We start from the raw sequence: 72,089 nt of genomic DNA on the forward strand, positions 1-72,089 counted from the left end.
CGATCCATTGTCTACAGCCAAGCTCTAAGATATAACCGCATTTGCTCCAATCCCTCGGATAGAGACAAGCACCTACAAGATCTCTATCAAGCATTCTTAAAACTACAATACCCACCTGCTGAAGTGAAAAAACAGATTGACAGAGCCAGACGAGTACCCAGAAGTCACCTCCTACAAGACAGGCCCAACAAAGAAAATAACAGAACACCACTAGCTGTCACCTTCAGCCCCCAACTAAAACCTCTCCAGCGCATCATCAGAGATCTACAACCTATCCTGAAAGATGATCCTTTACTCTCACAGATCTTGGGAGACAGACCTGTCCTCGCTTACAGACAACCCCCCAACCTAAAGCAAATACTCACCAGCAACCACACATCACTGAACAAAACCACTAACCCAGGAACCTATCCTTGTAACAAACCCCGATGCCAACTCTGTCCACATATCTATTCAAGTGACATCATCATAGGACCTAATCACATCAGCCATACAATCAGGGGCTCATTCACCTGCACATCTACCAATGTGATATATGCCATCATGTGCCAGCAATGCCCCTCTGCCATGTACATTGGCCAAACCGGACAGTCTCTACGCAAAAGAATTAATGGACACAAATCTGACATCAGGAATCAAAATACTCAAAAACCAGTGGGAGAACACTTTAACCTGTCTGGTCATTCAGTGACAGACCTGCGGGTGGCTATATTACAACAGAAAAACTTCAAAAACAGACTCCAAAGAGAGACTGCTGAGCTAGAATTGATATGCAAACTAGACACAATCAACTCCAGTTTGAATAAGGACTGGGAATGGCTGAGCCATTACAAACATTGACTCTATCTCTCCTTGTAAGTATTCTCACACTTATTATCAAACTGTCTGTACTGGGCTAGCTTGATTATCACTTCAAAAGTTTTTTTTTTCTCTTAATTAATTGGCCTCTCAGAGTTGGTAAGACAACTCCCACCTGTTTATGCTCTCTGTATGTGTGTATATATATCTCCTCAATATATGTTCCATTCTATATGCATCCGAAGAAGTGGGCTGTAGTCCACGAAAGCTTATGCTCTAATAAATTTGTTAGTCTCTAAGGTGCCACAAGTACTCCTGTTCTTCTAAATGGAAGCGCTGACCCTGACCCCCTGGCAAGCTCTTAGACTTCATTTGAGTCCATTTAAGTCAGAGTCAGGGCAGGAAATAGCCCTTATATCTGCAGCAAACAGAATTCAGCATGTACTTAGAGTTGTTGGGTCAGAAGGCTAAAATAACGGGCCCAACTCAACCCTTGTGTTTCTAGTCTATGAGTGATACTAAGAATAGGTCTGTGAACAACTGACTGGACTTAATTGCCTTGAGAAATACCAACAACTCCCCTTACACCATTACCATATCCAGATGGCTCTTGCAACTTCTCTGCATCAGCAGAAAAGTATCTACCACCTAAAGTGATTAAATGCTCCTCATAAATGTCAAATCCTTTCCTGTGCAAGCCTTCAAATTCCTGCATGAACTAGAGTTTAAAATCAGCCCAGCCCCCACCTGCTTTTGTATTCAGTATGTCCTACTTGGGCCTGGGGTAGAGCAATCTTGTGCCACCATGCCAGGGGCGGAGGAGAGGTTATTGAACTCCAGATATTTATTTTTACAGATTGTTAATACAAAGTACAGAGTCAGAACATGAAGCCCCTTCCTGATATACTAAGGTTTCATTTGCTGCTTATGTTATTTGCTAATTGATTCCTGGCACATCTAGTGGTTCTTCTACTCTATTAGAAGTGACGAGTCTGATTAAGATGTCCTTTGGTCTCTGCATGCATGGAAAATTCATCCTACTTTCAGAGTCTATTGAAAATTGCATGTGGAAATCCTTATCTGAGCTAATCTTAGGTTAGCATTTTCCAGCTTGGTAATAGCTGGTTAGGAAAATATTTCTACTCTCCATTGGACCATTCATGTATATGTACAAAAATATAATTCTTTTATAGGAACAACTGTATTCAGTAAAGTGAATCATTTTGGGGTGATAGCTATGGCCCCAATCTTGAAAACATTCATGTGACCAATCCCCTACACTCCAGTGTGCCTACTCATAGGACTAAAAATAGCACACGTGTAAGTACTTACAGGATCAGGGCCTGTCCATGCCAACTGTATTAAATCTTTTCAGACGGTTATTGAAGCAATGGTAAATTAAGAGACAAGAAGTCAAGCTATTCTCTAAACCTAATGGGCCAAATTCTGTCTAACACTCAATTTATTCAACTGTCCCTGAAGTCAACAAAGTTGAGCAGGTTGTAAACAGGGGAGAATTTTATTCGTTATTTATTTTGTGGTATACATTGTGCATAGCCGCAGGCGCTAGGCACATGCGCAAATACTTATCTCACAAAATAATTCACACTGGCTCCATGTCTACACCAGATCACTCCCTGAACTACAAAAACTGATCGTGCCACTCAGCCCATTCACACCCAATTCAACCCTCCCACTCAGAAAAAAACCTGGGTAAACAGGTAGGTTTGTAATGTGCCATGACGGTCAATAAACTTGGGCTGTGTCAGACCAATGGCAGAGAAAGTTCCAGTCAAAGGCCCTCCCTTGAGAACACCACCCACCCTCAATGTACAAATTTGGGATGGTCAGCTCAAACATCTTAGCAGATTCCAGCTACCGGGGTAGAACATATGGAGAGAGGCAGGTCTTTACATTCAAAAAGGATTAGATCAAACCCCACAGTTTGAAAGGCACCCAGAAGTGAATTGGAAGCCAGTGCAGTCTGGGGAATGTGGACATAATATGCTCCATGCGAGGAAGGGATGGGCTGCCACATTCTGCAGCAAGTGGAGTTTGAGCAACTATAGCCCTGGCAAGTAGGGCATATTGTAATAATTCCCTCTGCAGGTAACAAGAGTAGGGGCTCTGTAAGAAGAGAAAGGTCACAATGACCTCACCAATCACAGGTGAAAGTGAGCACTCAACCACTGCTGTTGTGTGAAGATCCAGAAGAAGCCAGGAAGCCAACACGATGCCTGAGTTGTGAACTCGATAACAAAAAGGCAGGCACAACCCCTCAGATGGAGGAACATCACTTCTGCCATTTCCTGCAGGGGTTTCCCCCAGCAAGCCAAAGCAGTTCATTCCATTCTAAAAGTACACAAATTTCAGCGATATCCCCAGTACTTAAAATAGGGAACACCACTCGAACCAAGAAAAAAGAACCGGAGTACTTGTGGCACCTTAGAGACTAACAAATTTATTAGAGCATAAGCTTTCGTGGGCTAAAACCCACTTCTTCTGATGCAGTAGCCCACGAAAGCTTATGCTCTAATAAATTTGTTAGTCTCTAAGGTGCCACAAGTACTCCTGTTCTTTTTGCGGATACAGACTAACACGGCTGCTACTCTGAAACCACTCGAACCAGTCATCTCCCCAGAACCAGAACTCATTTTAAGGGCATCTGCAACATATGTGTGTGTGTGGAGACATGCCACTGTCAAATGGAGAGTTGTGGCCCTACCTTATGTATGGAGCAGCTAAAGGCATGCCCCAGTATTGAAATGCATCTTTTGTCATCTGCAACTTTGTGTGTAATTCTCTCTCTCTCTCTCAGTTTCTATCTGCCTATCTACATAAATAATCAGAAATTTGAAGTGTGTGTCTGACAGAACCTTCAGGCTATAATTTTACATCCAGCTGTTATTCTCTTAGGAGTCTCAGTAAATCCAAGATTAGAGACGGTGAAGGGTGGAATAGACCCAGTGAAGAATGTGCCCAGATGGTATACAACTAAGTAATACATAAATGTATTGATTAGACAAGTTGTCTACAGGATATCTTTATTCTGGATAGAAATATAAAGGCAGACAAGGAAATAAAAGAAGAAATGATGTAAAATCAACATGCAGATAACAAAGGCCCTGAATTGGACTTTCATTTCCATCTAAGTATATTATTGTCCAAAGCATCACATTGATCACTTGAGAAAATTGGTTAATTCAGTTTAAAACTGTAGCTTGAATGCACTTCCTAAATAAACATTGAACAAGATAATCATATGTTATCGCTATGACAATCAAAATAGAACATTTACAAACCCAAACAACACTATTCTTCCTACTAGAATATTAACACTAGCAAAAACCTGTTCTTATTTCTGGCGTTTTCAATGTAAATTGGAGAAGAAGTGATATGACCAAATGTTATAACCCATTAGGAAGCAAACCGGCACAAGAGTTTGCAATTTTTCTTTAACTGCCTTAAACAAATGTAGAGTGGGATTTGGTATAATGGTCTGCACCTGGACAAGAGACAGAAACGTCAACATTCTAATACTGTCTCTGCCACTCCCTCATTTGCCCAGCGATCCTGGGCAAATCGCTTAATTTCACTGCACCTCAGTTTCCGCATCTATTAGGATAATACTTATCGTAATTAATTCATTAAAGTTCGTAAAGTGCTCTGCAGAAGAAAGTACTCTGAAGTTCAATATATTTTTGTTAGCAATGTAGTATGCTGACCCAATATTCAGCAGTCTAAGTACAATATCTAGCTAGGCATTTATACTGCGTTCATCACTGTGGATCTCAGCCCTAAAGGGATTCGCTGTGAAGCCATCAACTGACTCCGAGTTCTCGAAGTGAAGTCCTTTAACCGATATACTAAATGGAAGCATATTACAATTAACCTGCAAGCGTTACTTTAGCTTTCTGTAAGGTGTGACATTACTTTTAAAGTTCTTTTACTGACTTTTAAGACCTTCAGCGGGCTTTCCCTGTCATCCTCGCCTAATCTAATTCCATTTTATACCCTCACCTGTTCATTACACTTGGAGTTGGCTGACCAGTTCATTTGTCCTGATTATAAGTTTACAACAACAGAGGCTAGAGCTTTCTCTAAAGATGACAACTGCAGAATACACTTTCTGTATTACCAATATGTGATAGTTTCAATATCACAGGAGGCGCTGATAGCAACCTCTGTATTAAGGATTCTTGCTACCTTTTCCTTAAGAAGCTCTCACACCTCCACTGTTTGCATCAGACTTTTGATATTCAGCAGAGAGAACACCCTCAAGCTAGGAAAGTGCCTGTTCTTTGTCCCTAGAAATTCTATTCAGCTTCTGATGGGATAAACTGTTAAACATCACCATTTTCCTTCCCTTGTTTGTGTTCCTCAGGAAAACTTTGGCAGCATGCCCTAATAATAACTGGACACACAAACATTCCAAAGTGCCAGGCACACACCACCATCCCAGCAGCTGCAACCTGTGACAACTCTGTACTGGAAACAACTGGGCGTTGCCAGGACAGCTGTGGTGAGGGGAGAGGGAGAGCCAGTTTCTAGTAAAATAAAATAAAATAAGTGCAAAAAGCTGCACTACTATCCTATTTCTCCTTCCCAGAAATAGTAGAGCAGTGATCCAAATATAAAATATTTCAGGGAATCCCTCTCCTTCCCATGGTTCCCTCCCCTTTGGTCTGTCTGGGTAAGGTATCAAGGATGCTTAGGGTGACCGTATGTCCCGTTTTGGCCAGGACAGTCCCTTTTTTAAGCCCTGGCCATCCCAACCTTTTTGGCAAAACTGGACATTGGTCCCTTTTGCTGTTGTCAACTGATCATCAGTTGGCAAGAGTAAACGGGACAAATGCTATTTTGCCAAAAAAGTGAGGTGTAACCCCTAGTAGTGCACAGAGGAACATGTGGGGGGGACAAAGGGCAAGCGGAAATACCAGCCTTGCGCGGGAGGGAGGGCTCGGGAGAGTGGCTCGGGCCAGCCCCACCCAGGCAGGCAGCAGGGAGTCTTGGGCCGGCCCCAAATGCAGGGGGAGGCCTCAGGCTGGTCTCAAGCAGGCAGGGGGTAGAGGGGGATCTCAGGCCAGCCCGAAGCAGGCGAGTGGCGGGGGAACCCGGACCAGCCCCATGCACAGGGGGGGAGAGGGGGGCCTCAGACCAGCCCTGTGCAGGTGGGAGGCAGGAAGGGCTTGGGTGGCTCTGGGGGGGGCCTTGGGCAGTGTCCCGTATTCCCTTTGGGAAAATATGATCACTCTAGCCAAATGCTAAATATACAAGTTCATTTGTTTATGAGCAGACTAGGCATTTCTTGCTAGAAGCAGAGACATCCTCTCTGCAGGATTATAGCCACACGTCTGAATTCATTAGCATCACAGACAAAATTCTGGAGTAAATTGTCAGCCTGGTGCCCAGAGATTTATTTGTGCAACTCCCATTGATGCAAATAGGGTAAACCTCCCTGCATTCTCAATGGGCCTAGATTATTCATTCATGGAGTTCTGGGCTTTCAGCTGAATGCTTTAGCGTTGCTAGCGTAGACTAGCCCTCAGGCTCTTAGTGATTTTCAGTTCTTTCCAGGCTGGGTAGAGACACTGCCCCATCTCAAGTGATTTCTGCTCTCAGTGATAGAGCATTTAAAATAACAGAGACTCCTAATGAAGCCTATTTAGCTCTTTCTTTCAACAGTAGGGGGGAACAGGTTCAACCAATCTAGGGAGGGTTTACAACCTCTAGGCTAGGATACCTATCCCCACCCCTCTTACACTTCACAAGGCTCTGGCATTCGAGCGCCTGGCTTAATGAGGTCCTTTCAGCTGAGGGTAACCCACTCATTTGGGACAGGTTAAGCACAGTTCTGCTCCCCTTTATTCACAATAATACTAACATTGGTAACAGCATTTCACTACCCCTGCATGCAGTACTAAGGCGATTTGTAACCCAACACCAGCCAAAGATGATCACTTTGAGCAGCACACCACTCTATCTGCTGAATATCTAAGCAGAGTAGGTCTGTTCATGTAAAACAGTTTGCTCTTGAAGTCTCTCCCCCACCCAGCTAGCTGTCAGGGAAGAATTCAGCAGGCCCTGCTTACATCAATATTGAACCTGGCCCTGGTTGCTGCTGGCTCTACCTGGCAGAAGGGTGACATGTAAAATGCCAAAATACTCATAATGCAAACCTTTTTTTCTTTTGTATTGCATTATGGGTTTCAAAGTGTTTGCACAGAAAGTTTTATTAATATGTGAATATCCTTTTAGCCAACATAGGTCCATTTTCCAGTGAAACGGGCTTGTTTTCAAATGAGATCATGTCCGTTTCCAGATGGAAACTGGCCCATTTTTCAAGTGAAAAATGATGTTTGCACCAAAAATATATGAACAATCCCACATTTTTGATGTGCAAACAGCTATTTCATCAACAATGAGAAGAAATGAAATTTTAGGAGGTGCTGAATTGTGGCAAATAAAATGACAAAGTTGAGTGTGTGAGAAATTTGAAGAAACAAAAACTATACATTTCACTCAGCTCTTGTAAATACTTTTTTTTGAAAAAACCTATCTAAGTTCTTCTGGAAATTTCAGTCAGATAGAGCACCCTTTGTTATGCTTTTTCTTTAAATCACAGTTTTAATTAATAGAAAATAAAATGTTAAAAAAAATCAATGTATAGACACCATTAACAATAGACCATTCCTTGCACAGCTATAATAAATCTTGAAGGTATTTCAATACAAGATTGTGTCAGGGAAAGGGCCAGCAAGCTACCACACCTTCCCACACCATGGAGCACAAAGCAGCTGCCCCTCCTGAAGGACCGGAACAGCAGTGGGCAAGCCAGCTAGGCCCTGAACCTATTGGAGCAAGCAGGAAGCCACTGGACCTGTCTCCACAGGATAACAGTATCAGGAACGTGTGTTAAGGGAGGGCATCTCAGGTGCACTGGGGAGAATGAGTTTGTGTTGGGTGGGAGGAGGGCCTTGGGCAGTGCCAGGCCCGATCATTCATGGTGAATAATGTTCGCTCTTTTTTCCTCTTTGTGACATGTTTACTGGCTGCATCCTGGTTTCTGGAAATGGATGTGACATTTGTAACTAATCAATGGGCAGTTGGGAGAAGCACTTATTAGTCCCTGGGTTGTTCACAAACTTCATTTATTTTTTATTAATGGAGAAATCCTATCTCCTAGAACTGGAAGGGACCTTGAAAGGTCATCAAGTCCAGCCCCCTGCCTTCACTAGCAGGGCCAAGTACTGATTTTGCCCCAGATCCCTAAGTGGCCCTCTCAAGGATTGAACTCTCAACCCTGGGTTTAGCAGGCCAATGCTCAAACAACTGAGCTATCCCTCCCCCATAACTACTCACAGCAACCCACCAGGCTTTCCAGCAGAGATCTCCAGAACAGGGTGTCTCTGGTACTGGGGAGCTCCTGTGGGAGTATTAGGCAAGTGATCACTGCATACATCACTCATATCCTTACTGTTACCTAAGCCTCAGGAGCTGTGGAGAGAGTGTGGGTTAAGACTGAATTATACCTGTAATATGCACAACTGCCTTCTGCTGAATGGAATCAAATGGCTCAATTGTGTGTCCTAGGCCTTACACTGCTAACAATTAATGCAGATTCTCCTTTAGTACAGGCAGTGTGATCATACAAGTAGGACATAGATTGTGTGAGGAGACCTAGAGTCTATTCCCAACTCTGCTACTAACATGCTTTGTGACCTTGGGCCAGTCATTTAACCTCTCTGTGACTCTTTCTCCTCCCATCCTTTGTCTTGTCTATTTAGATTGTAAGCTTTTCAGAGCACTTACTGTCTCTCACTGTGTGTTTATACAGTGCCTAGCACAACAGGGTGCCAGTCCCTGCTGGGGCCTCTAAACGCTATTGTAGTAATAATATTTCATGTAGTAGGAGCCCGGACTTTCAGAGAAGGGGATATGACTTCATTCCCTGTAGCTGTTGTAAAATTCCTTATGTGGCCACATATTGCTTACATGTTATAGCTGGTGAGAAATGGTTTGCTGGTAATTGGGCAGTTCAAAGTAGGTTGGCACAACTGATGCCTTTGTGGTGTTGTACCTACTGGTGCTGGGGGATGCTGCTGCAGCCCTGGCTTGAAGCAGTAATAACCACCCCCAAATACATGGTTTCCATCATCAGCACCCCCACCATAAAAATTGTTCCAACACCCCTGCCCGCCCTGACATTTCCCATGTGTTTGCAGGTACCAGCATTTCTCCTAGGTGATTCAGTTCATTTTTGGTATATATATATGTATATATATATTCTCTTTTACACACACTTGTAGTCAAGAGCAGAGGTGGGTCAAAAAACACACAGCATGTATTGGTGCCCCTCTCTGAACTCCAAAGTGCTGCTGTTCTGGGCATTAACATTCAGATAGTTTGCATATCCAGTCTATGTTTGAACAGCTTGAAACTTCAGTCTGAACACCAAGGTCCTTAGAACCCTTACTCCGGGAGGAGCATCCTAGTCATTGTCCATCACTAATCAGCAGATGGCAGGCTTCACCCCACAAGGGCTCATTACTATCGTGACATGAAAGCATGGCAGTCATTAAGACACTTGCGTGGAGACTGGATATTTGGAAGACACCTGTGAGCACCTATCGGAATCAGATATTTCCATTCCCAAATCATCGCTTCTCGAGAAAGGTCATTACACATTATACTTCAAGCTCAGGTATTTGCTAAATGCAGAAAATACCCAGGAAGTTAAACGCTTTGATCTTGAAATACTTGTACGTGAGGTGTTATGAAAGGATGAAGAAAATGTTTAAAATGGATCTCGGGAAACAGCTGTTTGGCTTCTTCCCTCAGCTATCACTAAATCAGTCACTAGCCTCACCTAGCAATTAGTACAGGTGATGTTCCAGAAGGCTAATCCTGTTTGCGCACAGGGCATTATTTTTCCTATATAAATCTATTTGCTTGGACAGCTTTTAGACATTGGTACAAACTTCATATTCTTTACTACTGCATCATGGCCCTCTTTGTGCAGATATTAGGGGTTCTGCATATCTGTTAACAAGGAATCAGACAGGCGACTGCCGTCCTGGAGAGTTTGTGTCATTAGCTGATTAGAAATTTGAATTCTGGGGACATTTATTTTTGCCCTTTTACAAAAAATTAAAAACCTTTTCTTCATTCATCAGTACTTGATGCAACATTAGCCAGGTTTAAAATATAAAGATTTCTTTTCCAGGACTTTTTTCAATTATTCAATTTTTATTTTTATTTTAGTTGCCTTCATACCATTTTCTGATTGTAATACCTGGACTATCGTCAGCCAAATCCATCCAACATACACTGCTGAATGTTGCAAAATGTTACACACCCAAGCTACTAACCCAGTAGCCTGGGGCCAGCTTCCATAACACCTCCACCTTACATAACAGGGGAGTAGCCATACCGAAATGGCTCATTATGGCTAACTGATGACAGTTAAAGCAGGATTAGCCCAGCTCTGGTTTGAGGAATAATTCAGAATTGGGGCTTGAACAATAATCCAAAACGCAGCATTTGGAATAATAAAACGACCAAATTTAGGATCTGAAGTCACTGAGACATTCCTTTGTCTTTACGTTCTGAGCCCCAACATTCATATGTTCCAGCAAACCCCTACTGCAAGATACCTAATTAGTCAGCCCTCTCTCTCTCCTAGCTATTACTTCCTAGCAAGCAGCAGGAGCAGATACTTTAAGGGCCTGTCCATAGGCACAAATGATTGCTCGGAGCCCTGTGCACAAAATAAACTGAAGCTATCCTGATTTCTATCTTATATTGTCATCATCGCGATCATAACTGATCAGCTCACAATCACGAGTGGATTTTACTTTCACAACACCTGTGAGATATGAACGAACCTGCTGCAATATAATCATACCAGTCTCAAAATTTGGTTTTACAGAACAGTCTTGCAAATGAAAGTCAGATGTGACTCAGTGCCATGTTCTTCTGATCATAAAAATGCTTTTGTCATGAGGGCTGACAATAGAAAGTCTACACACATGAAAAGTAACTTAGCTGTTTAACAAAACTGTGACTCCAAGAGAAAGCAAAACATTTATGCTGCCATGGGTCTAATTTGAGGATATTTAGCTTTTGCTAAACATTTCACAGACAATTTGACATTTCACCCGGCACCTGGACCTTTGTGTTGCACAGTCTACTGATGAATCAGAAGTTTTGCTAAAAGGTAATCGCCTTCTACCTTCACAGCTTGGCTTATATATGTACAGAATATTGTGGAAATAGTGGTCTGTAATACTTTTGTCAATCTTTTATACCTTGCTATAAAGCTACAGGATAACTTGAGTCATGTAAGTTACTTTTCCTATAAAATATTGTGCATAGCATATGAATTAGTTTGTCACTACTTACACACTATAGCGTATAAACCAGTTGGGTTAAACCCTCCAAACTGGCCCCCTGATCCCTCTAATTTAGGGGTCAGATTTGGGAATCTGGAGCAAATCCTGTTGTGTTTGGATTGCTGCTAATTTTCATTACAGGTTTGTGGGAGGGAAATACTGTGCTCATTACATGTCCTGCCTACCCAGCACAAGGGTAGCAGACTGTACCACATTATCTTTTTTATTTGTACCACGCACAAAATCCACTATTTCAGTCATCGCACATTAGGCAACAGATCTGATTATCTTGTCCAGAGTATTTGGTGACATTATATTTGATAGAAGTAAAATTAATTTGAGCCACCATGTAAGTACAGTAAATCCTTAATAAAGTACACACATCCTCACATATTCGCGTTAACTCCAGTTATCCATCTGTACTTTGTCACAATGTCTCAGTACTTTGGTTTCCAGTTTGTATGTTCCACACAGACAACTTCATGGAACTGGGAAAAGTATTGGATATTTATATGAATAACAAGCACATCCAGCGTTACAATAGGGAGGATGGGGAAAAAACCTAGAATTTTGCATGGGATACAAACCCTCTAGCCGGGGGGGATAAGGAAGATGCTTTCCTTGCAAACATGTTATTTCTTAACTGCCTACTGTAGGCCCTCTGGGGCGTGCTCCCTACACCTTTCTGGGCTACTTTTGAGATTCTTTCTCCATTCTAAGCTAGAGTTGCCACTTTTGAAAAGCAAAAAAAAAAAAAAAAAAAGGCACATCCCCCCCACCACAAGGCAAGCCTGCAGCAACCCCAATCCCCAACCGCAAGGCAACTCTGCGACCCCCTCCCCTCCCCGTCAACAGCCACTTAAAGGATCTAGAGAGATAACACATATAGATAAGATTGATAACATCACAGGTCTCCTCACTCTCATGTGACTCAAACCCGCTCTCACACATACGGGTGATGCACTTGTGTGTTGGTGGGCAGACAGCTGCTGTATTTTCAACAGTTTTGACCTGTTATTGCTTCAACTGTGGAATTGGGAACACTGGCAACTGGCAAACCCATTTTAAAGAAAAACGGCCAGGGCAGTCAAATACCGGTCAGGTGGTAACCCTAGTGTTAGCCCCAGGTTGGTTCCCCTACAGTAGTCTTTCCCCAGTAGACCCTTGCTCAGGCCTCCACAGGAAAGAGGGAAGGAGCAAGCCAGCTCCCTGTGGCTCCAAATCTCAACTTATCTCACTCTCAGGCCTTTCATAAGGCCCCGGTGTCCATTAAGCTATCTCCTGACCCTCCTTAGTCCTGCCCCCTCAGGTTTGGAAAGCATCTAATTAGCTGCGGCACAAGTGTGGCTGGCCCCCTTTTCCCTTAAAGGCGCCAGTCACCCTGTGACAATGCTCCTCAGACAAGAGCAAAGCGATATGTAAAAGGCCTCCGGGCTTTAACGAGCCTTCAGGAGCAGATGGCGTAAACTACCATCATTCCCCAAACTCAAAGGCGTTATATCCTGTAATGAGAGACATTTCAGACCTCAGCTTAATATCTAGGCTCTGAATCCCCACCCAAATTTCCCAGGGGTGTAGTCACTGAGTAGCGGGAGCTGGATCATTGCCTGGTCTATGGAAACCCCCACACCCACTTACTTGTTTCTCTCCCCTGAAAGCAGGACTTGGGTGAGTAAACAGTCCAACAGGGATACAAATACAAAATTCAGTCCAAAAGCTGAAGTCTGCTCCTCCTTAGTATGTGGGCACAGGCACTGGTCACATGACAGGGCTGCCAACCCTCCAGGATTGCTCTGGAGTCTCCAGGAATTAAAGATTAATCTTTAATTAAATATTATGTAATGTGAGGAAAGCTCCAGGAATATGTCCAACCAAAATTGGCAACCCTAATTGCACTTGCCACTTCCCACTGTCTCCATTAGTAGTCAGGAGCCTGATTTGAGGCACCTTCAAGACCCAACGCTTTACACAGGCTTTCCCCCATTAACAAGTCCATAGGAACCATCTAGGTAGCCTCAACTCAGGAAACAGCCCAGAATAAGGAATGCAGGAATTGCCATAACAAAATCAGACCAGTGCATCATCCAGTCTCTACAATGGCCAGTAACAGTTGCTTTAGAGGGAGGTACAAGCACCTCCAGATGAGTAATTATGGACTAGCCCGCCCATAGGGGAACATTCTCCCTAATCCCATAAATAAGAGGTTGGTTTATGCTCTGAAGCAATAGGATTTTACCCCTGCCAAATGATTTGTTTAATAATCCTGTCCAACGTAATTGTGGATGTTCCATATAAACGTCTAATCCTTAACTTAATCCTACTAAGCCGTTAGCCTCAGTGATGTCTTGTAGCAACGAGTTTCACAGGCTCATGATGATGCAGTGTGTACAAATTTCCTTTAATCTGTTTTAATTATGCTTCCTTTCAATTTCACCAAATACCCCCTTGCCCATTGTTTATGAGAAATGGAGAAGGAGCAGCGCTGCAAGTAAGGAGAACCAAGCCTAGCAGCTGAAGCACCCTCAAAGCAGACAGACAGTAGGCTAGAAGAGGCATTAAAGGCAGGGCCAGATTAACACATAGGCTAATAAGGCTATAGCCTTAAGCCTTCCTATTTTTAGGCCCTACTGTAGGCCTTCCATTCCATATTGAAGTAACAGCTGAACAACGGTAGCGGGGCCATCGGAATTTTTTTGCCTCCTTAGATATTGCTTTATACGAATTAATCCATCAAGACTCTGAATTCAATTTATGGTGGTTGTGATTTTGTCTTTGTGGGCTAAGTAAGTGTTTGTGGGCCCAAGCAATATTGAACCTTGTACACAGTAGGCCTACGTTGGACAATAGAAACCATGTTGAAGAAAGGAAGATGGCAGAAATTGAAGGAGGCCAAAGAAAGATGGCAAAGACAAGATGTAGGGCTGAAAGGTACTCCTTCTCTCCTAATGTTTTTTCCTCCTACTAAGTCTGGTGGTGAGGAAGTCCAGGCGAATACCAGCCCAAGTGAACCTGCTGCCCCTGCACCTTATGAGAAGGAGCAGCGTCCTGTGACTTCTCTAACTGCAGTCTCGCCCCACTCCTCTGAAGACTGTCCCAGTGACAGTAATCCAAATTATCCTTCTCCAACGATCCAGGCGAGTGGGATATGACTTCTCAAGATCTCATTGCATATTGGACTGAGAAGGGCCCACAGAAACGCCAGAATCTAGATGCTGCCTTTTCATTGACAAAGCGAGAGTACACCAATCAGAATCGTTATCTGACCAAATCAATATTTGAATATGTGAAGCCTAACAAACAGATTGGCAAGCGAGAATGGTTCATCTATTCACCTTCTAAGAAAGTGTACTGTTTTTATTGCTGCCTGTTTTCTGATACCAAAAAGTGGGGAATGTTCTGCGAAGGCTTAAATAATTGGAAGAACACTGCATACATTACCAATCATGCAATGCGTGAGCAGAATACATTATCAGTTAGCAGCTACCATGCCCGAAAGAAAGTTAGTGGCAGAACTGATACACAAATGGAAAACCAGTTTTTGGAAGCGCATGATTATTGGAAGAACGTTTTCAGATGTGTAGTTGAAACCATAGTTTTTCTTGCTGAGCGTGGTCTGGCATTCCTTGGCTCAGATGAGACTGTTGGATCGAAACACAAAGGCAATTACCTTGGCATTCTAGAGCTAATCGCCAAGTTCAACCCTTTCTTAGCTCAGCACATCAATGAACATGCAAATCATGGAAAAGGCCATACATCATATCTATCAAAGACTGTTTGTGATTCATTCATTGCACTGCTGGCAAAGCAGACACTATCAGCCATTGTAGATGAGATCAAAGATGTGGAATATTTTTCCATGTCCGTCGACTCAGCAGCAGATGTGTCACATATAGATCAGCTGACTGTCATCTTGCGTTATGTGCTACCCAGCAGACCAGTTGAGCGTTTCATGATCTTCATAAACATCACCAGCCACACAGGGGAGAAACTTGCCTCGTACCTACTCAATTTCCTCACCAAAAATGGGATTGACATCAGCCTTTGTCATGGCCAAAGCTATGACTATGCAAGTAATATGAATGGCAAATATTCAAGGATGCAAGCAAAGATAAAAGAGCGCAATGCTTTGTTTGATTACATACCATGTGCTGCACACTCATTCAACCTTGTTGGCCAGTCTGCCGTGGATTGTTGTGTTGAAACAGTTTCTTTTTTTGGATTTGTCCAAGAATTGAACAGTTTTTTTCTCTGCATCAACCAGTCATTGGATGATTCTTAGAGATTTAATACCAAAGGGATGCCCAGTGCCCAAATCACTCTCAGGGACCTGGGGGAGTGCCAACGCTGAAGCTGTGAATGCAGTTGTTCTGGGATATCCCAACATCCTTGAAGTGCTAGAGAGCATCAAGGATGATGAATCTCAAAAATCAGCAACAAGATGCGAAGATCCTGAGTGATGCAATGCGCACTTTGGAAACTGGTATTTTGTGTGAGGTCTGGAATGAAATACGTCAGCCATTCAGCAGGTGCAGTCTAAGCTTGCAAAGCACTCAAATTGACCTTTCCTCTGCTCTATACTTAATGAGGAGTCTTGGAACTGTTCTTCAACAAATATGGGATAGTTCTGATGAATATGAAATTCAGGGGGCTGCAAGGACTGCTAACCATGAATATAAGTCAGCCAGATGCCGCAAAAGACGGAAGACATGGAACAATGCAACTGCTGACTCGTTAAGTGACAAGGAGGCCTTTAGCGTTAATACCTTCATCACAATCATCAGCAAACTGAAGAGTTCATTAGAACATCGGATCGAGGCTTATGAAAATATTCACAAAACCTTTAGTGTACTGACAAATTTTTCACCTAACATTTCAAGTTCCGAAGTCAGTGAAGGTTTCAAATGTCTGTATTACAAGTACCCAGATGATCTCCCAGGAGATTTTACTAACGAATTTCTTCAATTTGTTGAACTCGCATCACTCTCAGATACAGAGAGAAAAGATGACGAAAGCAAATCTATTTGGATGTACCGAGTTATCACTGAATCCAATGTGATAGAATATTTCCCGAATATTGAAACTGCATTACAGCTGTATTTGTCACTAATGATCACTAATTGTCATGGAGAATGTTCCTTCTTTCTTCTAGTAAGGTCCAAAATGTCCTCCGATCCACTATGACTCAAAAGCATCTCAATGCTTTGTCCCTCTTGAGCACTGAGAATGAAATCGTCAGGGCTTTGAATTACGATGACATCATTCATGACTTTGCCACAGCTAACGCGAGTGGGGGGGATTGTTTGTTTGAAGAATTGAGTTTAGTGAAAGTAGAATACATGTGTTAATTTTACATAAATAAATAATATGTAAATATGTGTGTAGATAAATATTTGATGACTTCATAATTTTTTTGCAATATGTAATTCATACTTAGGTCCTTCCCTCCCATTAGCCCTAGGCCCCTCATAACCTTAATCCAGCCTGATTAAAGAGAATAGCATAATAAATCACCCTGCAGAATGCTGGGGTTCCGGCTGGGTGAGCTAAAGAATTGTTTTGACCCTACTATCTGTGGACTAAATCCTGAATGGGCAGAACAAATGTAACTCCTGCTGGAAGGTTCTCAGCACCTCTCAAGAGCTGGATTGATAAATCCTGTCCCTCCCCGCGACGAGAACGGCAAAATTCCCATTGACTTTGGTAGAGGCAGGATTTCACTTCTGACCAACACGTATGAAAATTCAGAGACTGAGATTCCCGAAAACAACTGTGCCTTGAAAAACAAGCGTTCAATCTGGGTCTTCTTTTTGGTCAGTTTAACCAAGAAAAAATTTATTTTAAGTGATCAGCAGTAAAACCAACTGAATGTTCATTACTCACAGTTCTGCAAGAGTTACGCTCTTTAGGCTGTGAACACTGTGTTTCCTCATTCAAATCTATCTGCCTTCCAAGCACTGACATATTTACTTATGGACCAAGATCGAAAGTAACATTAGACAAGGAGTAAAGGGGTACATGGAAGACGAATTCCATCTGGTTTTGATTTGATCTCACTCCATTATGTGTTTTGTTATGGCCCACTGAATAGCTCTCTAATTGCTGAGAACAAAATAGAGAGGGTGGGGCAACTACTTTCTTTCCTGCCACTAACTGAAGCAACACATTTAGTTGAGCTTGGTCCCAGCCATGATATTTAGATCTGGATCTAAACTTTCCCAAAGTCTGAATGTGTTTGGATCTTGGGTTTTCAGGTGCAGCCCTTTGCTACTTTTAGAGTTGGCTGAGGGCAACGAAGGGTTAATCCATCATGGATTTTTTTATAACCAAAATGGCTGAAGCTGTTTAAAAAAAAACCCTATGGGAAATGATATTGTGTCATTACAAAAAAAATTGTTTTTCCATCCCTTTCTGTTCAACACATACAATTGTTCAAAATAATAATGAGCTATAAGCTTGCATGACACAGTATGAGCTTCCTCTTTATTAACAGACAAAATGTTCTTTTTCCAGCAGGAAGAACACAATTGTGCCCCGAATGAGATATCACTGCCCCCCACAGAAGGATGTACTCTCCTCTGGTGCCACGGAAGGACCTGACAGTGATTTAAATACACACAGGGTTTTTTTGCAGGGTTTTTTTGTTTGGGTGGTTGGGTTGGGTTTTGTCTTTTTTAAAGGAAAAGCAATCGTGACATGAAAGGCAAGTGAGGGCGTGAAATAGAAAATCAAGGGCTGCTGTTGATCTTGAAAGCAAAGAGTGATGGTCACTTGTAGCCCACTGGTCAGTGTATGTTATACATCCCACTCTGTGCCCGATCCTCAAAGGATGTGATTCTGTAATGGCACCCAACTACAGAGGCTGGCTCTTTACCTCAGGCTATAGCGACTCATGTTTAGGCCGTGGAAGGCCTTGATTTGATGCCTAGTGCTGGCCAAGATGGTGGAGGTCATACACTCAAGGTACGTCCATACAGCCAGTGGGAGGTGAGATTGCCAGCTAAGGTAGATATGCATGAGCTCGCACACTCAAAATAGCAGTGTGGTGGTAGCGCGCAGGCTAGCTGCCGGAATATGTGTCCAGGGGGTTGGGCAGGATTGTACTCACAGATGGCCAGCCTCTGCTGCCATACGGCTATTTTTAGTGTGCCAGCTCATGTCGATCTAACGGCATGAGGAATCACATCTCCCAGCTGACATACCCTCAGAGGCCATGCAAGGACACCCAGGGCCAGACTTTGCCCTCACTTACACAGGTGTCTCTCCATTGATTTTAATGGAGTTACCTCTGCATAAATGAAAGCAGACTTGAAAGACATAGAAAGCATGTTGTGGGACCCACAGGTGGGTTCGCAGTAAGATCTGCAAAGAACAACAGCTACTGGAAGCATTTTGTTCAAGTAGAGGTTTCACCTGGTGTGTTGCTAACGCATGGACCTGAAAGATGCCATCTGGAGTCTCAGCTGCAGTAATGTGCCCCAGAAACTCACAGCATGCACACCCCCACGCACGTCCAGATGCCTAACAGGGGAAGTCCATTATTAATCATTGTTTGTATTCTTTACATATATGATGCCATAGGTGTGCATGACAGACAGATACAAAACATGGCCCCTGCCCTAAGTCACCTAGGACCAGATTTTCAAAGGTATTTGGGCACCTTAAGATGCAGATAGATGCTACTGGGTGAGTTAGGTGCCAAACTCCCATTAACTTTGAACGGGAGTTAGGCACCTAACCTAGGTACTTCTCCAAAGCCCATTTAAGTCTATGAGAGTCTTATCATGGACTTCAATGAGCTTTAGAGCCAAACTCTGCCCTGGTAAAGCTATTGCGATTCCTCTTTTAACTTCAGTGGGCATCACTCCTATAGACACCAGGACTGAATTTGGCTCACAGTTAATTTACAATATAGGGAGAATTGTCCCCACAATTTGAGAGCAGATTTTCCCCTTTCCTCTGTGGAATCTAGACTCTAGATAATACTTAGTCCTGCCGTGAGAGAAGAGGACTGGACTAGATGATCTCTCGAGGTTCCTTCCAATTCTATGATTCTGTAAGTCTTGTTATGCTCTGCCTACCAGACCCATGAAAACTCCCTTTGTGTAAATGATGTATATTAACAATCTTAACAATAGTAACTTAATTACATTAATGTGTGTGGGGGTGTTGTCTTTCAGTGGAAGGAACCCAAAGCACTTTACAGACCCATCACTGAAATGCAGCAATTTGTGAAACACAGCAGCTAACCATGCAAAGCAACAATAGTCTAGGATACAAAGTGCAAGTTACCAAAGCCAATTGGCAGGGGAGATTTTAAGTGAGCTAAATTGTGAAAGGTGCTGTGCGTTCATTAATGACCAAAGGTGCCAAGGACTTTTATTTTTAATTTCATCTGAAAAAGTAACTCAACCTGTTCAGTGTCCCTTAACACCATGCTGGAGGTCATGGCTACAGGGCTGAAAAGCATCAATACCACTTGCTACAGCCTTCTGGGTTTTCCTGATAGGTCTCCTGTCCAAGTGTGACCAAGCCTAGCCACCACACTTCCCTTAACTTAAGAGATCTGACTGTGCCACATAACCCAAGGTGTATCTGTATCTCTTACAGTGCATGTTATAGAGAACGGTGGATATTTACATATACATTGTCTTGGTTTTTGCCTTTTGCTTCAGTATTCCTGGCTCAGATTTTCAAAGCAGCCTTGAGGATTTAGACACATTCATGCTCAAATCGGAAGATGTGTCTAAATCCTTCCATACCAGTTGTACAGTGGTTAATTTGTAATGGCAAGAAGCCCACAATGGCAAGTTCCTATGTCCTGTCCAACAGGCGATGGCAATCTCTGATTGCAAACATGAACCTATGAACCTCAAATAACATTGGAGTCTCAGACTAAACTGCATAAGTTTGCTTTCATAATGATAATATCTTCCTCTGTGTTTTTTCCATTGCTCAATTAACTATTGTTTAGCCCAGCATGACCTTATTCATAAGTAAGTTCATTAATAGATCCAAGCTTTGGACTCATTTGAGACCATATGATACAATGGCATTAATCTTTCTGACTAACATCATTAATATCATTTACCCTTTAAACGCACCCATTATGTCCCCCCAGACTAGTATAAAACTTTGTTGCATGCTACTGAATGGATTCATCCAGCTAAAGCAACTACAATGCATGTCTGCATAATTTTGCTGTTATTTGCATCTTGTTTATTTACATCACTTGTCGGCCATTATCAGAATTTTTTCTGTGAGCACATGTGTCCTCTTTTACAGTAAAATGAACAGCACAGGGTAAATCCTGCAGTCCTTTCCCAGGCTAACCTCCCTCTGAAGTCAAAGGGAGCTTGGCCCGAATAAGGACCGCAGAAATGGGCCACACAATAGTAAGATATTAAATTGTACGCTATTTAGTTTAAGGATGCTGCCTTCATTAACACTTTTTTCTTTTTCTTTTTTTTAACCAAACAAGAGTTGGATCCAAAGCTCATTGAAGTCAATGTGGACACAAGAACAAATGGATATAAACTGGACTGTAGGAAGTTTAGACTTGAAATTAGACAAAGGTTTCTAACCATCAGAGGAGTGAAGTTCTGGGAACAGCCTTCCAAAGGGAGTAGTGGGAGCAAAAGATATATCTGGTTTCAAGACTAAGCTTGATAAATTTATGGAGGGGATGGTATAATGGGATTACCTAATTTTGGCAATTAATTCGTCTTTGACTACTAGCAGTAAATATGCCCAATGGCTTGTGATGGGATGTTAGATGGGGTGGGATCTGAGTTACTACAGAGAATTCTTTCCTGGGTGTCTGGCTGGTGAGTCTTGCCCACATGCTCAGGGTTTAGCTGATCGCCATATTTGGGGTCAGGAAGGAATTTTCCTCCAGGGCAGATTGGCAGAAGCCCTGGAGGTTTTTCGCCTTCCTCTGCAGCGTGGGGCACGGATCACTTGCTGGAAGATTCTCTGCACCATGAAGTCTTTAAACCATGATTTGAGGACTTCAATGGCTTAGACACAGGTTTGATACAGGAGTGGGTGGGTGAGATTCTGTGGCCTGCGTTGTGCAGGAGGTCAGACTAGATGATCATAATGGTCCCTTCTGACCTTAAAGTCTATGATTCTATGATACTCCCAGTGAATTCAGTGGGCTTTGGATCAGGCCCCAGTTGAACCCAATTGGAGTATCTTTCGGTTGCCTACCACTGATCCTGCCAACCTTACTAAGACAAAATTTCCATCTTCCTCCCATTGAAGATTCTGAACTTTTCAGGGTTGGGGAAACGGTGCTGCTGAGCCTTTAACATTATGAACTCAAAAGAATGGAAGACAGGGCTTTCCAGCCTGGCATGCTCTCCTTTCCACATTGACTAAGTACACCTGTGGCATCAGGGGTAGGGATAGCTCAGTGGTTTGAGCATTGGCCTGCTAAACCCAGGGTTGTGAGATCAATCCTTGAGGGGGGGATCTGGGGCAAAAATCAGTACTTGGTCCTGCTAGTAAAGGCAGGGTGCTGGACTCAATGACCTTTCAAGGTCCCTTCCAGTTCTAGGAGATGGGATATCTCCATTAATTATATATATTGTTATATTCTATAATTATAATTATATTCTTCCAGTGGGGATTATAGACTATTTTGTATTCCCTTAGTGTGGCCTAGTGGAATAGGCATTGGGCTGGGACCCAGAAAACCTGGATTCTGTTCCTTGATTATGCTGGGTGATGAGGGGCAAGTCATTCCCTCTCTCTTTGTGCCCCAGTTTCTCCACCTGTAACATGGTAACACAATGACACTTACCTCTGTTGTAAAGCACATTGAAATCTATAGTGAAAAAGTGTTATGTAGAAGTAAGGTATTTTAAACAAATATCCCACCCACAGTGAAAAATTAGTATGTGCATGGAGCAGAGTAGTAGGGCATTTGGGTTTGATTTCTAACTTGCTCCTGTTTTGTTGATGGAGGTGAGTAGGCACCAGAGTTATGAAGAAGTTCAGATAACACTGGATTTGGATGAAATTTGGCAAAATATTACTATTATTTCATTCTAGTGCACTAGCACCCACACTGTGCTAGGGCTTTACAAACCACAGAGACGACCTTGGTCCTTGTCCAGAAGCCCATAGACTGTAGAAGTGTGTCCATTCACAACATAGGGTCAGGTTTTAAAAAGAATGCAGGCAGATTTTCTAACGGTTGGGACCCACAGTTGATGCCAGATTTTCAGAAGTGTTCAGCTCCAAATTCAGGCATGGAAATTAGAGCCATATTTCTGAAATTGCTTTGTACCCAGACACTCCCTTTGTGACACTTCTGGCCAGATTTCCCAAGGACCCCAACCTGGGCATAATTCTCATATAGTTTGGATATAATCCAAATTGTAGACATCTGAAACCCAAGCAGGAGAATTGTTTTTTTCTTACATACTAAATACCACCTTTTGCTGCATTCTCACTCCTGGCTATGTAAGTGTTTTGGGGCCATATTACTTTAGTTTTGCTTTAAATGGTTGGTGCTTTTTTTGACCTAGAGACCTTTGGGAATGTGAGTTCCCCCATTACTAAAGAAAGAGAGAGAGAGAGATCATTCCATTGATAGGAAACTTTACTGACTCTCTTGCAGGGGAAATAATGGGTCAGATTCACCCCTGCAGCCTAAGGAGGGTGCTAATCACACCCATTCTGCACCTCCTGGAGCAGCTGTGTCTGATGGAGGGTTCACCCCAGTGGGGCTGTTCTGCCATGAAAGTGCAGCTTGAACATTCAGCTCGGGTTCCAGAGGAGCCTTCATTGCAAATGCAACTGAGGAGAGGCGCTGAATCAGGGCGTCCCCCTTTCTGCTCCTGATTCAGGCCAACCTATGAACCAGCTGGCTCCTGGCCCCATGGCAGCGCAGGAGTTGCAGGCAGCTCATACTGCTGTATCTTATTCCTAGATGGCTTCTCTCCTGGGACAATCTCACCAGAGAACAGGCCCCGATGCATACAGTGTTCCCAGTGGACTCTACCGGGTGAGAACCAGATGACCCAGTATAAATGGATAACTGCACTGCATGGGGTATAATTATGTGGGTAAAGGGGCACAGCCTCTTAACCATCTCATCATTAGGGATAACCCCAGTACCCAAACCCTGTGCTCAGGGCAAGGGAGCGTCTTCTGGTTAAGGCACAAGAATGAGCATAAGCAAACCTGGTTTCTATTCCCAGCTCTCTCACAAACTCCCTCTGGGACCTTGGGGAAGTCACTTAGGCCCAGCTTCTCAAAGGTATTCATGCTCCTAACTTCTACTGACTTAATCTCTCTGTGCCTCAGTTCCCATCTATAGAATGGGGATAACAGTACTTTCTTTCTCCCACCCCCGACTGTCCTGTGTATTTAATTCTCAGGGGCAGGATTAGCTTTGCCTATGTACACCTCTACCTTGATAGAACACTGTCCTCGGGAGCCAAAAAATCTTACCGCGTTATAGGTGAAACCACGTTCTATCGAACTTGCTTTGATCCACCGGAGTGCGCAGCCCCGCCCCCCGGAACACTGTTTTACTGCGTTATATCCGGATTCGTGTTATATCGGGTCGCGTTATATCGGGATAGAGGTGTATTTGTACAGAACCACGCTCAACAAAAACTCAGATTTTGATTGGGGCCTGTAGGCACAAATGCAATGCACATAAATAACAACAACAATACTGAACTGTGCAGGACGTGAATTCTGCATAGTTCACGTGTTCTGGCTCAGACCAGGCACATCAGGACTCCTACCTAGTGATATTTACGTAGCATTCGGTGTTGTGGATGATACTGGCACATCAAAGTGAGAGGAGGACTTGGCAGGTTTTAAGCATGCCGACGAGTACCAGTTAGGAATATTACAAAATTCTTTCCCATTAAAGTTCAGCAACACCTCAGTCCTAAGCCACACAGAGTCTCCCTGTGTCTCTGACTCCTCTGCCCATCTGTCTCTCTCTCTCTCCCCATCTTTCTTCCCACAGTCGTGGGAACAGACCTCATCACTTGAGAAAAATGCCCTTTTCATACCCCCTGCTGTTGCTTGAAGCAGACAAAAAAAAAACCCCGAAGCCTTTTGAGCAGAGAATCCTTGTCAGGACAAGAAATAATACTGACCTCAGTGAAGTCTGCATATACAGCCAGAGAGGTGCTGCAGGCTCTGTGTGCTTTTGCCAGATACCTGCATGGTTACAATACAGTACATGGAATATCATTTCCCCTCCATTTACATTCACTACAATGGCTTTGGACCACACATTACAAAAAATGAAGTTCTGGCACTTGGCTTTCATTACATGGCTCATTACTGCTCTAACGCTATCTACTCAAGACAGAAGAAAGAGCAATTTGTCTCCCTTCTAAATAGCTCCCCAGCCTTCTCCTGCCCCATTACAAATTAACTCTTTTTTAAAAAACCATAACAACACCACTGTATAACATTCAGAACACTCCACTCATGGGTGGTCTGTGATAACGAAGGTGGAATATCTGGGAACAACATTTGAACATGCTTTGCTCCTAATTGAGTTTTTCCAGCATTTGGGATAATTGTTGCTACCAATTAGCCCGCTTTATTGTTAGCTGGAGGGAAATGATGCTTCTTCAGTCCTCTGACTGTATGCATAACTATCTGCAGTGAAATTTGGTGAGAGAAAAACTACCCTTGCCCCCCGGCCTCAAAAATGATGGGCTGGAACCCCATTGTGAGACAAATATTTCCCAAGGAAATGCACTGCAAAACCTCATCGGGATCTACATTTCAAATACAAAGGAAGTGGACAGATTTAAAAAAATAAAAAATATCAGAAAAGGACAGAGGACAGTGCAGAGACGTGGAGGGGTTAGCAAGATTCAAAGAGGGGTTGGTCATTTGTCTGGATAACAAGAATAGCCATTTATCACAATTCTAGCAGATTCTGGAAGGGATATTGAACTTCACGTTTCAGGCCGTAAGCCAATCTCTAGCTGTTAGAGATCAGGATAAGACCTAAATGTGGGAGGCAGAATAGCCCACATCAGCCTATTGTAGGAATCTTACACTGGCCTCTGAAGCACCGGACACCCACTGGAACGGTGAGTGGGGGAGGAACTCAGCTACTGATCCTCAAAGATTTTCTTTCCCCATTCCACCTCCAGCATGTTTTGCCCCAGGGAAGGGGCCATCTAGCCAGGCCATCTGTCTAGTTTTAAACTGGACAGTCCTGCTTTTCTAAGGTTTGCCCCCACCCTCCACCCCATCCAAAACCAGATGTGGTTTTTGTCTGGTATTGGATGGGGGATGCCACTTTGATGAGTGCACTGCCCTGCCCCCAATGGCATGACCTCACTTGCTCTTCCAAATGGAGTCCCTGTATGGCGCGACGTCATGCACATGTGCCGGTGGGCACAATCCCACACCATTCCCAGAAGTACCGGAATGCCAGTATTCTGGGATTGCATGCACGACCACCATAGGGCCATCCAGCTCATGCCATGACAGGCCCCTTTCAAAGGATAAATCCGTCAGAAACCAGGCTAGATTAAGGCAATCTGGGGCCGTAGACACATCATGAAACAGCTCCGCCACCACAGTTCTGTCCTTGACTCTGCTCCTTACTAGAATGGCAGTGGTATTGAGACCCCTTCTCCCCGCCAGGAGCAGCAGCAAGAGCCCGCATTCCTGCTGGAGAGGCAAAGTGGCAGCAGAGGGGAGCAGCATGTACTCTAGCCGCTGGGGCATATCGCTGGGGTGGGTGGCCTGGACCTGCTGTACTCTTCTCATGTCACACACAGAGCACCCTGATGGGATGGTATCTGGGAGCCTCCCAGACCAGTGGTTCTCGGCGTTAACACTGTGTTGAGAGGTGTGGGTCACTTATATCTCCTCAGAGCTGTTGTTTCAGACTCTCTGCAAACTCAGACATCTTTGCATCAGTTACACTCAGATCATGTTTTCAATCTATTCTCTGCAGCCATGAGGGCTGAAAACTTACTATTTTTTAAATGAATCTGATTTAATCACATAACACCAGGTGCTGAGGCACTGGCCTATATTGCCTTTGTCTTAATTCAGTCCTGTTACAAAGTTTCTTTCAGTGGTGTGCAAAAAGTTATTACTGCATTAGAGCAAGGGCTAACATGAGTGTAGCTCGGAGAGTCTTGCAGCAAAAACATATAACTATTATTTCAGAGACCAAGACTAACAAGGGAGCCGTCCTGTGTAGGGAATTGGGAGCAATCACTCAGGACATTAGGGACTTACAGAACTAAATAAGTCCCAAGGGAACAAACACACTATCTAAGCAAAATTAAATGATATACATTAAGCAAGAAATTCTCCGGTCCAGCCTAAATCTGAGACAGAGATGAATTAGGCCCTTGCAAATAATCCACAATACAAGTGACCTGGTGACACTGGATACATATACAAATTCCTACATGCTTTTGGAGAAGGGCAGCTCCCTCCCACCATGAATAATGCCTCTATCATCTTGCTAAAGAAAGCAGGGTGTAGAACCTCTCATATGCGATAAAGTTACAGACCAATATCATCAGTAACCCTATGACAAAAAACTGTGACTGTAAGATGCTGGAGGGCAGAGTTAGTTATCAATGGGATCCAAGTTAAGTTATCTAGAACATCCACATTAAGGAGACTGTGAAAGGGAAACACCAGAAAAATGCTATAGGCCACGTCCTCATCTGGTGAGAGATGCACTGACGCATATGAAGCTACGTCAGTTTTACACCAGCTGAGGATGTGGTCTTAATATTACACGGCAAATAAAGCTGTGTTCAGTTGCTATGGCAAATTCTATGACTGATGTGGGAAAAGCACTGTATAAAATGGAGTGGGGCCCCCTGGTATAGGGAAGACTTTTCTAAAACAGGCAAAAGTGTTAATACTCCTACAGCTGGAACAGAGATAATGATGGTGAGCAGGACACTTCAAAGCGACACAGAACAAAGATGTCCCTCTACCACAGTAACTCACAGACCACCCAGGCACAAAGGGGACTCATTTGGGGGAGATGGAGACCAAAGGAAGTTCAGATGCTGATGATCAACTGTTAACAACATTAAAAATTCCAAAACAACCCATTTGGCATACAATAGAATGTGGGCATCTCAGAATTGATGCCCTTACACTATAGATATGGTAAAACAAAACTGGAAGGGTTACGATTTATTTGGAGAAATTCACACTTTTAGATAGCTGATGGTCAGGTTACACCCCCCGTTAATAAAATATATAGCCCTAGTGCAGGCACCTTACGGATCCAGCTCAGAAGGATTGGAAGAGATGTGTCTTTCCTCCCACTGTCAATATGGGGACGAGCAGTGGATTCCCAGCTATGGAGCATTGATGGTCTGCAGACCAGTTACTGGTGATACACATTGCGTTGGCTCATAGGCGCCGATTCCATGGGTGCTCTGGGGCTGGAGCACCAGGGAAAAATTAATGGGTGCTCTGCACCCACTGGCAGCCAAGCTCCCCATCCCACCCCACCTCACCTCCTCCTCCATCTCCTCCCCTGAGCGCACCGCGTCCCCACTCCTCTGCCTGCCTCCCAGCACTTACCACCACCAAACAGCTGTAGCAAGAGGAGCAGGAACGTGGCGCACTATAGGAGGACGTGGGGAAGAGGCAAGGCCGGGGCAGGGATTTGGGGAAGAAGTTGGAATAGGGGCAGGAGGGGGTGGAGTTGGGGCGGGGACTTTGGGGAAGGGGTTAGAAAGGGGGTGGGGGGGACAGGGGTGGAGTCGGGGAGGGGCCGGGGGCAGAGGGAGGTCAAGCATCCTCCGACGCCAGTAGAAATCGGCACCTATGCGTTGGCTAGTCACATGGTGCTGGCTCGTGCTCTTTGTTTCCAGATAAAACATAACTGAAGGGAGGGGGAGATCAAGTGAAGACCAAAAGAAGACAGTGTGATTCACTTGTATTCAATCACACTAAACGGAGCTAAAAATTGGTGATATAACAACCTCCCATTAGCAGCCGCAAGATGGTAGGTGCTGCATATAAATACACTCCCTATCTCCAAAAGCTTACAAGATAAGTACTAATATCCTCATTTTATAGCTTGGGAGCAGAGACAGAGAGAGTTAAAGTGACTTTCGCAGGACCACACAGGCAATCTGTGGCAGCACGGGGAACGGAATTCAGGTCATCCAAGTTCCAGTCCAGTGTCTTAACCACAAGACCGTCTTTCCTTTCAGATATGTAAACACTTTAAAAGATATTTTCCTACTAATGCTTTTCCACATAAGCAATGGCCATAGGATGTTTTGGGAGGCGAGGTGGATGCATAACTGCAGAGGGACAGTACAGTGATTTGCATGATTGCAAATCAGAGAGGAAGTATCCACAGGACAGTCTCTCCACTGAGATGTGGTCCACACTGTGGAAACGATTGATGACTTCAAGGCAATAAGGAGCATGTTTCCTATAGTGTAGCCAAAATACTGCAACAAACTCCTGACACATTTCATCTGAAAGTGTAAGAGATCTAGGTTTAGAATTTAAAAGGTATAGCTGGATACAGACAGGGTGTCCTAAGATGGAACCTTCTTAGTTGGCCCCTTCACACTCCTTACCAACTACAATGGGTCTTCAAAAAGGATAACCAAGTTCCATTATGGTTCCAGGTAGATGGAAAGGAAAAGGTAATATGATCAGTCGGACACATTGGATCAGACCAATGGTCCATCTAGTCCATTATTCTGTCTTCAAGAGCAGCCAGCACCAGGTGCGTCTGAGGAAGGTGAAAGTAACCTCACAGCAGGCAGGCATAGGATAATATGCCCACCATAAAGCTCTCTTTCTAACCACTAATCGTTAGAAACTGTCTTAGCCTAAGGCACAGGAGGTTTTATATCCCTTCCAAAACTCTCATTTTGTTAGCATTAATACAATACCTCTGCACATACTGGTTATCTGTATAAAACGTCCAGTCCCAATCTGAATCTGACTAATGTCTTAGCCTCCGTCTAACTAAACTTCATGTGTAAAATATAAGGAGAAATAAAAAATATTTCCAATACCTCCAAAGCAGAACCAGATCCAGGAAAAAAGGATCCTCTGTGGATATAACTGGGGAGATGAAGAGGTGATACTTCCAAGAAATAAGAGGTAAAAAGGCCTAAATAGCCTATGTAGAGGTAGTAATCACCTGCAGAACATTAAATTCTCTGGGATGAGGAACTGGGGGACAATTCTGAACAGAATATTGGTCTCATATATGCAAAAGCAGCCTTTTCATTCTCAAATAGATTAAACTGAAGATCATTAATATAATTTTTCTCTGATTCCAGGGATGTTGGCCAAATTTGCAGAAGAGAGCTCCAGAAAATGTTGGAGCTGTAGAAGAGGCCCCGAATCATTAGTGTACATACTATGGAAACATTTTAAAAACCGGGGAGGAGAATTGGACCAGATTGTCAGCTGATGTAAATTGGTGTCACTTTATTGTAGCCAATGGAATTAGGCCGGTTTACCCCAGTTGAAGATCTGACCTACTCATTACAGATTTCTGAACTGTTGGAGCTGGAGATAGATACGGGCTCAGAGTTAGGATTACTGGTTGTAAAAATTTAGGAGATGGTGGTAAAATGGAGGAAAAGGGATAAGAAACCTTTAGACCCGATACTAACAGCTGTACAGTATATCTTATAGAGGAATTGTCAGTCAAATTCAGTTTCTTCACAACAGAAATAGCTCACATTTCTGCTGGACATGCTGGAAAAAGGATCTTGGTTTTACACTTCTCCTTATGAAGTAGTATAGGGCACTCATGATGAAGTATGGGAAAACGTATACGAGTAAAAAAGTGAACTCAATCCCAGATGTCAAGTTAAAGTAGAAGCTGGTTCATGATGCTTAAAGCTAAATACCAGGTCATTGGATACTGTTGGATTTGAAATGTATGTAATGAGTCACAAAAAAGTTGCTGGATATAATGCAAACAATGTGTAAGTGGTCTTGCTCCTCTCAATAGAAACATATATTAAATACCACACCATGCTGGAGAATTAAAGCTGCATTTTAAAATCCCATGAAATATTGGGGTTTTTTTAATTGTACTTTCTTATTTACACTTTTAATGCTAGAGAGCCAGTATTGCAGTACCATACATTTGGAATTCAGGTCTATATGCTTGGCTCTTTTTCCAATGAACTCAAATGCAAAACTCTCATTAGCTTCAATGGGAGCAAGGTTGGACCCTCTTGTTTTTAATTTACAACCATCTTGCTGTAATAATAGAGACAAATCCTGTTTGCCTTACTTATCCCAGGAGTTCCAAAGAACAATGATCTTAGTAAGATTCTAGGTATGAGTAACACAGCCGGGGCTTATCCAATAGTCCTCATTATTTACCTTCTTTAAAAAGAGGCAAAATGCTTTGTGATTTGCTGGCAACATAGATGGGCCCAAAACAAAACTCCAGATCCAAACTTCCTTATGTTTTGGAGAAGTTCAAATACAAAGTTCAGGCTGAACCAAAACCTCAGCTCTGAGCAGCCTTAAACTTTGTGGAAGTTTGGATCCGCCCACTTTACACGGTATGCTCTTCCTAACCAAGTGCTAATATCACCAGCAAACCAAGATGAGCGGCAAATGGCCACATCAAAGATGCCTCCTGCACTACCCGAGCAAATGCTAAATGTTCAGTCACTCTGAATCACCCCTTCACTCATCTGCCTTTAAGATGGAACAGGACATTTATCTTAAAATGAAAAAAGGCCTAACATGGGAAAATTAAACATTAAAATTAAATTTAACCTTAAAAAATCATTTGCCCACAGTTTGCTGATCGATGTAATTTGTTGTCAGAGTGAACATTATAGAAGCCCACTGAGCCATAACTTCTTCCAGTGTAAACATATCTGCTGGCCGGACACGTCCCACTCTGGGTTCTGTAGCAGGTGACAGGCAGTTCATTACAACATGAGCATGAGCTCTTAGGAAGTCAGCTTCCTGGGTGTAATTGCTGGAAATGGATTAGCCGAGAAAGATACCATAGAGAGGCACAGATTTAACATTTCTTCCACTTTATTTACCACAACAGAAGACTACGGTGGTCCCGGCACCGAGTTCAGTTCATTATAAACTCGCTTCATTCCCTACTGCAGATACAAAAATGTGTATCTGCCTCCGATCCGCGATCCGCAAAAATTGTCTGCGGATATCCGCAGATTTGCAGGGCTCTAAGCAGCTCCACAGGTCACCTCGCAGCAGTGACGCAGGGCTGTACCAAGCCCCTGACCGCCCCCCACTTCTCCTCAGAGATCTCCTGCCCCACCGCCTGCTCCACCGCCGCCATACCTCCTTCCCCACTCACTATGGGTAGGAAGGCTACAACCCTGGGCGTTTGTGTGCAGTGGGGTGCAGGGGCTCGGACACCCCTATGCCGCTGTGGAGGCTGTAATGCAGGCAGACCCAGCCCAGGCAAAGTGCAGTGATAACTACTCCCCCTTCATAGCACGGGCCCTTGCCACATGCTAGTGTAAATTATACCACCACACCTCTTTCAAAATGGCGCTTGGCTCACTCCCTTCTGAGAGTTGTAGTTTACCTCCTCTGTCCAAGCCAGCTGGGGACTACAATTCCCAGAATGCCCAGCAGGCTACCCCCGCAGCTGTGTGATTCAGAGAGCCCAGCTGGACCCTGTGGGCTGGGTGACAGCCGCTCTGTTCTGGTGAGTATGTGCTGCAAAGCCCTGCGCGGATACAAAATTTGTATCCACATCCGAGCTGCTATCCACAAAAATGGCCGACTGATATAAAGCAGATACCCGCAGATTTGCAGGGCTCTAATGATACAGCAGTAAAGGCGTGAATGGCATTTTGCAGACATACAAGACAGTGAAAAGGATGGCCCCATGTTTAGAGAATAACATAGGACTTCGGAGATCCACACTTGGGCTCCTGCTCCACCACAGAATTCCTGTGTGATGCTGACCAAATCACTTTGACCTAGATTTTCAAAAATATTTAGGCACCTGGTGAAATCTGGTTCTTATCCTCTTTGTGCCTCAATCCCCTATCTGTAAAATGGGGAGAATAGCATCCCCCTTACCTCACAGAGGTGTTGTAAGGATGAATACATTAAAGTTTGTCAGGTACTCAGATTTAAAAAATTTATTAAGGTTAATGTTTAAAATTAAATATACACATGTTAAGAGGAAAGGTACTGTACATTTGGGGTCAGGCTTGAGTTATGAGGGATTACAGGTATCGGTTACAAAGATCACGAGATACATACATATCATATAACCAGATTGGGGTGCGGAGTTTTTTAAAGCATCAGTGGATAAGTGGGTTTGGGTATGCCACCCATGGAATGTATTAAGAATCTAAGTCAGTATCGGTGTAGCGAATAAGTACATGGGTGGGGTGCGTCTCTTGGTTCATCAGGGAAGGAAGTGGGTTATTTCCCTGTTCGGCGGCCTTGATTACTCAACCTGGTATTGACGGTGTCCCGAGAGAGATAACACAATAAATACCCACACAAATATTGTTACACCTGTTTTTCTAGATGGGTAAACTGAGGTTTGGAAGGGTAGAGTGACTTGTCCAAGGGTACCCAGACACTCAGTAGCAGGAGTATATCCCAGGAATTCTGACTTCTACTTTCTTGTCCTAGCCACAAGGCTATATGTGTCTGAAAAAGAAAAGTGGATATATTAACAACATTCTAAATGCATCCAAAAATCCTGTGCTGCTCTGCTTCCTGGGAAGCATTTGCTGTCCTCCTGTTTGTGGTTATTTATATCTGCAGCTCTGTCATTCACGGCAGGTGATTCTATTAAACACCTCCATGTAAGGAGAGTGCTAAGGTCCCAGCAGGACCTTTCTGTAGTAATGATCCTCTTAACCTACTAATGTAATCTCCATAATTTAGTGCCATTGTATCCCTACCCCCAGCATTAAACATTAACACTGATCCCGCCACCCACTGCTGAAGACATCTGCTGCAATCACATGTGATACATTTGGTGTTATTTGGCATTTAGGAAGCTCAGTCCATGCAGTGGTCCATGCTGTGTTGTTTTGGGAACAGGGAACGGCACAAAATGTCTGTGCACAGATCAATTTCAAAATCACCCTTTCAATTTGCCTTTTAGAATGTCTGTTATCACAATGTAGTTCAATGGAGCACTAAGATTTTTCCATCGCCCTAGGATTCGGCAGGCACAGAGCTTTCCTTGATGATCAACCTTGTTAGCTCCAAGGACCTATTATTTCGGCACCCTCACTGGATGGCGAGAAGAAAGGCAAAGTGAGTTCTTGGAAGTAAAGACCCTGCCACTGTTCAGGTTTGAATAAAGAGGGTCACAGCTCCCCAAAGCTCCTCTCTCTCTCTCTTTTCCCTTTCTTAGGCCACATAAATAGAAGAGTAACATCACCCAGAAAGCTGTCTAAATCAAGCAGCAATCAAAACACCAAAGCTTCTGCAACCACAGACAGAGACAGACACATTAATAAAGGTACGCTGCTCTATGTACACTTCTTCAATCCTACTCAACAAGCCATTTCCTTGTCTTCACCAGGCCTGTGTCCTCTATTGCATAATACCTGAAGCAATAATTTTTCTTTGCAATGAGAAGCTGGGGGATTATTTTTTATCCTGACAATAGATCTCCGATGGGAAATTACTTAGAGGCGCCAATGAGAGAATGCTTTGGGTTCCATTGGGCCAAGTTCAGACTGGTGTATGGCGCTCCAACTCCACTAAAGTCAATGGAGCTACACTTGCTTATCTGAGCTCTGAATTTGGCCCCGTATTCTTAGGGCCTGATTCTGACAGGCTCTACTTGATTTGCAAAAGAGTTTCCCCTCAAGTGATCCCATGGAAACCAGCCATGAGTAGCCGGCCCTGCATTTGCAAACCATCTAGATTTGTGATGGGAATTCTAAATTCCACCTTCCAGCCTCGCTTTCGAAAGCCTTCACAGCTCTGTCTCTCCCTACTTATCTGTGCTTGTTTCTTTTCACATCTATCTTGCTCGCCAACTCCACCAACGCTGGCAGTTTTGACAAGCCACCAGCCAAGCCCACACCAGTCTTCACACGTTCTCCCACGTTGCATGGAACATCCCCAAGGGCCAAACTGATCCAAAACGGCAACTGCCCACTTTGCCTCCACGTCCTGCCTCTTCTGTTATGCCTACAAGAAATGACAGGTTGATGGGCCACACCAGGCAAAACTGAGGTGTTCGAGTAATTGTTTAAAAATGTACAAAATGTGTATAATTTATTAAAATGTTACATAGTTTGTTGTGTTCCACTGTCCCCCGTTTCAAAGGCTGCATGTGTTAGCAGATTGTAAACTCTTCAGAGCAAGTATCTTCTCGTGAGTTCAGACAACATGTAGAACAATGGGACCCAGGTTATTATTGTCATTTGTATTACAGTAGCTCCTAGAGACTCTAGCCAAGATTAAGATCCTCTTATGCTAGGTTCTGTACCTATATATAGTAACAGGCAATCTCTGACCCAGTCGCTTGCAATCAAAATAGGCAAAAGGTGGGAGAAAGGAATTATGATCATCTCCATTTTACATCTGAGACATAGACAGATTAAGTGAAAAGAATGAGGAGAACTTGTGGCACCTTAGAGGCTAACACATTTATTTGGGCATTAAGTGAGTTGCCCAACGTCAGGAGCCCGATGGTATATCTAGAAATCAAACCCACATTCCCTTGGAGGGAGGGATAGCTCAGTGGTTTGAGCATTGGCCTGCTAAACCCAGGGTTGTGAGTTCAATCCTTGAGGGGACCACTTAGGGATCTAGGGCAAAATCAGTACTTGGTCCTGCTAGTGAAGGCAGGGGGCTGGACTTAATGACCTTTCAGGGTCCCTTCCAGCTCTAGGAAATGAGATATCTCCATTAATTTATTTCCAGGCCAATCCCTTAACCACAAGGCCCTCCTTCCTTGCAGAGCTTAACTGGTGCTTTTGAGCCTCTAAACAATAATAATTCAAGTCATTTGGGAGCAGGGCTGGGTTTGCATTGCAGAGCTGTCACCTAATGAATAATCCTTAGGATTTCCTGTGCTTGACATGGAGCAAAGGAAGTCAATAGAAAGCACACCCTCCTCTTGTTGCATTGGTGCTCCCCACTTGCAAATTCATTAGTGTCTGTGACGTGCAAGCACAAAAAGCCAGAGCCTGGAGTCCTGGGTGAGAGTCTTCCCAGGCCCAGCCACTTTTCCCGTTATATTTTTTAGCTCAGATATTTTACAGAAGATTGTTCTCTTCAATTTGGCCCAAGTAAAGGGCAGTCTGTAACTGCAATGTCCCAGGAGCAGAGCAGGAATTCTAATCCTGCTCATCCTTTGTTCTGGGGAAGCAGTAAGTTGCTTCACACCATGTGCACCCAGCCAACTGCAATGGCCAGAAAAGGGAGAGGGTTGAAGTCAAGGTTCTTCCCTCTCCCTGCTCCTCTCAGGCCCCTCCCCACCCACTTGCTCTCAGTGAAAAGAGATAGGTGAGCATCGGCTGCTTTCCTCTCTACTGCACAAGTCATAACTAAGCAGGGCAGTAAGGGAGGCCTTACTCCCCTGCATAGGCAAGTAAGAACCAGGACGTCCTGAGCCCTAACATTTAGCACACCGTGGGGGCAAAAGTACCTGCTTTTCTTGTCTCCTTCCATAACAGCAACTTGTTGCGTTGTCAACCTACTTCAAAAGAAAATGTTGGACCTCATCTTCAAGATTATTTCACATCAAACCACAGAAAGGCAGTCTCTTTTTTTATGTTGGGTCTTTAAATCCTTTTCCCCTGCAGCACACAAGAACAAAAGTATCTCAGATTCACCACTGGGGAGACCAGAACTCATGTGACGTTAGCAAAATAAAACTTGTAAAAACGGGTATACTGCACCCACACACACAATTTTTCCAGCATGGAAAGATAGTGACAGCAACCCCAGGGCAGAAACAATTTCTGTGCCAATAAGTTATGTGGGTTTTACCCACCTTTTTTAGTTTGTTCTGCTAATGCCTAAGGGCTCCGATTCTGCAACTTTTTACTCAGATTGAGTAGCATTTTCCTGAGCAAGCAGTGCCATTTAACACAGTGGGAAAATTCACATGAGTAAGCGCTACTCAGCATGAATGAGGCTTGCCGGATCAGATCCTTAAAAAAGTATGTAGTTCCCATGGTAGCAATTTGGGTAATTCATGGTGCTTGTGTTCCATCAGCATTATAGACACACACACACCTAATGATACTCACTGACATTTATACAGAGCCTTTCTTGCTATAAATCCCACAGCATTCAGAAACCTTTGCAAACTGATTGCAAATTATATATACAGGACTCACTCCATCCTCCGCTGAAATACAGCTGCCATGCACTGGAGTGGAAGAAGAGTACCTTTAAATAGCACATAGCAACACTATCCAACAGTTGAGAATAGAGAGTAAATGATCCCTTAAGCCAACGGACACCAGAAGAGGGGCTTTTGATGGAATGTAATTATCCTATTTTTATTTAGCAAGGCCATCATAGGAGAAATCCTCTAATTTTATTAAAAGATTCCAAGGATGTAAAGTGACCACAAGTGGTCAGGATCTCACTTTTAGGTCTCATCTAACAGCACCTCACGTAGTGCAGCGGCCCCTAGCACCATGTTTGCGAATTGTTTAATGATTCTAAGGGAAGAAGGCTGTCCACTGCCTTACCAGTACCGCTTCCTGCAACATTCTGAGTTTTCACCAGTGTGTCATGAGCTTAAGGAAATGCCTCACTGCTGCTGAAACCTTGAGGTGTAGGGGGAAAAGATCAGCAAAGAAAATTGGTCTCCTATGTATCCATGTCTCTTAGAACCACATGATGGATGCTAATAGTCGGCTTTCCCTATGCAATACTTGGACCCTATATCCAGTTTTGCCAACCCCCAAAGTTCAAAAATCACGAGTCAGGCCCCCCCAAGTCATGGGATTCACTCAGAAATTGAGAGGTTTTTTTAAAGATCAAATTGTGGGTTTTGGTTTGTCTCTTGATTTTTGACTTCCGCTGCCCTCCCCTAAGCCCAGGGTGTGTCTGAGAGACAGTAAGTGCTGCTCACTTTCCCAGATTTACAGAGCAAGGTGATTTTGGCCCCTGGCTACAAGTGTCTTCGCTGGCTTCTCCCCAAACTTCTCATTGAATCAAATCTGTGTCCTCCCACCCGTCTGCATCTACCACTCCCCCAACCCAGCGATTAATTATGCACCTATCCCAGCCCTTATCTCTGCTACTTCTGCAGCTCCAGGGGTTATGTATCCCCTTCTCTTGTCCCAGGCCTGGTGGTGCAGGAATGAGGATGGGGACGGGAGAGACAGCAGACTTATCCATTGCGCACAGAAAGGGAGGGGAGAGGGGAAAGCAGAAAAACTGAGAACTGCTGGGATCTTTCAACTCTCTCCTCCCCCCTCCAGTGAAAGTGGTTATCCACCGCTCCTTCTCCCTCCTTCCTGCTCAAAAAAACTTCCTGCTCAAAAACTACTCTCAGCTGCTGAGGGAAGGAGGGAGAGCTGTGCCAGTCCTGATTGGCTGCTCTTCCCCAGGAGGTGGGCAAGTGGGGCTGCAGCATCTCATTTCATCCGGAGGCTAGTCTCCAGCCCTGACCAAATTCTCAACACTACTACTGTGGAAATCGAGGGTATTGGCAAGGCTGTGAATGCTGCTTTTAACCTGGGATCTCCAAGCTCTGTATACACATAAATGCATTAATCCTTTTAGGTATTACCATTAAATCAATCACGAGTAAAGCTTGATAGAGAGATTAAGGATATAATGTCAAAACACATGTGACTCCATTGACATCTGGATTTGGTTCACCAGGCCACAAAGTCCTTTTCACTGATATCACCAGACTGAAATCAACGCGCAAAATATTTTTCTTAAAATCTATAATTGTTGCCCTAAAATTTTCAGTCGGTTATTGATTTGGGGTGCCTTGGAGCTGAGCAGGCAGTCTCTCAAAATCAGTCCCCATTGAGATGTCAGAAACCGGGTAATCATTAATTAAGGAAATGAAAATCAACAGTTACTTTCACAACTTCAGGCCCACTTTCACAGAGGGGCAGACAGGTCCAGGGAGACTGACGATTTCCCAAGTGTGACACAGAAAGTCTGTGGCAGAGTTGGGCCCAGAACCCAGGAGTCCATACTCACCGCCCCCCACTCTAACGAGTAGATACCACTTCCTAGGTGAAAACCTGATTTTTATAACAATCTCTTTCACCTACATGGGAGTGGGTGAGAGAGAGGGTGAATTATAAAATTACAAATGCATTTTCGTAATGATGTATGTGTCTCTGATCTCTCTTTCTTGAACTCTTTTTTTTTTCTCTATTTTACAGAGGCCTAGCCTTTTTGTACCTTAACTGTTTGAATTAGTGTAAACTCAGAAGCATCCCCTGAAGTTAGTCTCCTGCCACATGCAATTAGATTGGGTATTGAAATCAGCTGGATTGATTTATTTATTCAGTCTGTGGCTGATAAAAGCCCTCTTTGCTTGCTCCCTTGCCCTATGCGACCTTGGTTGAACTAGCATGGCCCCAGTGGCTCCCATATCAGGTTGTGTGAATGCAACCTAAATTCAGTAAGCATGCCTAATGAATGCTCCTTGTGTTTATTTGACTCACAGGAGATGCATGTTGACCTAAGTAGTAAATCTCCTCACTACATAGGAATTATGCAGGTCAGTTCTTTACCAAATGGATAAAGTCCAAGATACCTAATACTCCAGGGAAAACATGTCTTGGTGTCAAATTAAAGCAACGACAGGTCTGAAACAAAAGCAAACTTCCTTCTGGAAGAGTCAAGCGCTGCTGTTACCTCTGCAGCTTTTAAAAGTACCTTCAGGTTATTGATAGAACTGATTAGTTTAAAATAGCTGGCCCATTCCGTTTCCTGCTTTAACTCAGACTCAAATGTTAAACAGATGACAACTGTTGCTGCTGTTTCCCTCCCTGACAAACTACAGCCACAAGCAGCTTTCCTTTAGATATTTTTTCTATTAGCTTTTTAGTAGTAAAGCAATGCAGCCTACTTGCTAACTGCCTTCTGGGTCCTAATGAATTCCCAATTTTACAGGGGCTTGATTAGAAATTCATTTTATTTGTTTAATCCTGTGGCCGTGGGACATTCCTTGACACCTGAATACCACACGGATTGGTTCAACGTAAACGAGCAAATCAATAGATTAAATACAAACAAACTCCTAAGACTTCAATGGAAGATTTGCCAATGTTTGAACTACAGACTCGGGTACAATTTTATCACATAGATGAGTTGTACATTTAAATGATTGCTTTAATATGCTGGCATATATAGCAATACTGAGGCTGAAGCTAGATTCCTACTTTAAGCCTCATTTTTAAACAGCTACACGTGAAGGCCCCTGTTCTCCAACGACTTGCGTTTTGCTTACCTTCATGTGCCTGAATAGTGTCATTGCCATCAGTGGGACTACTCAGGTACATAAAATTAAGCAAGGGCTTAAGTCTTTGCAGAATCAAGACCTAATTCCTCCAAAATTACAGAGCTCTTCTTCAGGTCTGGGAAAGGTACTCAGAGCATCACAGCTAAATATAAGGTGGAACAGATTGTTTAGCGTAAGTAATTAACATACATTTCAAGGGACCATTCAAGGTGAAGTGGCCTATTTCCCAGACCTGAGAAGAGTTTGAAAGCTTCTCTCTCTTACCAACAGAAGCTTCTCTCTATTACCAACAGAAGTTGGACCAACAAAAGATATTATCTCATGCACCTTCTCTCTCATATATCCTGGGACCAACATGGCTACAACACTGCATTTAATAGAAACTGACTTCCTCTTCACTTTTTAGACTTTGCTGCAGAAACTACTGAGCGGAGCTGGAGGTAGCAGGCCAGGATTAGAGTGAAGCAAACCGGGGGGGAAGTGGGGCAAATGAGAGAGGAGTGCTGGGAGGGCACGAGAATAATGAAGGGAGCCATGGACAGAGATATTTAGGAGATCAGAGTGGGGCGTGGATAGCATCATGGGCCAGAGAGACAGGTAGGGGCATGGAAAGGGGTTCACGGTATTAGGGAGCACAGAGAGATGCAGGGTTCATGAAGGTATGGGGAGAAGACAGGAGATGCAAAGGGTAGCAGGAGGAGGAACTCAAGTGTTCATTTGCAGACTTTGCAACATTTGGTGTTTATTAATTTGTAGAATTTTTGTTTAGAAAGTGTAGTATTTGGGTGGGATCCAAATTGGATTCCATAGTGAAACCTACTTTCAGCCTTTAACTCTTCTTAAACTAAGGTTTCTTTTTAAGAATATTAACATTATATGCATATGTGTGTGTATGTAGCCACACGCACACTGCAAACCTTTTTCTACAACAAAGAATCAAATGCACAGAATGTTATCAGAGTCAGACCGACTTTTGGGGAATAAAAGCACCCCAAAATGGATGGTCCTTAGAATAGAAACAAAAGGAGAAATTGTACACTGACCCTGAACTTATTTGGGGGGGGGAGGGAGAGGGAAAAATGAAAAGAATAAATCCCTCATTTTTCCATCATAAAAACCTCTGTTGTTTTCTGTAGGCTAAGAGGTCTTAGATCTTTGTCTTTCCCACTGATAGTGAGGCATTCAGATTTAACATAACCATAGGAATATGTTTTCCCAGGGTATCCCAGATCTTTTACTATTCAATAGCAGAAAAAAATGAATTAATATTGTTCTGTTAAACCGCTGGTTTCACAAACAGAGAGGACTTAAGGATTTTCTTCTTTTAAAAATGTTTTACTTTGCATGTCTTAACTGTATCAATCCCAACACCAAGTCCTGGAAAATAATCCCTGCAGTGGTTCCATGTGTATTTGAAATATACAGACACACCAATTGAAAAACATCAGTATGAAATTATTTCACTGAGTGAGATAAATCAAGAGAGACTCTTGTATGATCCTTTCTGGCTAACTGCTGGGACGTGTTGTAATGTGTGCGCTCTCTCTATTATAGATGCCCTTGGTTTCTCAGGCCGCTTTGAAAGACAAAAAGAAAGTTGGTAATCATACACTGACAGATGGCTCGTTGGTGACTTATTCTTTATTTATAGGGAGGCAACTGCAATTCATCAGCTTTTTTTTTTTAAGCTACATCATGGTGAACCTCCAAGTCCAAATCTATTTCTGATAAATATTGTGCAGTAAAGATCTATTAATAGTGAACCGTGGGATGGCTGGAAACTTATTTTTTCAACAAGCACACTCCACAGTTTGATACACTTTCCTCCAATTTCTTTTCACTCTTACATGGCATATCTTCCTAGAATTTTTCCTCATGGATTCTCTATTATAATGTTACATAGGCAGTGCTCTAGTTAACTCTCCTTTGCTAATTCCTCCCTCTTTCAGTGGGTTCTTTTAACTCCCTTGGTTTAATGTAATTTACTTTACAAGTTTTCAGCGAGTGACAATTTTCTTTAAACGTAAATATTGCTTTGTTTGTTTACATTGGGGCAAATTCTCGTTAGTTATAATTGCGTAACCCTACTCAGGCATGTCAACTTGTATGTAGTCATACTGAATGGAGCTGAACCTCGACCAGGATTGCATACATGCTTAAAGTCAAGCATGTGCTTAAGGTCCAGATTTTTAAAGGCATTTGGGCACTTAGCGTCATAATGCTGAACTGATTTAGGAGTCCAAATCTCCTTTTCAAGATGAAGGCTCCTAAATAAGTTAGGCGTTGCGACGCCGAGTGCAGCAACACCTAAATACTTTTAAAAAGCGGGGCCTAATTGCTTTACTGGACAGAGGCTTGTATTTGAGCTGCAAGAGTGGTCCTCTACAACCAATTAAGTGTGTGCCGCAGGCAAGTTTATTCTTAGTGCTCCAATTCCTTTCACCCCTTACGTATTTATCTGGAGCTCGGGAACGGTAATTTCTCCCAGATTCCCTAATAACATGAAAGGCTGTTTTTCACAGTGATGGAAATTCTTTGTTTCTCCTTCATGAAAGAGCATTTTACCAAGCTAAGAGCCTTAAAGTGAGTGGCCTAAAACAGAATCAAGGAGCACTAAATCTAAGGACATAGAGTGCGAGCCCTATTCTTCTTTCAGAAACATGGGGGGATACGTCCATTGACATTTTTCCTTTAGCACATGTTCTGCATATCTATAACTAATTTCCTTTTCCTTCTCCCTTTTCTTTGCCAACACAGGAAGCCACGAGGTTCTACAATTACTAGAGCTGGGAAAAAGAGGGCTATTTTCATGGGTTTTTTTTTTAAAAAAGTTCTACTTTTTTTTTTAGTTTTCAAAATTTGAAACATTTTTGACCATCTCTCCAGTTGATCAAAAATGGGGAATTTTTTTTCAAAATTTAAAATTTCATATCTAACCCCGCTCTTATAATTACATCTCTACCCCGATATAACGCTGTCCTCGGGAGCCAAAAAATCTTACCATGTTATAGGTGAAACCGCGTTATATCGAACTTGCTTTGATCCGCCAGAGCACGCAGCCCCGCCACCCTGGAGCGCTGCTTTACCGCGTTATATCCAAATTCGTGTTATATCGGGTCGTGTTATATTGGGGTAGAGGTGTACTAAGTTTTAATGCTCTCTGTCACACGTGCACACACACAAAAATCTGGATCCAAACTCCCGCAAAGTTTTGAGCAGTTTGGGCCTGGGGTTTTGGTTTGGTCCATTATAGGTCTGTGAAGTTCAGATCCAGATCAAAGCTTATCCAAAATTTGAGTGGAAGTTTTAATCTGGGGGCTTGGTTCAGGCCCATCTCCAGCTCACCCAATATTAAGTGCAGTATGTGAGTGTCACTTGTAAACTAATGCTTCTTTCACCGGATTAGCATTACCACAGTATCTGCCTTGGAGATCAATTTACACAGGGGAAAGCTGGAGGAAGAACGTCCTTTTCTTACAGATGTGTTGGCTGTATTGCATTGTTGTCCTTCTCTCCAGGAGGATTATATTGACTTCCTCAGACACACACTAGATTTTAGGAAAGAGGATCATTGCTGTCAACAACTGCCTTGCAAAAAGGCCTCTTTCTCACAGCTGAGTCAACTTAGTAGATAAGTTAGTTAGTTCTTGTGAAAGACACTGGACTGACACCAGTGGAAACAAAAGCCCCTCTATTTAGTACATTATCATCCAGAGAATAAGCACTGCACAAGGAGAGGCAGAAGAAGCTCCTCACCCAGTCCCATCAAGGTGCTCTAGTAATGCTATTCCAAGCCTTGGCCACCTATGAGGGGGCATGTGAGATGGACACTTATTAGGAACTGGTCTGAGACCACCTACTCATGTCACAGTGGCCCCTGGCCAGCCATTAGATGGTAGGAATGTGTAGCTATAATCCGAAGCATGACTCTGTAAAGATGGCACCTTCTTATTCAACCTAAGGGGCCAGAACTTCAGCTAGTACCATTGGCATTGGCGGTGCCAATTTACTCCAGCTGAGGATCTGGCCCAATGCCTCTGTCCATTGTGTGGCTTCCAGTCACATCTGTGTCAAACAAGTTATTACTGATGATAGCACTGTTAAGAGAGAGGCAGGCCCTCTTAGCAGTGCAAAGAGACAGCAGATCGCATTGGATTCTGCCTAAAGCTTGGTCGGCAAAGTTATTAATGTAGGCTGAGATTGTCAAAACTGCCTAAAGGATTTGGACATTTAATTCCCATTCAAATGAATGGAAATTAGGTGTCTAAATCTTTTTAGTGGCTTTGGAAATTTCAGCCCTGATGACAATTCTTTATTAGCGTATGATGGTGCGAGAGGCAGAGAGCACACAGGGCCCAGGCTGGTGGCGAGAGAAGCAGCAGCACAAGAATCTGAGATCATCATTTTAACTGAGTCACTTTTCTGACTACGACAGTCTGCATTTTCATTTGGATTAAGGCCCTTTTACACAGCTCTGGCCCTGTAAAGGAGCTTTCTTTACACTGCCAGAGTGGTGTAAATTGACCTTAATATAAATGAGGATCAGGCTGAATCACTCTAAAGCCAGCTGTTCCTTTAGCATAGTATCTGTCTCCATATTAATTGATAGGCAGTCTGTGCCCTGTGATTTATAATAAAAGGGAATGAGGGGGCTCGGAACAAATCCAAAGAAGAGCTATTGATTTGCAAATAGTTTAAAAGAACATTCTGGGGTCACAAGATGACCCCTTTCAGCTCTGACATTTTATATCAGGGAGAATCCTATTGAGTGGGGAGTTTTCACCCTAAACAGTGTTTTGTCTTGTTTCATAAATAAGTTGAATAGCTTAATTGACTGACACTCACCACACTTTCTCAGCTTCCTCAGACTCAGAAGTACACTTTTGAGCAGCTGCCAGGGACAAAAAGGAACTGAAAATTTTTCATACAAGTGCTGCAGTCTGGCCAATGAGTAACTGTGAATAGCAGGTATTTGATATCGCCAGGTATTAATTTTCTTCCTGTGGTACCAATAGCCATTTCTGACCAGGATGATCCCGAAACAACACATACCCAAGGGAGCTTACAGGGATGAAGAGACCAGTTTGGTCCAGCAGATGGTTCTCAAATGGATAGTGTTAGAGATGCAGGGTGTGATGCACACAAATAAAATGGATGTTCTGCTGAGCCATCTCACTGACTAACTGGGGAATGACACCGCTATAAAAGAGAAGATTTAGAAGTATCACTTCAAAAAGGATTCTGATAAGATCTAATGTAAATTCGGGGTCACTCCATTGGCTTTGTTCGAATGGCTTACAGATGAGCACCAGGGGGACAGAGCAGGGGCGCTGGAACAATTTGTATAGTGGGGGTGCTGAGAGCTATTGAACCAGACCATCAACTGTGTATATGATGGAAACCACTTCAAGCCAGAGGGTTCTGTAGCACCCCCTGCACCTCTAGTTCCAGCACCTATGGAACTGAGATCAGAATTTAGCTTGTATTTGTAAACAATGTCCATGGCTAGAGAAAGTGAGCATGTGTGCATTGGCTACTGAACTTATTTTTTTTTTTAATCAATAAGTAAGAGGAATGATTTGCCTGAGAGAAGAGCAGCTGAGAAACCTCTGTTAACCCCTCAAGTGCTACTCTCATGGCATGGCCAAGGTCATGCTTTATGTAGACAATGCCCTAGGAGGCTGAAAAGTTAAAGAGGTTAAGCACAACTGTCACTTATTCTTGTTCCAGTTTCTGCTTCCCTCTCTCTCAGCAGAAAGAGGTTTGAAGAGACAAACAGATCCCCCATTCATTTATAAATCTAAGCCACAGCTCGGCAGAGTGGTCTAGTGGTTAGAACAGGTGAATGGAAGTCAAAGCACCTGGATTATCTTCTCAGCTCTTCCACTGACTTGCTATGAGATCTTTTATATATCTACAGTAGAATATGGTTGTTTTTTGATCCAAAGCAAAAGAAAGCAGTTAAATTTGTTTTTGACTTTGATTCAGTCTCCCTCAAAAGAAATCTCTCCAAAGATGACCACCATATGCCTACTCATCTGTAATTAATAAACATTTAGAAGGACACTTTCCCATTCACTATATAAAATTATAGATGATCCCTTATTCCCGAGACATTTGCAAGCCTTGTCTTGTCAGAATTGAATTTACTACAGCTGATTACCCTGAGAATGCACTGACCTTCTTAGCTCCTGCTGTGGGATTTTTTTTTCCTCACGGCAGATAATATGGGGAGCAGAAATTGGGGACTCAGTGGTGGGATTATGTGATGCTAATGAGACAAAGCTTATTGTTGATGTTAACAGCTATTACCAAAAAAAAAAAAAAGTACATTATTCAGGACTGACAGACATCAGTTCATTATACCAGGAAAGAAAGAATACATTTTGACAGTAGTAGCATCTATTTAAAATCTGGATCACATCTGGGGTATCTCTGATGCAGAGCATATCTGATCAATCAGAATTATGGCTGTTCAGTTCCCAGACAAGTTAGAAGAAATTCATTAGACTTTTGAAGTCTGCTCCTCTTTGGTCTGTTGCAAAATTAATAAGATTTTGTCACGGGATCTATTTTACTATTGAAAAAAAGTATGATAATTAAAATAACTAGTAGGCTTCATATCTGAAGACATGAATAACTCTAAAATACTGGACATTTGCATACTGTGCTCATGTTATATGCCTCAGCCATTAATTATTTTCTAGTTGATAAAATAAGTAACCTAGGATCATATCCCAACTCCCACTAACTTCCATGAGGATTTCATTTTTGGGTTATGGTTGTTGGTTAATATCTGTATTGTGATGGGGACTAAAGGCTCCAGTCAGGGACTGAAGCCCGGTGGTGGTAGGTACTGTCCATACATTTAACAAAAAGACTTTCTCTACCCCAGAGAGCGTACAGTCTAAAACTCCGATCCAGCAAACATCCTAAGCCTGCTTAAAGTCAACGGCAACACATTGATTAACATTTAATGTGTGCATAAATATTTGCAGGACTGGGGCCTAAGTAATCTACTGCAAGATCTGCTCCCAAGTTTATAACAGATGTGTTTATAATTTGCCATCCAGAGGTAGCAAGAGCTCGTGTAGTGTGAACAATAATGGTTCCAGAACCTTGGGTGCCAGGACAAGACAGCAAACCTGCCCATACGTTTGCAATGCTGTTTATTTCCAGCATCTCAATCCCCATTTGTACATCCATTTAGCTTGACTATGCCACCAATAATCAGCCTTACATAAACATGAGTAAAGGAAATTTAGACTGAAGACCAGGAATTGTTTCCTTATATGGTGAGAGCCATCACAGCCTATGGTAAGTTGTTCCAAAGGTTATCCTCACTGTTAAAAATTTGCACCTTATCTCTAGTTTGAAGTTGTCTAGCTTCCACTTCCAGCCATTGGACCTCAGCAGTAGAGTTGGGCAGAGAACAGAAATCCTCTGTGAAACCGAATTATAACTTTTCAAAATCTGGTTTCATTCTGATTCAGAATGAAAACCAAACATTTCAAGGGACGTTGTGGAATCCCCATCATTGTAGGTTTTTAAGAACAGGTTAGACAAACACCTATCGGGGTTGATAATGAAATTAATAGGCAGCAGATTTAAAACAAACCTAAGCAAGTACTTCTTCACACAGTGCACAGTCAGCCTATGGAACTCATTGGCAGGGGATGCTGGGAAAGCCAAAGGTATAACTGGATTCAAAAGAGAAGTAGATAAGTTCATGGCCATTAGCCAAGATGGTCAGGGATGCAACCCCATGCTCTGGGTGAACCTAAGCTTCTGACTGTCAGAAGCTAGGAATGGACAACATAATCGCCCTGTTCTGTTCCTTCCCTCTGAGACACTTGGCATTGGCCACTGTCAGAACACAGGGTCCTGGGCTAGATGGACCCTTTGCCTGACTCAGTATGGCCATTCTTATGTTCTTACAGCCCTATATTTCTATGATTCTACAAAGAAGAGATTTAAGTAGGCAACATGGAGGAAAAGAACCAAGAGAAGTCCCCAGAAACAGATAAGAACTTTATATGAATGGGGGGTGGGGCATAGGCGTTGCAATGGGAACAGGAGAACAAGTTCAGGGACATCCCTAAATCAGTCTTTACCATAACTGCCTCTGGCTTCCCAGGCTTCCTCCTGGCTCAGGACCCATTGGCTCCAGGCCTCTCAGGCTTCTCTTAGCCTTTAGCCCAGGAGAGGAAATACCCACCTACCTCTCATCTGGGTCTCCACCCTGGCTTTCCTTCTCACTGCCCTGTGCTCCTTCCTTTATGAAGACCCAGCTCCTTCCAATCTGGGAGTGATCACCATTTCTGGTTAATACCTCCCCCACCACCAGTGCCACCCAATGGCCTAATTGGGCTCAAGCTCCTGTTAACCCATGGTTGACCACAATGGGGTTTATACCACCCATCACGCTCCCGCACAAAGCTATCAGATGGAGCCCTGGGGGGAGTGCAGTCAGTAACTATGAGCTGTACTGAATTCCCTCACCCTGTCGTGCTCACCGCACACACTCGAGGTTGCAAATCAGACTAGTGTGAAAGAGCTGAGTTCAGTGGGGTAAAACCCCTTCTCCCCAAGCCCAGCAGAATAACACCTGGAGGCTTCTCACTGGGACTAGTTGCCGCATTGAATCTGGACAGCAGTGTTCACCCTCTGGCAACCGTCCAATTTGTGCCTACAGGTTGCCTGTAAGGGGGGAAGAGGGCATAACTCTTATGCAGGATAGACAGCAGTGCCCAGTCCCTCGGCACAAGCAGCAGGGGAGCAGTCACATTGTGCACTACAAAGGACTTCGCCTTGTGTTATCTAGGTCACAAAAGTGAAGCAAAAGCTTGTGTTTCCAATGGCACCTTGGCTTCATGTACTGAGATGGAAAGGAATGAAGGGGGAGAATCCCAAAGACATTACACCCCTGAGAGGGAAATCACCATGCAATTTCATAAACATCTCCATGCTCCATCCTCCCCCTGGGTTTGTGCCCAGCAACTTTGTGGGAAGGGAACATAGATCTCCTTTAGCTTGCAGACCATCCTGGTTTAACCCCCGCTTCTGGGAAGGCTGAGATGGGAAATGCTGAGGCTCTGCAGAATGTCACACATTGGGGCACTGCAGATTTATCCTAGTGCTGAATGTAGTTGCATAGAATAGAAAATGCACTGTTTGCAACGTTGCCAACTCCATGGGTTCGAACACCAGGAGTCAGATCCCCTCCATATCATGTGTCTAGTTTAGAAATCAACAGATTACAAATCTGTACAAATCAGATTGTTGTTCTTCTACCTTTCAGCTTTTCAGGAGATCAGTCAGGGAACTACAGGTTTCTGCCGACGGCTTTTTCAGTTGGGCAGGTGGTGAATTCCCAAGCAAGTTCTGTGCCAGCTGAGTTCCCAGATGGCTGGACATGAAAAGTTTCAAAGTCCCAGCAAGCACATTGGAAATCCATGTTGACCTCCTGGTCCCTTGGCTTACCCTGTACAGGTGGAGGAAGGGCTCTCCATATGACTAGAGACCATTACATTTTCAGGGTGATCTGGAGCAGGTGGAGGCCTGGGCCAGAATCTGCTAGTCATGGAGGGATGGTATGCAAAAGGCAAGACTACTCTGGATATCCAGAGATCATTACATCTCCAGGACACAGTGGAGCATATAAAGACAAGAACTGGTGTCCACTGGCCCCAGCCAGATGGTGCATGAAAGGCAGGACCACTCTGGGCATCTTGTGGCCCTTAACCCATTTCAAAATCTCCAGAGGGGCTATTTGAAGTTCCACACTTATCTGATGGTTCTCTGGGCAGGCCTGGATAGATTGTTGGAATCTGGTAACATTTCAAAGTGCCCAGTCATCTGCTGTACCCCATTTGCTGCCATTTGTGGGTTCTAGAGGCTGCAAGTATCTGAGAAAGTTCCCTAAGACCCCACTAATTTTGGGTGCCCAATTTGAGACATCTAGGGATGGATTTTTCCAAGTATTTAGCACTGTCCAGCACTTTATACGTTCCAAGCACAGCTCCCATTGATTTCAGTTGCAGCTGTGAGCATTCAGCACTTCTGCAAATCAAATCCCAGGATTTAAAGTCAGGCACCCAGAAAATGGGAAACACAAATTAGTGACCAGCTAAGTGACTTACCCAGCACCACATAGGAACTTTGTGGCAGAGGCAGGATTAGAATCCAATTCTCTGGATCCAATTCTCTTGGATCCAATTAGAATCCAATTCAACAGCCTTGACCATGAGACCATCTTTCTCTTCCTGAAATCCCCCCTGTATACCTTCCTTCATTTTCAACAAATGAGGCAGGGGTCTTGTGGAAAAAATAATATGTGATCATCTAATTAAAGACTGTATCATAATGCATACACAAAAGGGGCGGGTGGATTAAAGTTGCACAGGCAACCTTAATTCTGGCATTTCCTAACTGCTGAGTGCTTCACCTTAACGTTATTTTAATATAGTTTTTGTGGGTATTCCTATATAGGTTCTTTTACATTCTCACCACCGTAGCATCTGGGCATATTCTGGTAGTGTTTTAAATAATGTGTCACGTGTGATTCGTTCTCTCTCTCTCTCATTCTGTCCCTAGGGGAGAATTGTGTGTGCAGTGTAGTGTTTTGTTTTTGTAGCATTTGGGGTTTGGGGGTGGGGAGCTGGATATTTTAAATGTATACATTGTGTTCAGATGAGTCCAACAGAGTTCAGCTGGGAGTGGTAGGATAAAAGAGAGTAAAAGAATATATCCTTAGCATCCTGGGGAAAAGTGAGTAATGGTGATGTCTGTCTGACTATTTCTTTAGTCTTCCAAGAGAAGGGACAGAAGCCCCAGCACATCTAAAATGCAAACAGTCTAAGTAATTAATAATCACTTGGAGTCTCCAATTCAAGACTGTATGTCTTTTTAAAAAGATGTCCTAGTTGAACAAGAAGTTATTGGGTATGATTAGGGCCCTACCAAATTCATCGCTGCGAAAAACACGTCACGGACCATGAAATCTGATCTCTCCCATGAAATCTGGCTATTGTAGGAGAGGGGCGGGGCTGGAGGCACCACAGCTGGAGGCTCCTACCATGTGCTGGGCTCCAGCTGCTAGTCCTGGCCCGGGCTGGGGAGGGATGGGACTTCCTCTTCCCCTGCAGGGACTGCTCCTGGAGCCAGGTCAGACCCACCTCTGGGAATCTCCCCCTGCTTCAGGAAGCTCCACAGATGCTGGCTGCAAGCCCAGCTCTGAAGGTTAGAGCAGAAGGGAGGGTGGCTCTCAGCCCCTGACCCAAGTGGAGAGGCTGCGGCCCCACCTGTCAGCCTCTGAGCTGGGCGGAGAAGCTGCCGGGAAAACCCGGATGTAGAGTAACCCACCCTCCATATCCTGAGATCCTCACTTCTGCGCTGCTGTTGGCAGCAGCATTGGCTTTAGAGCTGGGCACCTGGCCAGCAGCTGCTGCTCTCTGGCTACGAAGGTCTGAAGGCAGCGCCCGTGCCAGCAGCAGTGCAGAAGTAAGGGCGGGAATACCACAATCCCCCTACAATAGCCTTGCAACTCCCCCATGACCGCCTTTTGGGTCAGGACCCCCACGGTTACAACACTGTGAAATTTCAGATGTAAACATCTGAAACCCTGAAATTGACTATTTTTAAAATCCTGTGACCATGAAATTGACCAAAATGGACTGTGAATTTGGGCCCTAAGTATGATAGTGTTCAATTACAGAGAAAGGAAGAAATTCTACGGATACATGCAGGAGGACAGACTAGATGATCATAATTGTCCCTTCAGGCCTTAAAATCTATTAATCTATCTTGCACTGTCAGGAAGATGGATTAATGTGTCTTTTAAGTCTCTGATTTTATGGTTCTGTGATGTACTAGTGTCTGGTACTTCCAAGCAGACATTTTCAGAGATAATTTGGCAGTAAATAGGTCATTTGAAGTAAAAAAAACAACTAAATAAACGTAATAATACTTCCGTGGGAGCAGCTAATTCTGAAATTTCTTCTGACATCCCCCTTCCATTGGCCTTCAGAGGCCTGGGCAAAATTCTAATCTCAGTTATACCAGTGTAAATCTAGACCAACTCCACTGAACGTCAGAGGCAGCAAAGGGAAAGGAAGGAGAATCAATGAGGAGATGATTCCCTTAGATTTGGAAAGGAACTGATGGTCAAGAATGGCTTTTCCAAGGACAGTCACAGTGGGGTGAAAGGGTCAGCGTCAGTAGAGTTTCTCCAGGTTTATACCAGAGCAACTGAGATCTGAGTTATGCCAGCAGAGAATGTGGCCTACTATCTCACAGTTAAATTGCAGCAGATAGCGCTGTAACTCTAAGAGACCCTCAATGCCAACTGGCAGAGAGCCCACCATACTGTAACTTATATCAAGCCTGACACACTCATCCCTCCTGCACACCCAGCACTCTGTTGTCATAATCTGTACCTGAAAGGTGTCATGTAAGGTAAACTGGTGACATACTGGTCCTGAAAATCATTGCATGAGGTATGTATAGGTTGTGTACAGAGTTATATGTGTGTGCTGAAAATATGTTCTTAAAATGTGTTTGGGAGGCAGTGCTTAAACCCAAGTTGCCCAAGACAAAAGAATGTGTATTTACCTGTCTGACCAGATGACTTTCATTGTCCTCTGCCAATAATCGTATTTACATATGCAGTAAACAAAGCTATCAGGCTAACAAGGAGCAGCTCAAAAAGAAGAACAGGAGTACTTGTGGCACCTTAGAGACTAACAAATTTATTAGAGCATAAGCTTTCGTGGACTACAGCCCACTTCTTCGGATGCATATAGAATGGAACATATAATGAGGAGATATATATACACACATACAGAGAGCATAAACAGGTGGGAGTTGTCTTACTAACTCTGAGAGGCCAATTAATTAAGAGAAAAAGAAAAAAAACTTTTGAAGTGATAATCAAGCTAGCCGAGTACAGACAGTGTGATAAGAAGTGTGAGAGTACTTACAAGGGGAGATAGTCAACGTTTGTAATGGCTCAGCCATTCCCAGTCCTTATTCAAACCGGAGTTGATTGTGTCTAGTTTGCATATCAATTCTAGCTCTGCAGTCTCTCTTTGGAGTCTGTTTTTGAAGTTTTTCTGTTGTAATATAGCCACCCGCAGGTCTGTCACTGAATGACCAGACAGGTTAAAGTGTTCTCCCACTGGTTTTTGAGTATTTTGATTCCTGATGTCAGATTTGTGTCCATAACAGAAAAACTTCAAAAACAGACTCCAAAGAGAGACTGCAGAGCTAGAATTGATATGCAAACTAGACACAATCAACTCCGGTTTGAATAAGGACTGGGAATGGCTGAGCCATTACAAACGTTGACTATCTCCCCTTGTAAGTACTCTCACACTTCTTATCACACTGTCTGTACTCGGCTAGCTTGATTATCACTTCAAAAGTTTTTTTTCTTTTTCTCTTAATTAATTGGCCTCTCAGAGTTAGTAAGACAACTCCCACCTGTTTATGCTCTCTGTATGTGTGTATATATATCTCCTCATTATATGTTCCATTCTATATGCATCCGAAGAAGTGGGCTGTAGTCCACGAAAGCTTATGCTCTAATAAATTTGTTAGTCTCTAAGGTGCCACAAGTACTCCTGTTCTTCTTTTTGCGGATACAGACTAACACGGCTGTTACTCTGAAAGGAGCAGCTCAGTGCGCTGGCAGACAGAGCCTGCACACCAGGAATCTTTCCTGACTCTTGAGGCAGAGATAATGGACTTCGGGCAATAGAAGGTGCAAAAAGGCATTTTGGTTATCCATCCCTTCAGGAACAGAGGGAACAGCACCCTTTGATCCTGTGAGCATTTGCCCCTCTGGCTTGGAGGGCTGGAGAGGCTGGTAACTCGCTGTAAGAAAACTGCTTAGGCAAAGACCGTAACTTGCTAAGATTAAGTTTTAGTTGCTAGAAAGGCTGTTTTATTGGTAACCCCGCCTGTCTCTTTTTCTCTTGCTTAGTATCACTTAAATCTCTGTTCTTTGGTAATAAACTTATTCTTGTTTTATTATAAAACCATCTCAGTGCTGTGTATTAAAGTGAAGAGTGAGTCTTTGGCTCACCTAACAGACTGATGTGTGCTCCATCTCTTTGTAGACAGTAAATCTAATAATTTCTGGGAGTGTCCAGTGAGCAGGACTGGACACTGTAGGGAGACATCTCTGAGGAACTCAGGAACTGGGGTCACTTATTATTAATTGCAAAGGAAAGTTTAGATTGGCAGAGTCTTCAAGAGTTTGCTGGCAAGGCAGACAGGTTGGGGTGTCAGGGAACTGACACACAGCTTAACAGCAACACAGCATTCCCTCTTGCTAAGGCAGAGAGGTAACACAGTAGCTCACAGTTCTGGGTGTCCTGAGCAGAATGTCACAATCCCGCTACTTATCTCAAAAGGTAAATATCAGATTTCATGCAATGCAATTGCTGGGCTTACATTTCTAGAATAACAATTACCAAGACAAATTCATTAATAAGTCATTAGTGTGCATAGCTGCTGCCAATTAATTTGCTGGTGGTATCATTGATGCTCATTGTAAATATTCAAAATTACTGGTATCAATTTATGTCCAGAGCACATTAATCAAAACCAACTGATACATTCTACTGATTCATATTCACGCTGTTCTGATTAGAACCAAGGCTAGGATCTGCGATTTCTTTGGTATGCATCTTATTGCTGACAATAAGAGAATACATAAATGCATGCATCAAGGGCTTCATCATATCACGGTTAAACACTAAATGCACTAAAACACGGATAATACTTAACTTCATCAGACACCCAGACATGCTTATGAACAAGTCATTTTCACAGTTAACCAAGTCTGCAGCAAAGATCTGAAGCCAGTGATTAACTCAATGGGAGACAGAAACCATTGGGAGAGCCATTATGGTAGAAGAAAACTAGAGGTGATAGTGGACAGCAAATTAGACATGAGTTTGCTAATGAGATATGGCAGCAAAAAAGGACAAAGGCTGCACGCACAGAGGTTTTATGCCATGCAGCAGGGAGGTAACAGCTCCTCGTGTAACCAACGTGTAACCATCACCCCTGTGGAGTCTCTGAAGTGCCATGGTACCAATCTTTCTCTGACCTCCCCAATCTTTGGGAAACTGTCCCAATTTGCCTTCCCACTTCCTGCACCCACTGTGATCCTCTCAGGGTAATTCAGACACAGCCTGCTTCTGGGACCCATTCCTGCCATGGAACCTTCCCTCCTGGTGACCCATTTCCCTCCTGAGCAGGAGGAAAAGAGCAGCAGCAGATTCATCAGACGCTACAAGCCTCTGGTGTGGCCACACCTGGAATCTTGCATTAAGCTCTGGTGACTAAATAACTTCTGTCCACCTCAGACATCTAGACTTGTCATCTTAACCTCATCTCCTCAGCTCTCTCAAACCCTCTCACTTCCTCTTTCATTTCCATAACACTGCTGCTAAATTTAAGCTAAATCTGCTCCTCTTCATTTCGCACACTTGAGTCTGCTATACTCTTCCCAGTCACATAAGGTAATCTGAAACCAGAACACACACTGGTCCATTCTCTGCAGTTCCATCACCCACTGACCACACACCCTTCAGTAATATCCTCCATGATCTCACAGCAGGTGCAGCTAGAAAGCGCTAACCATGCACATGCAAATAAAATGTCTGATAAACACTACAAGCCTACCAGTGTCCCACACTCAGTGTTCCCAGTATATTAAGAACAGTGTGCTGTAATGTATATATGACCACCATTACAGTCAGCTTTTGCCAAGTATTTCCTCCCAGCGCTACGTGTAGCCTCACTACGGTATAATTTGGGATAAGATTCAGACTTCTGAGTCAGCAGCTGCTGGTGCTCTAGAGGGTATGTGAACTCTGCGAGATAGGCCCAGTGCTTTGATCTGCTTACAGTAACATGTCGGCAGTACAGCAGGGAAAGGTGATCATACCCGCCTTGATAGTTCTCTACAGCTCTGCTAATCACAGGGCCCTGGGCAGACAAAAATACACAGACTTCTGGGCCGTTGCTCAAGCCTACACGCTGCCTTCAGCACCATGCACATGTAGGGTGCTGTATAAATAAGGCTGCACATGTTGTGCCCCAGAGAAAATTGTGGAAAGGAGGCAAAGCTTAAGGCCTCCGAGGGTGTTGGTGTAAGAGCCAGGATTAGAAAGCAGCAGCACCTTGCTTCTCCCGCTCTTCTCAGGGTCCCAGAGAGCATGCCGCTCTCTGTGCTCTGTATATGGCTGTGAACATTCATGCTGTTAACTCCCAAGTGCCATACAGGATTCCCTGCAGTAGCTACAGAAATCAATTAGAAAGTGACAGTGTAAGAAGAGATGCCACCAATTAGATAAGCCTGTAAGGGGAACTCCCAGGAAAAACTGCATCCCACTATAAACTACTGTATCTGATCAGTGGTGCAGCTTCTGTCCTCACTTAAATGTAACTGAAGAATCTGTTTCACTCCTAACTCCTCCACTCCACCGATTTCAATACTCTTTCAGTAAATAGCACCTTACTCCACTGCCTGCATGGGGGCTACGTGTGGAGAAAGGTGCTACCAGTCTGAGCAACAGAATCAGAACTAGACTCACATTTTTTTTCTGTGATTAGCATTTATTGTTATTGGTGTTACAGTAGCACCTAAAAACCCCAACCATGTTTGAGATTCCATTGCACAAGGCACTGCGCAAACAGAGAGAGAGGCAGTCGCTGCCCTGAAGAGCTCACAGTCTAAATAGAGAAAACAGGTGGGAGGGAACTGGGGCCCAGATTTAACTACCCTTACACATACTAAATAGTGCCCTACTCCTTGAATTCAATGGAACAACTGAAGGAGTAAGGTGCTACCCAGGGAAATAAAGGGTAGTAGAAACTGCCCCTGTATTGAGGCTTATCATTTACCTTGGTCCTCAGCCTTGACCCCTTTTTGCAGTTGGGTGTTCTAGGAATGTCAGACGAAATGGCACAGAATACCCATCCTACATTCATCACACAAGATAGTTTTAAATAATTCCATTCCTTCAGCTATATGCAGCATTTAGCCAATTGGATTGCTCTGCCTGTCTTAAAGAGAATGAAGTCAGCATTTAAGTAGATCATTGATAAAAATAGAAAATTATAAAATCCCAACAGCTATTTTGGTCAAACCTCTGACTTTAAATGGAGTGGGTGCTAGAAGAGATCACTGGCTCCATTACAAGTAAAAGCCCCATTTAGAGCAGATAGATGAGCTGACTCAAAGAGCTTAGTTTCCGTTTTAACATGGAGCTTTATTAATCTTCTTTTACAGTAAATACTCTCAACAAGGTCTAAAATGCCTGATCATGTGTGAATATCCCAAAGCTGCTTACAAGATAATCAATTAACCCCGACCCTCCCTGTCTTCTCCCTGTTCTGAGAATAAAACCATTGATGCACGCAGATATAGACAGAGTTAATCAGAATACAAACACCTGTATATGAAAATGCAGCCACAGAACACATTTTGTATCACAAAGCTAGGGTCAATTTAGTGGAAGTGTGTTCACAATGATTTGGATTACAGAATCGTGCCTCTGAAACATGTCTGTATCTGTATGTATGATAGCCCCTCCCCCCAGAGTACTGGAGCCACAGAAATGATTTATTTTTCCCCACAACATCCCGGGGAGGTAGGGAAGTATTATTATCTCCCCTTTACAGGGGAGCAGCTGAAACACAGCTAGATTCAGCCCAGTCACCCAGGAAGTCTGAGAGACATCCAGGGAGAGAACCCAGATCCCCATGCAGTGCCAAGACCACACAACATGAAAGTGACGAGGAAGTTTTCTAGAATGTCCTCTCTTTGGAGATGCGTCTCCCACAAGAATAAGATTTATGATAGCAGAGGGCTGTTGAATCTAGGCAAGGCATTACATGATCCAGTGCCTGGAAGCTGCAACTAGACAAGTTCGGACTGGAAGTAAGATGCACATTTTTAATAGTGAGGTCTAAGTAACATTACGTACCTAGGGATGAGCTAGATTCTCCAACACTTGAAGTTTTTAAATCAAGACTCGGTGTCTTCCTAAAAGATAAGCGGTAACTCAACCAGACGTTACAAACTTGATTTAAAGTGAAATTCTATGGCCTGTGTTCTGCAGGGTTCAAACTAGATGATCACGGTGTTTTCTTCTGGCCTTAAAATCTATGCATTTATGACAAATAATTGGCTATCCCCAGAACTTTATATAGATAGTTTTTGCTCTAAGCAGTTTGACTTGTGTCAGCATTTAAGTCCTTTTACTTCTGTTGTGGGTCCTGGTAGGCCTCACTGTTCCATACAGGCCGCCTTGCAGTATTTTATCTTCAAGAGCATGTCTTGCTTGGTAAGATACTGACCTGAGTTTCTTTCTCCAATCACCTTCTTAGCAGACCACAGCAAGTATTGGATCCATAGATGGATTGACACTTGGGGCTCAGGCAGCCAATTGGGTATCAGTTGCAATTGTGCAAAATCCTTCTTGACAGAGCACCTCCCAAATTACCCACAGGATGCAAGGTCACAGCTCTTGGGAGAAATGCTAAAAAAAGAATTTCCTAATGCACCTTGGATGCTGGTACAGGTGATTAAGGCTACGTTTATGTCACAGAGGTCATGGAAGTCACGGAATCCCTGACTTCCAGAGACCTCCATGACATTCTCTGCTTCAGCCCCAGGGGCTGCAGGACCCTGCAGCTGACAGCCAGTGGGGCCCTGGCAGGGTTCCAGCAACAGCAGTGACAAGCGACAGGGGGCCCCCTGCAAAGTTCCAGCCTCAGGTGACAGACTTCTGAGGGGGCCCTCTCCAGGGTTCCAGCGATGGGCGACAGCTTCGCACAGGGGATAGGGGGATGCCTCGGGTGAGCAGCTGGGGGTGTCCGGTTTTCTCTTTGGGAAATATGGTCACCATGGGCGGAGGGGGAACCCCACAGCTCCCAGCCACCACGGTGGTGGGGGGAAACCATGGCACTGCAGCAGCAAAAGTCACAGTCAGGTCACGGCTTCCGTGAATTTTTGTTTACTGCCCGTGACCTGTCCATGACTTTTACTAAAAATAACCATGACAAAAATCTTCGCCTTACTAGTGATTTAGTTGATGATGCACTTCTCTGAGAGTCTCTAGTGAACCAGTGTCCCATGAGATTAAACCTAAAATTGTAGTCCATGACTTGTAACAGTGTTAATCCAGCTGTCTTGATCAGATTCCTATTCTGCCTACCTCACCTACATTCTCTCTGTCGTCTCAGTTAGAGTATTACCTTCTTTGCCTATACTGTTGTGTGTGATTTAAAACAGTCACTGTGTTTTACCTCCGACGGGGGTATACTGCAGTGACAGGATCAGTGATTCCGGTTTATAATCTGAAAAGCCTCTGGGATCTTTTGAGATACAAAGTACTATACAAGTACCAGAAATGGCCCAGAAGACAGCTTTCAGAGCTGGTACAGAAAAGAGTTTGGGGATGACACAGAGTCAGGGCCGGGGTTTGGATTCAGGCTCAGACCCGACATAGCAGCAGTCTCATGACCAGTCCTTATGAAATTTCAGCTGTTGAGATGAGATGGCCGCTATTTTGAGCTGAAGTCTCTCTGTTCTCGAGAGAATGTGGCCACTGAAGCCAGGAAAGAGTTTGGGCTCTGATCCATTTGGACACTTTCATTCGAATTCGTTACTCCCCCTCCCGGAAATTCAGTGGGAGTCGCCAGCCCTGGGTCTGCCAAGGGGCTGTGAAATTGTCCTCCTGACAGGCTGGAAGTTCTGTCTGTCCGATTTCCATGTTTTTTAATGTGTGAGTGAATTTTAAAATGCAGTAAAGTGCGGGAATGATTGATTTAAGCTAAACATAGGATGAAGTTCCATTCCCCTGCCTTGTCCATTGCCTTGCCTGTCCTAACACTCAGTGGGGAATGCCACCACACCGCGGGGTTAGGTGAGAGGCTGTGCACCGTGCAGCATACTCCACTTAGGCTCTAGCTGTGGGCGTGTGTTTGGGGGCATTTGTGGGTGGGAACAGTGGGGGCATGGGCCAGTGCGTCTGCCTACCACATGAATCCACCCAGGTCCCACGTTGGAGTGATGGGAGCCACTTTTGTAGCTGCAGTACATCATAATCTAGATGCGCAGGCGCCCCACCCCCTTCCTCCATGTTGGAGGGGAAGATCCCATCTCTGCCAGCCCCGGCATGATGTCCCCACAGAAATTATGCAGCCTTTGTACAGGGTGCACAAATGTCACCCACAATGTGAGCAGAGGCCAGTGCCCCACAGGCCCAACCTGCAGCATTTTGTGCTATTCCATTCCTGGTCTGAGGGGGCCAACACACTTTGAGGGTGTGTGACATGGTCCAATGGGGACTCATCAGGCTAAATTCCCCTCATGTCCCAACTCCAAGGCGTAAGCTCATGTATCCAAAGGTTAGTGCTTTAACCAATGCTAGCAGCACCTAGCCCTCGCCCCATGTTATCCTACAGAGCTAGCAGAGAGCGAGTGTTCTGATTCACAGACACTGGAGTGCTGGAAGAGTAAATGAGGAATCGTTCTATACAAGCTGTGGCTTTCACATCAGCGGACCACATAATGGGACTGTAACAAACGAGTGCTCTTTGAGCAATGCCGGGAACTGTGGGGATCCCAAGTTAATGTAGTTACCATTCGATTATAAATAGTGTCCGTGGGTGGAAGCTCCTGGTTTAATTTTTGTACAAGAACAAAACATTCTGAAAATCTGCCGCCTTTATTCCATGTAATTCTTTCTATTGCTCCCTGAAAAGCCAGGCATGTGGGCGGTGCCCGGTTGCCAGCCCTGGAGAATGAAGTCCTCTCTTCATCCAGGGGGCGAAGTGGGTTGCACATCCCACTCTGGTGGATCTACAGAGCATGATCAGCTGCTACTGCTCCCAAGTTCTAGCTAATGGGTTTAGTCCTGTTGCTCAAGCAGTAGGGGGCTTTCTTTTGGAGTTAAAGGTCCTGGTTCTATCCTCACCTGCAGGGCCAGCCTTAGGGAAAATGGCACCCAGCGCACACTTGTATTTTGGTGCCCCCATTGCCTCCCCAGGCTCCCCACCGTCCCCCCCATCCCCCCAGCTGCCTCCCCATCGATCCCCACATTGCTCCTGGCTTCTGCTGCTTCCTCAAGCTCCCCATCCCCCTCCTTCATCCCCAGGCCCCACTGCCCCAAGCTCCCTTCCATGGTCTCACAGCCCAGACCTGCCCCACTCCTTGCCTCTTGACCACAGTGTCCCCACCACCCCCCGACCATGACGCCCACCTGCAAGGCAGCCCTGCTCACTTGTAACCACTCAACGAGGGGCCTGTGATAAGTGATAGCTCATATGGTGATTTAAACTGCTGGGGAGCTCAGATGCTTGGGGCAAGCTTCCCTGGCACAGAGACCATGGTCTGCAGAAGACATCCTCTCTACTGAGACTGCCAAAAAAGGTGCTAAATGTGGAGGAGGTTTTGTGAGGTGGGCATATGTCCATTGGGATTCAAAACTAGTGAAGCAACTAGTTCTTATTTATGGTAGGTCCCATCATGTGCTAGATTCCAGACATTCAAGGAATGATAGTCCCTGACCAAGGGGCGCATAGTCTGAGTTTCATCTAAGCTGATTTGGACTCCCCTTCCTCACATTTCCTGTGGCATCTCAGAATGATACAGTTTGACACAAGTGTCTTAACTCTGATTTTGGTGGTTTCCTGGGTTACAAAGCACTGATGACTAAGTTACATTGCTAGGACCCATAAAACATGCTCACATTGAAGTAATGCTAAAAAAAAACCACTGGGTTTATTTCGAGCTTTGACTATGTGGGATGGGTTTCAGAAGAAATCAAAACTTAACAGAGCAAAACCGTGCAAACAGAAAGCGATGAGAAAAACTTCCCCAAAGCCACATCCACTATAACTGTTGAGCTTTGCACAGCTGTTACTGAAAACACCCACATGGTTCACCCGGGCCACTGAGCCCTTGTTACAGCTTTGAGTATTTAACGACCTAATCCCCATTTGAACAAATGGCCTAGCAATGGTTATCTAAAATACTCATGTGGCTGCCATTAGCTGAATGCCTCACAGTTTTTTAATGTATTTAAACTATGTCTGTTCACACCGCCCCTGAGAGCTTCCCTATTATCCCCACTTTACAAATAGGAAGCTGAGGCACAAAGAGACTAAGTGACTTGTTCAAGGTTGCATAAGTTGTCTGTGGCAGATCAGGGAACTGAATTTAGTCTCTCATGTCCCAGGCTAGCACCCTAACTACTAGATCATTCTTCCGCTTTTAATGACAATCTCTGTATCTCATTACTGATTCCCTGATCCAAATTTTGTTTCTCAGTAGCCTTTTCAATCAATGCAATATACGAAAACACTGAAATCCAAGGAAAGATGGCCAGTCTCTACCCCTTCTACCTAGGAGGGGTGAGATCGCCTTGCGGCTCTTAGAGGCATGGTCTGGCCCATTTCTATTCCAGTGCAGTTTACCATCAGGTCACATGTAGTGTTTTTCACGGGGATGCTAATGTAAGGGATTTGAGAACATGGTGAAGAAGACTCCTGGACAGTGCAAATGCAGTAGGCATGGTTCCTCTAAGTGCTGCAGAGACAAGCAGGAGGGAGCATTTCATGAGCTGAAAATTCATTCCTCTTCACATCAATCGTCTTTGGCAAGAGAAAAAAAAATTCTAATAGATAGCAATGAGATGGCAAAGCTACATCCGTTAGCCAGTCCCTCCTTCAGTGGGTTCTCAATTCTTCCAAGCAGCAAGGCCCAAGAAAGTGGCCACTAGTGTATGTTTCAGCCGTTGTAACGTTGTGGGATCTTTATCTACGCAAGCTGAGGGAGACGGTTATCCATAGTAAGCTTCCTGGAGCACAGCAATACTCTTCCTTGTGAATGGAACTAAAAAGGAACTTTAGGACTTTATTCACACAGTTTCCAGACAATCAGTTGTGTTTGTACAAGCTTTTTTTATTATTGTTATTTTAAAATTTTGACACATTTCAGCTGCAATTACAGAATGTGCCCAGCAGGTGGCATTTATTCAATTGTTAAAATCTGGAAATCTACATACAGTAAAAAGAGAGATTAGATGCATCTGGACTGTGTGTCGTGAGAACTTACTAAACAAGGCAGCACTGGCCCTATGAATTTTATTTAGGAACCACAGTTTGAAAAATTCTGGCCCATGACTCTCAGATGTGCTGGCTCAGCCGGGCAGTATTTATGGATGGTTTGTGTTGTGAAAGACTGTATGTTTCTCATGTGCAAAGTACAACCGTGCCCTTTCAGCCTGAATCACTTGGATGTTAGAACTCTTCTAGAGTCGGGACATTTACACCAGTGTAGTTCACTGGGGGGCGGGGGGGAGAAAGATAAAAATCACACTGTTGCATGTCCCTTCTTATATTGGAACGAATGCATCTCTACTAGGGATTGCACTTGTATAGCTACTATGCTAAAAAACCCAGAATAAACAGGGCTGTAGATTAAAGACATCAGTAACTACCAAACCATTGAATTATAATTTGCAATTTTTACCAATCTGTGCCAGATTAAGAACAGAACACTAGCAGTGAGGAAGCTCATTTGAAAATAAGAATGGCCATACTGGGTCAGAGCAATGGTCCATCTAGCCCCATATCCTGTCTTCTGACAATGGCCAGTGCTAAAATGCTTCAGAGAGAATAGGACAATTACCAAGTGATCCATCACTTGTCATCCAGTCCCAGTTTCTGGCAGTCACAGGTTTAGGGACACCCAGAGCATGGGGTTGGCATCCCTGACCATCATGGCTAATAACCATTGCTGTTTTATCCTCCAGGAACCTTTTTTTTTTTTTTTCCAACCCAGTTATATTAAATTGGCCTTCACAATATCCCCTGGCAATGAGTTCCCCAGGTTGACTGTGCGCCGTCTGAAGAAGTACTTCCTTGAGTTTGTTTTAAACCTGCAACCTATTAATTTCATTGGATGACCCCTGATTCTTGTATTATATGAAGGGGTAAATAACACTTCCTTATTTACTTTCTCCACACCATTTATGATTTTATAGACCTCTGTCATATCCCCCCCTTAGTCATCTCTTTTCTAAGATGAACAGTCCCAGTCTTTCTAATCTCTCCTCATGTGGAAACTGTTCCATACCCCTGATCATTTTTGTTGCCCTTCTCTGTACTTCTTCCAATGCTAATTTATCTTTTTTGAGATGAGCCGACCAGAACTGCATGCAGTATTCCAGGTATGGGCATATCATGGATTTATATAGTGATATTATAATATTGTCTGTCTTATTATCTCATTAAATGACACTGAATGCAATTCTATCTAGCTCCTGTACTGCTGAAGCCCTCACAGCTAGCTTTGGGGTCTGGCACACTAACTGTTTGTGACATGCCCAGCCAAGGTTTTACTGACCCAACCCCTAACTAAAGTATATTTGTTCATAGGTCTCTTTCAATCTTTCCTAAAATCTTTGTAAATAGGTCTCTTTGCCCACACAAAAGCTCACACATCAGGATTCAAAGCAGACAATAACACATGCAGTTACCGGGCATAAGGGCTCATATGCAGACTTGAGAGCATGGATATGGATACTGCAGCACAGTAAAGAGATCCACTGGAAATTTGGCCCTTAGAGACATGCATCCATTTTTCAGTAACTCTCGGCCTTTAAATTTGCACCTGCCACTCTTGAGTGCAGAGATTTGCCCCCTCAAATCCGCACATGCAAGCAGCACTCAGACCACCCAAACCAAGCTGCCAAACACAAGAACATCTGAATTTGCACTTGCCAGTGCCATGCAAAACTGGGGGTTGCACATGCAAATGATTACAGCCTGAAAATTGCAGAGGCACACCTGGAAATGTAGCCCTTGCAGAGTTAGTCAAGATAGAAAAACAAGACGTTAAAAAACTCCAAACTACTAGAGCATCTTAAGCTCCTTATGCCACCTTCTACACTTGGCACCATATTTCATTTTTAATGGCCACCCAGTTCTCTCCACCCAAATCTCATGGGCCAAAGAAGCCTCAAGGGCGTGCTAGCACTCTCAAACCCCTGTGAGATTGGGGAGGTACAGAAACAAATCCTGTTGCTTTTTTGGTTATTTCAAAAAGGTTCCTCAAGTTCCACTCTTCACACCAAGCTGCAGTAGCCAGGCTTGGTGCAAGGTAAGTTCCATGGGAGAATCTATTCCCCCAGCTGCTATGTCAATACTGATATTGCCAGCAGGCCTTGCTCCTGACTTCTGCAAACCTGCTCTGCGAGGAGCAATGGCCTGTGGATCTGCATTACAATAGGTGCACCAGCTGCTCTGTCCCACGCCCCTCAGGGATGTGGAGTCTCCCCCCGGGAAAGGTTCTTCCAGATCCTCCCCTTCCCCATACAGCAGAATCACACTGGCAGGGCTCTCTGCGGCTACAGAGAAAGGGACAGACTTTGGCCCAATGTGTTGCAATAGCAGGTAGAGGATATCCACCATTGCCCTCCAAGCACCATTGCCTGCAAGCGGCTTCTTGGTAATTGTGAAGAGGTCACTCAGCTTTAGAAAAAAAAATAGACAAAAACAATGCTGTCCAGTCAAACCACACACAAGAGATGAGCTCTGGTATTGGATTGGCGTGCATTCAATCCAACTACCCAGCCTGCCGTCGGAACAGCTACGATGAATGACGACACCAGAGGAAGCACAGAAGCTGGATGCAGAATTTCTACTTATCATGCCAATCACAGAGACAGGCAGCCCCCATCAGGCTTGCAAAACAACCGTAGTCGCTCCAGGAGCCAAGCTGTGTGAAGCTCGCCTTGCCCAAAAATCTTTTTATTTCATTAAAGACGATTGATTAAAAAGTGCCAATCATCACCTCTAGGCACACGAGCCAAGGATGCTTTTGTGCAATTCCTATTAGGGAAAGTGACTGTAAAAAATGGCATTGGGGACGCCATCATGTTTATTGTCCCTCTGTGACTTCCAGGTCAAATGTGCTCAGTCAACAGGTAAAACCATCTTTTTCCTCACTGCCAGCCCTGCAAACTCATCCGGGGATATGAAGTCAGCTATATTCTGTCTGGCTTTTGCATCACCACCTGTAACCCTGGCTCCACTGAGGCCTAGTCTTCACTTACCGGCTGGTCCGGAGGCACGCCATCGATGTTCTGGGATCGATTTATCGCGTCTGGTTAAGACGCGATAAATCGATCCCGGATCGATCCCGGAAGTGCTCACAATCGACGCCGGTACTCCAGCTCGCCGAGAGGAGTACGCGGCGTCGACGGGGGGAGACTTCCGGCCGCGTCTGGACCGCGGTAAGTCCGGAGTAAGGTACTTCGAATTCAGCTACGTTATTAACGTAGCTGAATTTGCATACCTTAGTCCGAAGTCCGGACTAAGTGTAGACCAGCCCTTTGAGACCTAATTACAGCTGTAATTAAGATGCAGTCAGGGTGTATTCCTCTAACTGCGTTTACAGATGTGCACACACTTACACCTACCGGTATAACTACACCCCACCCGACTCAGGGTTACTCTGGACAATGCATGAACCAGAAAAAAAACCAGCTTGACTTTCAGATCCCAAGATGAGTTTGCAAGGAAAGCAAACAACAAGGTTTCTTTTTACTTATAAATTTGGCCTATTTGATCGAGATTCAATGACAGACAGGGAAAGCCTCCAATGCCATTTTCAGAGAGTCACATTTCAGTGCATATCATCAAATTACAAATCTACAAATTGACAAAGTCACCCCAAAATATTTTAAATAACTGAACCAAGAAGAACCTAGCCTCACTCAGCAATCCGAAGAGACTGAGTACCATGTGCAATTAGCACATGTTTTTCATTCACTGTCAGCAATGACCTAACCCAGTAACTTTCCAGCTAATTTCCAACTATATCCAATAGTGTCCATTACAACCCATGGCTACATATTGAAACACACCATCAGCTAACCTTATGCATGTGGCATGGAAAATAAACTTCCAGCCTTTGTGTAATGCTCCTATGCTACCCAATTACCTCCTCTGGCATCACGCTTCTTGCGGGGTTGATGAACAGGTATGGGTTCAACTTTGGTGGAGTGATTTCTTTCTTCTTCTTTTGTATGGCTTGGGTAGGTAGCAATGACTACAAATGTATATCTAAGTTTGATAGCCAGCACATTGCCACAGCAGTGAGCTGGTGAATGTCCTTCAAGCCCCTGGCAAAAAAAAACTGAAGAGCAACCTCAGATATGATGTGCTCCATCATTTGTGCCTGGTGACCACAGTCATATACAGGGGTTTGCCTCATTTTCCATTTAAAGAGTGTTTGTCCGCATCTTCCATGAGATGTCCTGATGCGATTCAATCTGCATCAGTCTCTCCAACATAAATCAAAACCCGATGGTTCCTCAGCAGGGTCAGTGATGAGCTGTGTGTTTTGACCAGTCGAAATGCTCCATGTGGCTCTCCATAGAGCCTCAGCATCGAAGTTGGGTGTAAGGGTCTTGATACGATTCCATAGAGGTTCGCGGGATTTTAAGCTTGTTTTTAGCAGGTTCTGCAGGTCATCATGCAGCGGGATCCTCGTGTTTGCATTGACATGGTTAAGAAAGTGAGATGTCTAAGCAGCTCTTCTAATCTGTGGAGGCTGGATGTCTAACAGGACCAGGAGTCGATTTAAGTGTCCCTGACACTATGCACATAGCATTGTTGAGTTGAGTGCCAAGAAGTTGAGTGTGACTGCTCTGAGACCACACTGGCGCACAATATTCAGCTGCAGAATATGCCAAGACAATTGTTGTGGTTCGTAAGGTCTGTGGACTGGAGCCCCATGATGTTCCAGCCAATTCTCTTATCTTATCACGGGTGTTCGAGGAGTTGTCGAAAGGTCAAACTCCAGACCAGTGAATTGCCAAGATATCTTGGATTAGCCTCGTGGCTGACGCTCTCACCACAGAACTGCACATCGAGTTTGGCATTAGCCAGTTTATTGTTCAGATGGAAAGCGGTTACCATGGATTTTTTTGGGGATTAGGTCTAAATTTCCAGTGTTGGAAATAATCAGTCTTTGTGCTAAGATCTCGGGTTAGGGTGCAGCTGATGGTATGAAGGCTTGTATGCTGAACAGCTAGGGCAATGTCATCCGAATTCATGAATTTCCTTGACTCCATCACTGGAATATCCACGGTATATAGATTAAAAAGTATCAGGGCCAGGACCGAGGCCTGAGGGATGCAAGAGTTAAGAGTTCTTGGTTTACTGTTCTGGCCATTAAGGGTATGCCTTAAGCAGCAGTCCCCACTCGTTGCCACCAAGAGGCGGATCATTCGCCAGCAGTGAATGACATGGGAGATCTTAAGGAAGAGGCCCTGTCTCCCAACAGCGTTGAGTGCTGAGGACAGATCAACAAGGGCGATCCCGGTCTTCAACTTATGTTGGAATCCTGCCTCAATGTGGCCGGTAAGTGAAGTTACTTGGTCACAGCAGTTCCTCTTCGGGCAAAATCCTGCCTGCTCTGCTGGGAGGATGTCTTTGATGGTATCAGCAGCACTCGTTCCATGAGCTTGCTGGTGGTTGAAAGGAGAGGATCAAGACAACAACCTTCACATGGTGCTTCTGTTAAGTGTTGGTGTTTTTCGTGCTCTGTGTTTTGTGCAAAACCACCAACATACCAATGTCGTCACTTGGCCCAGTGAATGTAGCAGCGGTTCTACTTCCTCACACTGCTCTTTTCAGTGATTTCTTTCACTTGTCCTGATTACTCAATCACTTGGTGGTGCCTCCACCTCCTGCGCACCTTCCTGGCAAAAGTGCCAGGGCACTGCTTAGAAGGGAAAAAATTCTAACCGCTGTCTAATCCCGATCTGGCCACCTCATCAGGGCCGGCTCCAGGCACCAGCATTCCAAGCAGGTGCTTGGGGCGGCAATCTGCAAGGAGTGGTAGTCCGTGTGTTTTTGCTGCCTCAAGCAGCACGCTGAATTGCCGCCGCGGACAGCAGGGGCAGTCCATGCACCGTTAGGACGGCACACGCGTTTCCGCGGTGGCGGCAATTCGGCAGCAGCTGAAGACAAGCTGCCTCCGTATTGCCACTGCCACGGAAACGCGCGTGCTGCCCTAATGGTACACGGACTGCCCCCCGCCATCTGCGGCGACAATTCGGTGCACTGCTTGGGGCAGCAAAACACAGTAGAGCTGGCCCTGCACCTCATATATGGAAGGAATAACAGAGACATACAGTATATCAGACTGAGTGATTGTATTAAACAAAACGTAAACATTAATTAATGAATACTCTTAGGGTCACACGTGCCCAACCCCGTGACCTAGAGCGGAGGGGAATAATGTCCCGTCGGTACACATACTGTGTGCGGCTGGTGAGGGTGATGTATTTGGTAATAGTGGAGAGCAAGATATCCCACCACTTTAGGACATAGTCAGTGGATAGGTATTTTTCAGACAATGGCCCTGACTACCTATCTAAAGGTTGATGCACTCAAACGCTGTGACTTGGATGATCCTCCGGTTCAGATCATGGCCTGGTTCCCTCAGAAGCTGTAGGAGGGGACTGATGTTCTTGATTGAAGTCCATGCTACCCTAGACTGAGCTTATAGATGTTTGCATTACAAAAAGTGGAAAAAAGCTTCTGCCTCTGTGGTACCTCTCCCCACAGAGGTACTCAGGAACAGGCACAGACCCGATCCAAAATCACGCTAAATGTCCTCAATCCCTATTTCTTATTCTATAAAAGCCTTAAAACCGGCAGGAGATCCTGATCTAGCAGCAAGAAGCATTTCTTCCCATGTGGTAACTGCTTTAGCTAGAGAGCTAAGGAACTAATCTAGTTGGGAGCTTTCCCAGATGAAACCTATAGACTGAGAGCTACCATCAACAGGGACTAGAACAAGTTTAGGAATGTTGTCACCAGCAATCCAGAGACCATTTTTCCGGGGGGGCCCTGCATGCAGGCATGGGACTCCCTAGCTCACCAAAAAAAAACAAACACATTTTTACTTCTGTAGCTAGCTCCTCTCTATGTTACATGGTTTCTCTCTCCTCCCAACATGGCTCCTCAGGGGCTGCCCTGTCATGAGACCCTTCCTCACAAGTCAGATTTATTTAGTTCCCTAGGCTTAAACCGTCAATCATCCTTGCTTTAATCCTCCTCTCTGTCTGCTTCCTCCTTTAAGCAAGCGGTCTGGTCGCCACCCAGGCACAGGCAGCAATAACTCCCTCACAGCCGGCAGAACTAGCATCTCCCCTCTCTCCCACTTGATTGCCTCACATCTGGGACTCTGAGTCTGCCCAAGAGTTCATCCCAGGGACAGTGTGCCTCTCCCTGAGTTACTAGAAGACACCTAGGAACCAAGGAAAGCTCTACAGAGGTTCCAATTGCAAGCAACGTTGTGTGGTGAGGGTGGGGGCAGGGTGCTCACTGTGTTAACCGCTGGCTCTTTGTATCAAAATTGATCAAAGAAGTCACAGATCCACATGTTAATCCATGGCTGGAACAGCCAGACTTCTTTATATGGTCATGAACAGGCGAGTGGAGGGGGTCAAATGACCAGCCCACTTTATTGTCTGCGGCTTGTGACAGAGTCAAGATGTTGCAGAAAGCTATTTTCAATTTTTTCAAGTACGTTTCTGGCCTCTCTCGTAGCAAAGCTAACCTGCCAAGTGTGAACAAAATTAAGGCTGTCCAACGGGGAGAAGCGATGGCTCAGAGCTATGATCTCCCCCATTCATCTCAAAGCGGGGCTGACTCTAAAACCCAATAGTGACACTTACGGGTCAGATTTTCCAAAAGACAGCTGGGTAAATGAGCATGCAAAATACACACTCATGCTTCATTCTCACATGTAATTACACATGCATGCTGCCAACCAGACAAGGGGCAGAAACGGTGGGAATCAAACAAAAGACCTGCATCAGTTTTCCCCACTGAGTGATGCTAAATGCAATAACTTTACTAAACCTTGAGTTACTCCATACCGGAGTCTTGGTACAAATCTCTCACATTTTCAGTAAAAGACCAGGAGTGAAATGGAATCAATGGGAGTTTAAAATCAATCTATCTGTAAAATGTAGACAGGAGGAAGGACTAAGAATGTGTCAGTGTTTGTGTTGTGTTCCAAAGATATAAATTCCAGATTTATCTGCATGCACTCCAGCCGCATTCACTGTGTTAGGTGTAGCTGCATTGAATGGAGGCAGGATTAGGTGGAATAGCTTGGCAGAGCTGTGACTATGATGTGAAGAAAAGTGCTCAAGTAACTTGAGGGATCAAGTTTGCCTTATTTTAGTGCTGAGTTTTGTGGGTTGTGACTGCAGATGTGCACAGGAGTGTCTTCCTGCCATGGGGACTGTCAGCAGTCTGGCGCCATACATGACAGTGGTCTTTAGGGCTCAGGGGAAGGATGGTAATATTTTGCACGTCTGGGGTGGTTGCAGTGGAGTCTGCTCCGTGGTTGAATGCAGGCCAGGTGTAGGCAGCTGCTGTTTTCCATGCCTGACCTAAACCCAAATTTTGCCTCAGCAAAGAGAAGACTATGCTCATGTGCTCTGCTCCCAAAGTGTTCCAACAGCATCTGTAAGGGTAGAGTGGCAGTCTGTGTGTTACCGGTGAGCTGGGGCATCGTTCAAAGAGCACAGAGTGAAGGCTGCATTACAGGGGTGGCATGTACCTTAACTTTGTACCTGCTGGCTTTCAGAGGTCTAAGTTAGCCATTCTCCACATTCGGGAAGGGTACAGGGCACCACTGGGCAACCTTAACTCTGGGTTAATGAAGTTCTGAGGAGCATTTAACAATACGCATAGACCGCAAATTCCCAGCTGCAGTCTCTAGTCTTCCCATATCATTTGGCATAACAAGTGCCTTGACTTGACCCGCAATTCTGTTCATTGTAACGGCCCCCTCTCCACTCAGATTTGCACAATGGATCTCCGGCTCAGACAAATGGAGCATCTGAACATTTTGGAGGCGACAGAAAGGGGCTCCTCTTTCTGTCTGCACGTTTTGTGCTGACTCAGCCCAGCCAACAGCAGGAGTCTCACATCCTACACCGAACAAGCTATGCCCTACACAGACCATCTCACTACACTTTCAGCCACAGACACGCATCAGGAAGTTATGGCAGGCCGTGTAGCCCCCTATGCACCAGAGGGTGAGGCAACTTCAAAAAGATACACTTGAGGAAGAATGACATGTTCTAGCCAATAAAGGCAGTGGTACGCGCCCACACCAGCTCATTACAGGTGGCCACAGCAACTGCACGCTGTCCTGAAATTGGACTCCTTACAAGTAGTTAGATAACTGATATGGTCCATTAGATTGGCAGGCCGGCAGGCCTGAGTGCCAGAAAAACCATCCCCTGCTCAAAAGGAACACTGTTAGCAGTAACTGAAGAGGGATGCAACAGAAGAAAACAAACAATAGTGGAGGCAGTTGGTGTAATTGGCCAGCA

The 72,089-nt window shown here is 44.2% G+C and overlaps 1 long non-coding RNA gene across 1 annotated transcript; it reads right to left on the reverse strand.

Annotated features, from left to right (window-relative positions):
• Positions 1–32,309: 32,309 nt before the first annotated feature.
• On the reverse strand, positions 32,310–56,619 carry LOC128838325 (uncharacterized). The gene is made up of 3 exons (XR_008445155.1): positions 56,545–56,619; positions 35,818–35,968; positions 32,310–34,352 (listed from the first exon to the last, which is right to left on the reverse strand). It is a non-coding gene; the product is annotated as an uncharacterized LOC128838325 (long non-coding RNA).
• Positions 56,620–72,089: the final 15,470 nt, after the last annotated feature.

The sequence above is a fragment of the Malaclemys terrapin genome, chromosome 5 (genome assembly GCF_027887155.1).
Source record: "Malaclemys terrapin pileata isolate rMalTer1 chromosome 5, rMalTer1.hap1, whole genome shotgun sequence".
Lineage (NCBI taxonomy): Eukaryota > Metazoa > Chordata > Testudines > Emydidae > Malaclemys > Malaclemys terrapin.